This window comes from Lycium barbarum, chromosome 6 (genome assembly GCF_019175385.1).
Source record: "Lycium barbarum isolate Lr01 chromosome 6, ASM1917538v2, whole genome shotgun sequence".
Classification (NCBI taxonomy): domain Eukaryota; kingdom Viridiplantae; phylum Streptophyta; class Magnoliopsida; order Solanales; family Solanaceae; genus Lycium; species Lycium barbarum.
Genome location: NC_083342.1, coordinates 47,549,273 through 47,621,361, shown reverse-complemented (window position 1 = coordinate 47,621,361; position 72,089 = coordinate 47,549,273). Strand labels below are relative to the sequence as shown.

The 72,089-nt window shown below is 39.4% G+C and overlaps 1 protein-coding gene across 2 annotated transcripts; it reads left to right on the top strand.

Moving 5' to 3' along the window:
- Positions 1-32,016: 32,016 nt before the first annotated feature.
- LOC132643907 (uncharacterized GPI-anchored protein At1g61900-like) lies at positions 32,017-40,396 on the top strand. 2 transcript variants are annotated; one of them, XM_060360443.1, is made up of 8 exons: positions 32,017-32,331; positions 33,740-33,879; positions 34,517-35,362; positions 38,302-38,547; positions 38,653-38,667; positions 39,626-39,769; positions 39,855-39,902; positions 40,185-40,396. In XM_060360443.1, exons 2-8 carry the CDS (start codon positions 33,846-33,848, stop codon positions 40,253-40,255), a joined length of 1,404 nt encoding a protein of 467 aa, XP_060216426.1. In that variant the 5' UTR covers positions 32,017-32,331; positions 33,740-33,845; the 3' UTR covers positions 40,256-40,396. The 2 variants fall into 2 exon arrangements, with proteins under 2 accessions (XP_060216426.1, XP_060216427.1); XM_060360444.1 differs by having other exon boundaries at positions 32,019-32,331; positions 39,629-39,769.
- Positions 40,397-72,089: the final 31,693 nt, after the last annotated feature.

Sequence of the window (72,089 nt, the reverse complement as noted above, 5' to 3'; positions counted from 1 at the left end):
AATCGAAATAATAATCTTAACAAATTCTTTCAAAAGTTTCCGAATTTCATAAAGGAAAGTCGCGGGGCCCACGGATGGTTATTTACCCGAGTCGGGCCCGCCTATAGAAAACATACATATCACATGCCATATAGGCTCCTACAAAAGTATTGAGGTAATCCGAGCATTTATGTGCAAGAAATGGCATTCAAGAATTACGAAAAATCCTTAAAGTGAAACCTTTCTATACAAAGTTCAAAAGAAAAAGAAACGATTATTTCAAGGTTCATACTTTTATCAAATCATGCATAAGAGTGCCAAAGAATACATATGGATCATATCATGCTCGGATTTCGAATCATAGGAATTTCCTTAAGGCTTTAATCTATCCTATGTAAAACTAAGGCGTGCCAAAAAGAAAGGAGGTTGCTTTACATACCTCGAACGCACTTCCAAGCTAGCCAATCTAAAGCTACTCCAAATTTACCCCTCGGGCTCCCCAAGGTCTACAAAATGTGCCAATGAATATCCAATATTAACCATAGGCATATTAAGAAATTTTTCATTCCAACTAACTCTAAATTCTACAAAAAAAAAAAATCGGCAGCACTTCCCCTGTAAATAGGCCATCCCGAGAATTTATCTCGCTTAAAAATCAACAACAACAGCCACAATAACCAATCTAGCAACATCAATAATAAATTCGGAAGACAACATAACATTAATAGCTCTCTTTCTCATCATTCGACAACTTTCCAAATATTCAATTCAACGGCTCACATTCAAGCCACCACATCGCTCACACATTTAATTATCAACCCGATTCTTTACCACAATATTCTAGGACATTCTAAACAATCCACATAATATTTCCAACGACCCGAAAATTTTTCCACTGTTTGGCCGAAAACAGTCCCCTTTTCCATTCCTCATTTTCAAGTCATGTTTTGTACCACAATCCACAATATAACGATATGATTTTCATAAAATATACAATTTACGTCAAACGCACAACTAGCCTCAGAACAGCCCACAATTTCTCAACATCAATCTTGAGCCACTTAAACACTTATTTCCAACTAGAATTCGTTTCGACGATAACTAAAATACTAAGCGATAGTATTACGATCTTCGACACATTATAAAACTCACATTCGCCCGCGCCACACACATACACGTTAATGATTCTTATATATACGAATTTTATTCAATGCACAAAGTTCTCCAAATCAGTCCGCAACGCTTACTATGTCAATTTGGGACATTAAATTCTCATTTCTAACCTACAAGTCATCACAATAACCATTACGACGCTAAGCGAGATTAATTCCTTCTTTGCTACAATTTGGAGGCTATAAACACGACTACACTACACATATACATGTATCGATGATTTTTATTCTTTTCCCCACTCGATACCAATCTAACATAATATAGAATTAATTCATCAATTCCATTTGTCACACCCATATACACGGCTAGAACACCCATCACACAACCCACTTCCAATCATACTATATTTCATGATTTCCATCCCTATTAACATACCATAACATGAATAAATGTTCACAACACAAAAACAAGAGCAAAACATACCTTTCTTCTTCAATCCACCAAATAGTTAGGGTTTGCAAATCGGTACAACTAATGGTTGGATGACCCGAACAACTCTTCCACGCTACTTAGGGACCTCAATATAGTGGTTTAACACCAAGGAAATAATTTTTGGGAAGAAAAAAAATGGGGTTGGATCTCCCCTTGGCTGGCCGAAACAGTGGAGAAAAGAAAAGGCTCTCAATGTTGATATTTTGCTAAGTGTTGAAGTGTAGAATGAGTAAAGAAGACCACTTATTCATCTTTTAAGTGTCCCCATTACCTTGGGTCCACACAATGTGTTGGACCAATTATAATTGGCCACACAATGTGTGGGACCCCTTTTTAATTCACACGGCTACAAGGGAGTTTTGAACAACATTTTAAATTCCAATTTTGTGAATTGTGGTCCCAATTTTTCCTAAGTGTTCCATACCAACAATTTCATATATAACGTATGTCTCCAAATAAAATCAAATGGTCAAAAGTCCCGACTTCAAATCCCGGAAAAATTTTGGCCTTAAATTATCATAGTTAATCCGGGTTGTCCTAATGTATAAAAATATGGGACGTAACATGATCCTTGAAATCTTAGACCCCTCAAGGTATGTAGATGATTTCTACCCTTGTATTTAAGTTAATTATCAAGAGTTTTAGTGGTTTTAAGTGAAGAGAGGATACTTATGGAAGTGGTAAGTTGATGAAGGGTATGATAAGGATTTGGGGCTGTTTTAAGAGATGGTTGGGAATGGATTTGGGTATATTTTGATATATGAGTGTTGTCTTTGTTGTTTGGGTTGATGTTGGACCGAATGGGAAGTCGAAGGGTTGTTGAGCTTACAAGGAAATTATTGTCTATAATTCGTTAAGCTCTATATGTATCTAAAAATGGTTAGTAGGCGAGGTAAATAGTCTAATTAAGGCCTATATATCTTAATTGTAGACTTACAAGTTCGAGAGGTAGAAGTTGGACGAAAGGATATACTTCAAGGTATGTTAATGATGTCCTTTCTTTCTTTTAGTATGACCTTATGATATGAACCAACAAACGAGTAAGCGAGCTTCCATATTACTTTACTCTTAGAAGCATTAGGAGTATTTCAGTCTTTGATATTCATGTACCCCGCTTATGATTGTTCCTTCTGTTCATGGGTCCAGTTTTATGTATACAGTTTATTCATGCATTACATTCATTCATTCATTCATTCATATATATATATATATATATATATATATATATATATATATATATACCCGTGACCAGAAGGCGTTATATACACAAGTATTATATGTATATGGGGTAGGAGAAATGGATAGGCGGTATACAAACATTGCCACCTGATCAGCTGGTGCACCATGATGATGATATAAGGATCGGGCTGCACGTACCGCAGCAATATATACAATGATGATGGCCGCAGAGAGGCCGATATGGTATGATGGGATGCCAAAGAGGCTTAACAGGTGTTATATACACACACACACAGACACACACACACACACACACACACACACACACACATACATATATATATGTATGTATATATATATATATACGTATATAACGAACAGTAAAACGAACAGTAATATTTTTTTTCTAATAGAAAAAAATTATACTTTAATAGACATAGAAACAGAATTATATAATTTTAAAACAGGGATAGAAAGGATAGGAATAATAAAAAACCAAAACGATTTAGATAATATAATAAGAATACTAGATGAGATAGAAATTATAGGAGAAAAACCTTTAAAACATTGGGAAAATAACAAAATTGTATGTAAATTAGACATAATAAATCCAGAATATATGATTAAAACAACCTCAATAGAAGCAACTAACCAAGATATAGAAGACTTTAAAGTACAAATAAAAGAATTATTAAATTTAGGAGTAATAAGAAGATCTACTTCTAAACATAGATCTGCCGCATTTATGGTAAGAAATCATAGTGAGATAGTAAGAGGAAAAGCTAGAATGGTAATAAATTACAAAAGACTTAATGATAACACCAGAACAGATGGATATAAGTTACCAGACAAAACAGAACTAATAAATAGAATACAAAGTAAAAAGATCTTTAGTAAATTTGATTGTAAATCAGAATATTGGCAGGTACGAATGCATGAAGAAAGTATAGAATGGACTGCATTTACCTGTCCTGAAGGACATTTCGAATGGTTAGTAATGCCATTCAGATTAAAGACAGCTCCACCAATTTTTCAAAGAAAAATGGATAGTATATTTGGAGACTATAAAAGATTTGTCCTAGATTATGTAGACGATATATTAGTATTTAGTAAAGACATGAAAGAACATTTAGGACACCTACAAACAGTATTTAGATTATTCGTAGAAAATGGAATAATAATTAGCAAGAAAAAGATGGAATTATGTAAAAACCATATAAACTTTCTAGGAGTAGTGCTAGGACATGGCAAAGTAAAATTGAAACCTCATATAGCTAAAAAGGCCTTAGAAATGTCAGATAAACTAGATAATGTCACGACCCAACCCCATGGGACGTGACTAGTGCCCGAGCTGGACACCCATACGCACTTACTTACCAAATCAGCATATCAACAACTTATCCATATCCAACATATATTAATTATTACAAATATTAAGGGAAGATGTTATCTTAAGCGGTCGCACATATCAAACACCTCATATAGGAGCCGCCAAGGCTGTCGTAGAACATATCGTCCAAAGTATATACATAAGTATATATATACATACAAGTAGTTAAGGCTGTCATAGCAAATAGGACCGTTTAGGCGCAAATTACACACATAATCAAACAATAGCGACCCATGACCCACACATATGTCGACAGGCCTCTAACAAACATAACAGAATCATATGACGGGACAGGGCCCCGCCGTACCCCTGAATATATACATACACATGTACAATGAAAGAGTCTGTACCAAATGTGGGCTCCAGAACAAGGGAGCACTCCAAAGCAGCAGAAAGATGACCTAAGCTGTCGGGTCACTCAAGTGAACGTCTGTACCTGCGGGCGTGAAACGCATCCCCCCGAAGAAGAAGGGGTCAATACGGAAAATGTACCGAGTATGTAAGGAATGAAGTACAGTACAGGGGATCACAGGCAAAAATAGAAACTCTGCAGAACCAGTATGATTGTGTAAAATTATCAAAGTGTTTCCTTTATGTAAGGAAGTAGTATATTTCCAATCATGTATCATACACATATACATATATATATAACGTGTCCCGACCCTTTAGCGAGGGACTCGGTGAATGAGATCATGCATATCAACATCATATGCCATATGTACATATAACGCGTCCCGGCCCTTTAATGAGGGACTCGATGGATAGAATCATGTATGTCAACATCATGCATCATGTATACATATAATGTGTCCCGGCCCTTTATTAAGGGACTCGGTGGGTAGAATCATGCATGGCAGAATCATATACCATATAACGTGTCCCGGCCCTCTATTGCGAGTCTCGGTGGATAAAGTCATCATATGTCATCCTGGCCGCCATCCCCCTATCATCATGTCATCATATACATATACATATAACGTGTCCCGGCCCGCAAGTGAGAGGGACTCGGTGAATAATGCAGTGGAGTACTCACGAGAACATGTCCTGGCCCGGGCTCAGTGAAATCCAAACTGAGGCTTGCACGAACAGAATAATGCGAAACCATATGCACATAAATCAAGACTCGATAGACAAGCATACTTACCGACTCCAGAAGGCTCAGAAACAAGTTTCGGGTCAATTCGACTTAGTATGAGAAAGTTATGGACGTTAAAGTACAGAACCTTCTACGAGCATTTCAGAAGTCATTTTTTTGGAAAATCGAAGCAATACTCATATCAAGTATCTTTCGGATATCGTATAGATCAAATCAAATATAACTTTTAGAATCATATGCACATATCAAAGTATATCAAAGACTCGATGGAATAGTCGGACGTGCTAGCATTTGGAAAATCAAGACTCTAGTCATATCGATTATCTTTCGAATACCATTCGGAAACATATCAAATAGACCTTCAGACATCATAAATACGCATCAAAATCATATGGAGTAGCTTATGGAAATCAATAACGTTAGCCATCCTAGTGGCTCTAAGAGCAGGATTTTCTTTAGAATCATACATATACGTTATTTGCTCGTCTCATAAAGATCATGCCAAAAGAAAGAAAGGTAAGCCTTACATACCTTGCCCGCTTTCTACGCTAATCCGAACTTAAGTCTTTCGCTTCGGAAGATCTACAACAATATTCATATATACCAAACATTAGCCATAACACTTAAAAGTCCAAATCTAAACCAACACTTTATCTACAGAAATTTCAGCAGCATTTCCCCTGTAAATGCAACATCCCCGAGAATTCAACTCGGCTATATCATCAACAACAAATCCGAGAATTTAACTCGGCCAAAATATCAACAACCATACCAACAATTATTCTAACAATATCCACAATCGATTCAAAACGCATACTAACATTAGCAACTTCTTCCCACAACTTCAACGGCGTCCCATTTATATTCAATTCATTTTTGCTCACACACTCAAGTACTAATCCGAAGCCATTCAAGAACATTTCAAACAATCCGCACAATATTCACAATAATCTAACCAATATGCCATTGCACCCGAAACCTTCCAAATGTAACAAAAGCCACAACAACACATTTCCTTCTTTCAAATTCATAAACTACAACAACAATTCACACTTTAGCAATTTCCTTCTCATAACTACATAAAATCATATTAGAATCACATTAATTCCTACAACAATCCACAACCAATTACAATGCCAACTTGAACCATTAAACCTTCATTTGCATCATAAAGTCCACAACAACACAACTAACATACTAAGTAATATTAATTCATCTCTTCTCCGCCATACAACAACCACACGGCCACAATTCTACACACACACCCACACGGCCACACACAACACACATTATTTCCATGATTTTCATTCATTTCTACATACTACAACATACATAAACCTTGCATAACATATAAAAGAGGATTAATTCTTACCTTTTTCCTTAACTTTCCACTTGACTAGAATTTTGGACTTGCGACAAAGAGTAGCCTTCTTGCTTCAACAATTGTACCACGTTAAAGAGGACCCTTGAATTAGTAGGAATACTAGAAGAATTTTTTTTTTTTTAATCAAGTTGAAGGCTTCAAGATTTGTTTTTTCTTTTCTTGGCCGAAAGGCCTCTTCCTCTTGCTCTCAATTTCGTTTCTTGAAAGTTCTTGAATAATGATGAATAATAGTGGCCCTTTTTCCCTTTTATTTACTTAATTAGCCTTTACATGGGCCTTGGCCCATGTCCCCCCTTTTTGGCCGGCCACTTTGGGCTTATTTTCCCCCCCCCCCCCCCCCCCCTTTTTTTTTTCCAAGCCCAATTATTTGTGAGTAATTCTTGTGATTCATGAAACTTTTTTCCAAATTTCCAATTTTGCCCTTAGCCTTCCTCAATATTTCCGCATCAATACTTTCATGAACAACTTATGTATTAAATAAGATCAAAATATTTCCTTATCTCTTACTAGTCACAATTATCTGGAATCATCCGAATATGTAAAATACGGGATATAACATTCTCCCCCCTTTAGAACATTCGTCCTCGAATGTTAAACTGGCCTCATGGTGCATTATGATACTTCGGGGAGGTCTCCTCTATAATTGTTACATATGATTATTTAACATATCTATTTTGGAAGCTTAGCCCGCCTGTGGCGTAGAAAACCATTAGGGATACTTCCTCTTCATTTCTTCTTTTCTCGTTCCTTGTTACCTTGCTAATGGGCAATTACCCTGCTCATGTATGACATATTCTTGTGTTTATCTCAGCACGACTTTGTCGCTAATGAGCACAATGGTTATGTTCCTTCCCAAGGCTAGTTATATCCATATCCAAAACGTATACGTGATATTGCTTTGCCATTCCTCATCCTTCGCAGTCCAACTATACGCATGACAACTTATGATTCGTGTTGGGTTAATTGCTTAACTCGCAACATCTTTGGGTTCTTGCCGCAACTTTTCCTTATTTCCTTTCCTCACATTCCTCGATGCCAGTATACTTGTCTATAACTTCCTTGGACTAGTAATCGCTCCATCGATCGTTATTCCTTGTTGGCTTTCCGGCGTGGACTTCTTATAATCATAATTGAGCATAGCTTCACGTTAATTGTTCTTTCAGTTCCCTAGCATTTACCCCCATGTTCAGTGTGGTTAATGGTCCATGAACTATCTTCTAATACCCGATGGCCTCTTTTATCTTTTATTCATATAAGCAATGTGCTTCCTTTCTTCAGGAAGTTATCAACTACCAACTGTTGTCACTTCATTATAACTGTTGTCACCCGAGGCGTCTTTTGGATCTGTTATCCTCTTCATTGACCTTGTGGATTTAGCCTGTATACCTTTCTTACTCTCTTTATTGCTTTCTTCTGGAACTCAAGTCCTCATAATTCGTTTCGGATCTAGTATGTTCTCCCCCCTTTATTAAGAGGGTCCATATACGTCTATGCCCTTTAAGTAACCATCGCTTTCCGCGATCCTCTTACAATTGCAGTCCTTTCATTATGGAGTCTATCCTATCTATCTCCTTGTTAACTACATTCTCGTATTTAATCGGAATACTCATAAGGGCTTGCATTCCCAACACTTACTTTTCTTTCCATTCTGACATACCTCTGTCCTTTATGTCTAACAATGTCACTAACCTTTCTGGTGCATATCCGTCTCCAGTTACTTTCTTTTCTTATTGTTTGTAGCATCGATTTCTGAAGTTCGTAAGATGTTACTTTTATTCGTGCAAATCGGTTCCATTCTTAAGTCATCCTTCAGGAAAGCTTCTCTATGTTCAAAGCAACCATATTGATATGGCTACGCATTTATCCTTTAGTAGTTATATCCTTCCACGATGGAAGATTCGGCCAAATTATCCTTTCCTTGGCAAGTAGTCGATTCGCTATCATCAACTTATTAAAGTATCCTCCGTACTCCCATATGCTTGTTCTATTTCCACTGTTAACCTTTTTCAAGTTCGTTTCTCTTTTTGTCGCCATTCTAATTCTTTTTCAGACCTGTCCTTCAAATTTCTACGCAAATAATTCCCTGCTTCGCCCGTCGGCTCTTTTAGAGACTTTGCTTAATTATATTTCTTACTTGCAGTGAGATCAGTATCAGTTTATTTCATAACATCTATACCATACCCTTCACTTTGCCTCTTGAATTTCGTTCAGTTAGTGTCTCTTATACATCGCAATACTGATTGCTATGATTTCACCTGTCGATCGATATGGTCATAAATAGGATGTCCTATGCATACACATACATTTACTACTATTTCGCTTACAAAACATTTCCCAAATGCTTATTTAAACTTACTCTCATTCCAAAGCTGTGTTGCGCTTTCTTATTCTTCACCGATCTAGTCCGTCTCAGCCTAGACGACCTCTATAAGGTTTCTAACCACTCCACATACTCTAATTTCCTTTAGGTTACCCCAATTCCCATTTGTCTCTTATAACTAGATTTGTGAAAATTTTGATACACTTCCCAGGGGGTCACCCATCCCAAAATTGCTCTGGCCCTAGCACGCTTAACCTCGAAATTTCCATGCATTTCGATACGTTAATGCTGGTATAATTGCACCCATCTCCCCGCACGACCTTTTCCACATAATTTAGGACAAGTCGGGGTCTTAACAATTTCCGGAAACTTCTCGTAGCGGGTCCCACCCCGATCTAGAGAGGGTCTTTTATTTTTCCTGACTATGTAGTTACCGAGTTAGCCTTTTAAATTCTCAACATTCACTTTTTATCTGTATGAATAGCTACCTCAAACGGTCCAATCAATGTCGGTTATTCTAGCAACCAGGGGGAAATATATAATAAAATAGAGTCTTAATCTATTAATACATATACATTTCAGTAGAAGATCAACGGTATACCTGTAACCACGTCTGGTGATGCCTCCTGGTCCTGTCGGCTGGCCAAAGCATATAAGCGGTTCGGAGGACCGCTAGAACCGGGAGCTCCGCCTCGACCTCTACCGTGACCTGCCGGTGTCGGCCGCATAGCTACAGAAGGGGAAGATGAACCAGCAACTAATCCGGTGGGCTGGGCTGAACCACCTGGACCACCCCTAAACAGGCTCTCCCTCATAACATGGCCCTGGCGGCCACAAGAAAAACAGGCACCGGTGGCGAGACGACATTCCCTCGGGTGGCGCCTGCCGCACCGAGGACACTGAGGCATAGATAACCTCGTCTGACTGAATCCTCGGCTCTGCTGCGAACCCGAGGCCCTGGAGCTTTGACCCGCTCCTGAATATCCCGTATTATCAAATCTCTTACCGGTAGACTGTGGGGGTACACTTCGTGCTGACTGAGAAAGATGTCTACTATACTGCTGCTGAGGCTGGCCGCCTAGAGACTCCCCGAAATATCCAACTGATCTAGCCCTCTTGGGCTGCCTCCTATCACGATCTCTATCGGGATGACGCCCTCTATGTCGGTCCTCCATTCCTTGTGCGTATGCCTGTAACCGTGCAATATCCATACTGGACTGAGATGCCACCGCCATACAACTATCAATCAGGTAGTCATCCAACCCTATCACATATCGGTGCATCCTGTCAGTCATATCAGCCACGATAGTGGGCGCATATCGGGCCAGGGAGTCAAACTCTAGGCTGTACTCTCGAACACTCCTGCCCCTCTGTCTCAGCTGTAAAAATCTGTCAACCCTCGCTCGCCGCATCTCAGGAGGCAGAAAATGGCTGAGAAAGGTGGCTGTAAACTCGTCCCACACAACTGGAGGAGCATCCTCGCCTCCGGACAGCTCCCAGGACTCGTACCAATTAATCGCTACATCCCGCAGTCTATGTGAAGCCAGCTCGACAGACTCAGTCTCAGAAGCCCTGACTAGTCTCAACGTACGCTGCATCTGTCGAATGAAATCCTGGGGATCCTCTCCGGGCTTAGACCCGTAGAACTCTGGGGATTACAGGTCAAGAAATCACGAACCCTCAATTTGTCACGTCTATCCGCATCATCGCCCCCTAGCCCGCGTCTGCGAGCCTGTCCTGCTACTAATCTTGTCAATAACCGTACCGCGTCTCTCATCGCCCTGTCCTCCGCCCCTGGCTGCGGAGCTGGAGGCTCGGGCGCTGGGGCCTCCGGAGCTAATGGTGGAGCCGCCCCCTGATCCGTGGTGGCAGCGGCTACTGCTCCAGGCTCCTCTAATGGTGGGGGTGTAGCAGAACCCGCTGACTGGGGTGCAATATCGAGCATGGCCTGGGCACGGGCCCTGGTAACTCTCTGGGCCTGGCTAGTCTCTCCAACTGCTGCTAACTTGCCCTTCTGGGCAGCAGTCGCTTTTCTCGGAGGCATCGCTGAAAACATAACATTTCGTCAGAAAGGAACCATCCTAATAATACAGCTCTATCGCACGATCTAAGATCGAAAGAAAGGTAACATCCTAAATGTCCTGTAGCCTCTTGTTTATAGATGTGGTGCACAACACACCGATAAACAAGACTCTACTAGACACGGCCTGTAGACATTCCGAGGACAAACCGCTCTGATACCACTTTTGTCACGACCCAACCCCGTGGGCCGTGACTAGTGCCCGAGCTGGACACCCATACGCACTTACTTACCAAATCAGCATATCAACGGCTTATCCATATCCAACATATATTAATTATTACAGATATTAAGGGCATATGTTATCTTAAGCGGTCGCACATATCAAACACCTCATAAAGGAGCCGCCAAGGCTGTCGTAGAACATATCGTCCAAAGCATATACATAAGTATATATATACATACAAGTCGTTATGGCTGTCATAGCAAATAGGACCGCTTAGGCGCAAATCACAGACATAATCGAACAATAGCGACCCATGACCCACACATATGGCTACAGGCCTATAACAAACATAACAGAATCATATGACGGGACAGGGCCCCGCCGTACCCCTGAATATATACATACACATGTACAATGAAAGAGTCTGTACCAAATGTGGGCTCCAGAACAAGGAAGCACTCCAAAGCAGCAGAAAGATGACCTAAGCTGTCGGGTCACTCAAGTGAACGTCTGTACCTGCGGGCATGAAACGCAGCCCCCCGAAGAAGAGGGGGTCAGTACGGAAAATGCACCGAGTATGTAAGGCATGAAGTACAGTACAGGGGATCATAGCCAAAAATAGAAACTCTCCAGAACCAGTATGACTGTGTAAAATTATCAAAGCGTTTCCTTTATGTAAGGAAGTAGTATATTTCCAATCATGTATCATACACATATACATATATATACATATATATATAACGTGTCCCGGCCCTTTAGCGAGGGACTCGGTGAATGAGATCATGCATATCAACATCATATGCCATATGTACATATAACGTGTCCCGGCCCTTTAATGAGGGACTCGGTGGATAGAATCATGTATGTCAACATCATGCATCATGTATACATATAACGTGTCCCGACCCTTTATTAAGGGACTCGGTGGGTAGAATCATGCATGGCAGAATCATATACCATATATACATAACGTGTCTCCTCTATTGCGAGTCTCGGTGGATAAAGTCATTATATGCCATCTCAGCCGCCATCCCCCTATCATCATGTCATCATATACATATACATATAGCGTGTCCCGGCCCGCAAGTGAGAGGGACTCGGTGAATAATGCAGTGGAGTACGCACGAGAACATGTCCTGGCCCGGGCTCAGTGAAATCCAAACTGAGGCTTGCACGAACAGAATAATGCGAAATCATATGCACATAAATCAAGACTCGATAGACAAGCATACTTACCGACTCCAGAAGGCTCAGAAACAAGTTTCGGGTCAATCTGACTTAGTATGAGAAAGTTATGGACGTTGAAGTACAGAACCTTCTACGAGCATTTCAGAATTCATTTTTTTGGAAAATCGAAGCAATACTCATATCAAGTATCTTTCGGATATCGTATAGATCAAATCAAATATAACTTTTAGAATCATATGCACATATCAAAGTATATCAAAGACTCGATGGAATAGTCGGATGTGCTAGCATTTGGAAAATCAAGACTCTAGTCATATCGATTATCTTTCGAATACCATCCGGAAACATATCAAATAGACCTTCAGACATCATAAATACGCATCAAAATCATATGGAGTAGCTTATGGAAATCAATAACGTTAGCCATCCTAGTGGCTCTAAGAGCAGGATTTTCTTTAGAATCATAGATATACGTTATTTGCTTGTCTCATAAAGATCATGCCAAAAGAAAGAAAGGTAAGCCTTACATACCTTTCCCGCTTTCTACGCTAATCCGAACTTAAGTCTTTTGCTTCGCAAGATCTACAACAATAATCATATATACCAAACATTAGCCATAACACTTAAAAGTCCAAATCTAAACCAACCCTTTATCTACAGAAATTTTAGCAGCATTTCCCCTGTAAATGCAACATCCCCGAGAATTCAACTCGGCTATATCATCAACAACAAATCCAAGAATTTAACTCGGCCAAAATATCAACAACAATACCAACAATTATTCTAACAATATCCACAATCGATTCAAAACGCATACTAACATTAGCAACTTCTTCCTACAACTTCAACGGCGTCCCATTTATATTCAATTCATTTTTGCTCACACACTCAAGTACTAATCCGAAGCCATTCAAGAACGTTTCAAACAATCCGCACAATATTCACAATAATCTAACCAATATGCCATTGCACCCGAAACCTTCCAAATGTAACAAAAGCCACAACAACACATTTCCTTCTTTCAAATTCATAAACTACAACAACAATTCACACTTTAGCAATTTCCTTCTCATAACTACATAAAATCATATTAGAATCACATTAATTCCTACAACAACCCACAACCAATTACAATGCCAACTTGAACCATTAAACCTTCATTTGCATCATAAAGTCCACAACAACACAACTAACATACTAAGTAAAATTAATTCATCTCTTCTCCGCCATACAACAACCACACGGCCACAATTCTACACACACACCCACACGGCCACACACAACACATATTATTTTCATGATTTTCATTCATTTCTACATACTACAACATACACAAACCTTGCATAACATATAAAAGAGGATTAATTCTTACCTTTTTCCTTAACTTTCCACTTGACTAGAATTTTGGACTTGTGACAAAGAGTAGCCTTCTTGCTTCAACAATTGTACCATGTTAAAGAGGACTCTTGAATTAGTAGGAATACTAGAAGATTTTTTTTTTTTTTTGAATCAAGTTGAAGGCTTCAAGATTTTTTTTTTCTTGGCTGAAAGGCCTCTTCCTCTTGCTCTCAATTTCTTTTCTTGAAAGTTCTTGAATAATGATGAATAATAGTGGCCCTTTTCCCTTTTATTTACTTAATTAGCCTTTACATGGGCCTTGGCCCATGTCCCCCCTTTTTGGCCGGCCACTTTGGGCTTATTTCCCCCTTTTTTTTTATCCAAGCCCAATTATTTGTGAGTAATTCTTGTGATTCATGAAACTTTTTTCCAAATTTTTAATTTTGCCCTTAGCCTTCCTCAATATTTCCGCATCAATACTTTCATGATCAACTTATGTATTAAATAAGATCAAAATATTGCCTTATCTCTTACTAGTCACAATTATCTGGAATCATCCGAATATGTAAAATACGGGATATAACAGATAATGTTAAAGAATTACAAAAGTTCTTAGGAATAGTAAATTATGCTAGAAGTTTTATAAAAGACTTAGGAAAAATAGGAGGGTCATTATATTCAAAAATAGGATCAAATGGTCAAAAACACTTTAACACAGAAGATATCAGATTAGTACAAAAAATTAAAGAAAAAATAAAAAAATATTCCAGACTTAAATATGCCCCTAGAAACAGACTATTTAATTATAGAAACAGATGGAAGCTTCGATGGATGGGGAGCAGTATTAAAGGCAAAACCAAATAAATATAGTAATAAAAGTGAAGAAAAGATATGTGCTTATCAAAGTGGTAAGTACCGAGAAAAAGGAAATATGAGTAGTATAGATGCCGAAATTTTAGCTGTAATATATGGCTTAAATAGTTTTAGACTATATATACTAAATAAACCAGAAATATTGGTAAGAACAGACTGTGAAGCTATAGTCAAATTCTATCAAAAAAATTAATGATAAAAGTAGTAGTAGAAGAAGATAGTTAAACTTTATGGATACTATTTCAATTTATAATTTAACATTCGAACATATAAAAGGAAAAGATAATAATCTAGCAGACCAATTAAGTAGATTAAAAATCACATCTAACTGATTTTCTATTTGAACAGCATGAGACCATCAAGTTCTCAGACAGCAGACAAGGGAAAAGGCATAGCCTCAACCCAAGACACTTACATACAAAAGGTACTAGGTAATCTTCATTTTAGACCTACATCTGCATTAGACAAAAATACCATAGAAAGAATACATTTTGGAACCAATAATTTAGTATTTTTTCCGCTATCTAATTTAACTTTTAAGGTATTACCAGAATATGTAATAGACAAACAATAGACATGTTTAGTAGACAATTTATGGATATCACATAACAAAAAAGACGCGAGTCATTTCGTAGCCACTCTAAATGCACTCTGTCAGTATTTTACAGACAAAAATCTAGATAAAAAAAATAAATTTTATGTTGTAATCCATGGTAGAACTAATGGTATTTTTCAGACCTGGATAGAAGTTTTAGATTCTATTAAAGACATAAGAAAACCTCTTTTTAAAGGCTTTAATGATTTTACTGAGGCATTAGACTATGCTAGAGGAGTGTTGGGTCCAAACTACTATATTTCTCCAGCTCTCAGACAAAATCCAGATAGAACCCCTCAATACAATATACAAAAAGACACAGACAAAGTGATTTTTTGCGATCACTGCTCTACTATGACTGAGACCGTCAGAAGACTTAACCAGCAGAAAGAGACACTCATCCAAGAAAAAATAAAACTCTTGGAACAAGCAAGACTGTTGGAACAAAGACTACAAGCAGTTAAGTTCGAATTAGTACAATCCCAGAGTTCTCCATCTCAGAAAAAAATGGATGAGACGGGTGTGCATTCCCCAATGAATGCAAATAGATCCACTGTATCAGATAAAGATACAGCTAGTCCGATTCAAAAGGTAGCCGGTAAAGACTCATCAAATCCGTTAATGGCTGTCACTTTGCCAAAAAGTGAAGATGAGCGATGTTCATCTCTCCAGACAAGACGAAGATTACCAAAGACACTGACGCAAGGAGCTACTTCTACCAAGAAAAGCATACTTGCAAAAAAGAAAAACAAATGACAACATAGAAAGTATAGTTAAAGAGACTTTGGAAAGATTTTTCCAAACAAAAGCAGAACAAGACAAGCATATAATCAAGAACCCTAGTCCAGAATTATCTCCAAGTCCAAGGATGTCTCCAGTCCATAGGTCAGAAGAAGGAGATATGGTAAATTTCCAGAATAGTGCATTTCAAGATTCACAAGACCCAAACGACTACGATTCGGGAATGAGTTTTGATTCTATTGCACTACATAATTTAGATACATAATATATATATATATATATATATATATATATGTGTGTGTGTGTGTGTGTGTGTGTGTGTGTGTGTGTGTGTATGAAATAATCAGACAGAAGTAGTGGAGGAAATAGTTATGATGAGACAAAAGGCTGAAAGATTCGTTGAACAAAAGCAACGGCTAGAAGACATTTGCAGAAAAAGAAAGCTTTATTAAAAACAACTTTAATAAAGCAGCCACAGTAAATGGACAGATCAGCTAACAGACAAGTAAATAAAGTTTTATTTTGAAAAAGTTCACGTGACGATGGGGCCCAAAGAGCACCCAGCTGAACTCAAAAGATTCTTCAGCATTTTGAAATCCGGAGTTAAAGTCCGCTAGACGCCTATAAATAGCAGCATTTGTGAAGAAGCAAAGACATCACCAACAAGAGCACCAACCACCTCTCTCTAGAAAACTTCCATATTCCCCTTCTCTTTCATCAAATGCTCCAATCCTTTCCCAATCAAAAACCTGTGTAATATAAACTCCTATTGTAAATTAGTATTAAGTTTTTAATAACTACCCCCTAGTGTGAAGTAGTTTTTTGGGGTTCCACGAAAGGGAAACCTCTCTCCTTCTTCAGACCATGTAAGTTATTTACTATGTTTTCTGTACTAATCTCCCTATTATGTAAATTATTTTGTGATTATTATATTTAAGTAATTACTTCCTTATCATCATGAATTTGTTATTCTTAGTATATGGTTTTTCTCTTAACTTCTTAATAACCTCGATGGATTAACCTGTAAATTCCTAGGTGTTAAAGAGGCCGTTTTAATGTCCAAATTATAAAGGACGATGTTGGTCGTGGTTACCGGGGTGTGGTTACAGAAGACTGTTATTAAAAACAAAGGTTAAGAGAAAGAGATGAACAGTATAACAAGATTCGTGTCCAGATTAAGAAAAAAAAATTATTGTTCCTTTTTTACCGTTCAAAAAAAACTAAATTTGGGAGATAGACAGAAAATTAATTATAACTACATGATAAGAAGAAATATATGAGTGAGGAAGTACCGAGTAGGATTGTTAAAAAAATTTGAAAACAACATTAATTTCCTGCTTTGTCCTTTGAACTTTTCTTATTGAAAGAACTTATTGAAAAATTTCCTACCCTTCTTTCTATTATATTGAGGGTAGTTTCTATTATATTGAGTTCTGTATTTCTTATACTTTTTCTTTTTATAATTGTCTTTATCATAACTCTGAGTAGTGTATACCACGCTTTTACAAAAAATCATCTCATTTTGTTTTAATTGTTTTTGTATTTGTATATGCGTGCATTTTTCTTGTAGTATATCCATTATATGTTGTATTCCATGTCCTATTGACCATTTTAAATTAGGATTTTGTACTACTCTGTCTCTTTTATTCCATCTGTCTTCTATTTCTCTTCCTAAAGCTCCTGGTAGTTTATTAAATAATTTATTTCCTAGTTCTTGGTCAAAAGCATTTTCACTAATTGTACAATAATAAAAATAATCATTTAAATTTTTTTAATATGAAACCAACTACTTATACTTAACTGCTCTAATTTAATTAAAGCATTTCTCTGTAGTATTACTAATCCACTGTTTGGATCTTCTCCTATAATTAAAGTATGTATTTTATTAGTAAAATTGTATGGATTTGCTCCCATGGATACTAAGTGTTGAAATTCCATCAAAAAATCTTCCTTATATGCTTCCCATAGAGCTTTAGCTGATTCTCCTAAAAATGTCTCTAAGTATTTATACATAGTTTCAGCATCTGTATTATTATAAGTTTTTATATAGTCTGCTACTACTATTCCTTTCCAAAGGTCTATTACTGAATTCCATCTTTGTGGATCATGCAATCTAATAGAAGTCAATAATCGGAATAACAGAGGTAGATATGACAAATAATGAAGGAATTATATATATATATATATATATATATATATATATATATATATATATATATATATATATATATATATATATTGTATGACCTACATTAACAGGCATGAGCATGCATATTATGGCTCATAGAGGCATTGTCAGTTATACAGATTCATGCAGATACATACTGATACTAGTTCATACAAGTACATGCAGATAGTCATTCAACTTATACAAGTACATACAGATACTAGTTCATACAAGTACATGCACACAGAGCATGCATATATATATATATATATATATATATATATATATATATATATATATTGTATGACCTACATTGACAGGCATGAGCATGCATATTATGCACCCACAGAGGCATTGTCAGTTATACAGATTCATGCAGTTACATACAGATACTAGTTCATACAAGTACATGCAGATAGTCATTTAAGCTTATAAGTTCAGATCTTATTCATGATACTTACGTATACATGTTCCTCTTATGCCTTTCATACTCAGTACATTATCCGTACTGACTCCCCGTTACTCGAGGGGCTGCGTTCATGCCCGCAGGTTCAGGTAGACTGACAGGTTGTCTGACTTAGTAGGACTTCTATCCAGTAGTGGTCAGTGCGCTCCATTGATCCGGAGCTGCAGTATATTTTGGGTATGCTAGTCTTTTGAGATGTACATGCATATGGGTATGACGGGGGCCCTGTCCGGTCCTTTCTACAACTTTTATTCCAGTAGAGGTTTGTAAACAGTTGTATGTGTTAGTCAGATGATGTAACCTTGTCGGCTTCTATTTTTTTGTGTACAGTATATGTAGCAGCCTAGCTGGCTTGCGCTATTCTTTCAGCATGTTTATGTATATATAGGTTGTACATAGTTCATGATGTTACCTATTTATGAGGCAATATGAGATCAGTTTAAGTCACTTGTGGGCCCCTGATGTTCAGTAAGGTTCAGATATGAGTATAAGTGTCACGCCCCTAAACCCAGCCTAGACGTGACCGGCATCTGACATCATGAACAATATCGGAAGAACCTAAACAACACAATAATAACACTTGAACCCGCCAGGTTCAATATTCGCTTCCAACGGTTTATAAAATAAATGTAACATCAAGTTCCTTTTTAATAATATTTCCTTATTAAATTAAACAAAGTTATAAGTAACTGCATATATTAGGATCACAATTATGAAATAAGATTAGCGGAAGTCTAATGTAAGTAAACAGTCATAAACGTGGCAAACACCCTTTAAGTCGTACGAGACTTTGACAATCTACCCACAATTCTGACAACTATCTATGGAGCTTCTAAGAGACACAATAATCATTTAACTTCAGGACGTAGCTCGGAAATCTAGAATAATAAATGAAACAAGAAGTGTCCCACGAACAAAGATGTGGGCACACCAAATCAACTGCAGCAGCAAGTTCTCCTAAGCGTTAAGAGTATTACGAACCTGCTCTTCTCCGTTACCTAACATACCATAAAAAATAACAATGGTATGCCTGAGTACTTTTGTACTCAGTGAGTGCCTCGGGGACAACAAGTAACATAAAAATAAAATATAATAATACATAAAGAAATCAGTTCTGAAAAGATAGTATAAAAAACAGTCATTCCACTTTATGATTCTTAATATCATTTGTTAAACATTTTACAAACCATTTCAAAATCCCAGTTTCAATTATGCTTTAAATCAATCAGGCATAAATACCAGTTCCATAATAAAGATGGATATCAAAATCGCCCACATAGGCCCAATTCCTTTCAATTATGCCTTTCAAATTGATCATGATTGTCAACAACAGTTCCATGAGAGAATAAGAATATCACACATGCCAATACAGGCCCAAGAATCAATCACATCGAAGGGATGACCATAGAGGTTCCCTAAACACTGTGCAATACACCGGAATATCGATTCACAGTGGCTACTCTTCCTCCCGAATAGCAAGGCCATTAATACACCCCAGGTAGCGAACCCAGAAATGGCCACTCTTCCTCCCGAATGACAAGGCAATTAATACACTAGGATCCATAGTGGCTACTATTCCTCCCGAATAGCAAGGCAAAACACAAAACCAGTTCCATGGAATAGAAGCCGATTCACAATTTATCTCAAAGTAGTCACACCATCAATAACATTAAAGTTCATTATGCCATATCGAAAGATTAAGTCATTCCAGTCAGTGTTTTGAAAACGTATAACTCCTTTACAAAAGATTTCCATGTCTCAATTCATCAATAAGAATGTCATTACCAACTCTTAACCATCATTATTAAGCATCTCTCATAGAGGAAAACATTCATAATATCTTATACATATATAGGGTTTGTTACAATCTAGGTTTAATGTCGGTTTGTCCCCTCACACACATTAACCACAAGTTAGACATGAATTAGAGTTCAAGAAACATGAAAAGATTACTTTTCCTTTCATTCATTAAAAACTCTTGAATAGAATTTATACTTCCAACAATAGGTTCAAAAGTGATTTTTATTCAAAATAACTTTTTAAAAAGAGACATACAAATCATCCTTATAGTCAAAAATGATTTTAAAAAGAGACATACAAATCACCTTTATAGTCAACAATGATTTTAAAAGAGATATACCTTAATACGTTAAACAAAGTTTAACAATTCACTTTTATAATGAAGAACACCCAAACCCTAGCTTGAATCACTTTGGGAAGAATTATGCTGCAAACCCTAGGTTTTGGTCACAAGAATCATGGGTTTGATGTTAGAATAGATTAGAAATGTTAAGGGTGTTCTTACCTTTGATTTGAAGACTTGAAGGGATGATTTCGTCCTTAGGGTTTGGAAGGATGAAAAAAAATGGGAACAAAATAAGACCACACCCATTTTAAACCCAATTTTCTGCCAGAAACGGAAGAAGTACGTCTTAAAAGGACGTCCCATACTTTAAAGGATGTCCCGTACTTTCCGGGCGTCCTTTGGGCGAAATCTCCAGCTTTTATGCCCTTCAGTAAAACAGACATAACTTTTTGTACATAACTTTTCTCGGGCTGGGTAACCTACCATTGGAAAGCTATTTCAAAGATCTACAACTTTCATCAAGAAGGTTTTTCCAAATTCAAAACACATTTTCATGAAAATAGTGTTATATCCCGCATTTTATGCAATCGGATAATTCAAGACAATCGCGGGAAAACAACAAGCAAGGCAATATTTTATTTTGTTTGGCACATGAGTTGCTTATGAAAAGTCTAGAAGTGGAAATATGGAGAACGACGAAGGGCAAACTTGGAAGTTGGAAAAATTGCTTCCCAAAATTGCAAGAACTAGCTAAGAATATAAAGTGGGCTTGACATTTTTTTTAAGGAGAAAGAGAGGCCCAACCGGCCATGTTGATGGGTTTGGCCCATGATTCATTAATTCATGGTATTAAATAAGATGACTAAGTCATCTTTATCCCATAAGTGTTCTAGAAAATTCAAGAAAATTGAAGAACAAAAGAAGAGGGCAAAGCTTAAGGCCATTCGGCCATAGTGAAAAACCCAAGAAAAAAATTGCAAAATTCTTCCAAAAATCATTTTCCACCAAGTAGAGGGTGCACAACAAGGTGGAGTTGTTGTTGGAGCAAGAAAGGTTCAAAATCATACAAGTTGCCAAGAGTTAGGCAAGTGAGAAGTTGAAGAAGAAAGGTAAATTCTAATCTTGTTTTATGTGTTATATATGGTGTATATGTGTTGTAGTATCCTAAAATAGATGAAATTCATGAAAGAGAGAAATATAGTGTATGGCCGTGTATGTATATATATGTGTAGGAGCCATGCTTCAATTACTTAATTAGTGTTTGGTTGTTATTGTTGTGAATGATGTGTGGAAAATGGAAGTTGAATGAATTTGGAGAGATTGTGGTGTGCATGGTTGATGTTAGCCGAGTGTGTCTGCATGACATAGGTGGCCGTGAACATGGCTTATGTAACCATGATTGTGTGTTGAATTGTTGAGGAACAATGAGCAAGTTGTAATTAATATTCGAGTTGTTGTGTTGTTGATCATGGTGGCCGAATATGGTGATGTTGTGTGGGACAATCGGATTGATTTTATGTAGTGTTTTGATTGTTGTTGTTATGCGTTCCATAATGAAAACGAAGTTGTAATCGTTGTGGAAGCGTCGAAGAAGTTAATTTGACGTTAGCGTAAATTCTTATTTTTGCATGAATGATGTTGTGAATGTGTAGAATGATAGTGAAGTCCATAAATGTGGAAGAAAGTAATGTATGGATCGCTAGTGTGATTGTTGAATTCATGTTGATAGTTTGGCCGGGTTTGAATTCCCGGATTGTGTTTGACGAGAATGTGACTAAATTGAATGTCGAGGATGGTACATTTACAGAGGAAATGCTGCCGAAATTTCGGTAGCCAAGTATTACCTTAAGATTTCAACTCTAAGTATACTAATGAGAGTTTTGGGTAAAAATGACCAATTTGCAGATTTTGACGAAATTGTGACGTGAATTTGGAATAGCTAAAGGCGCGGAAAGAGGTATGTAAGGCTTCACCCTTCTTTCTATGGCATGTCTTAGATGTACTAAGTCGGTTACGAGCCTCGGGGACAACCCTATTCCCCGGAATCCGCACCTAAAGTTTTCCACTTTTTGTTCAATAGAATTGAACTAGAAAGTGTGCCAATTGGGGGAAAAACCTCCTAAACCCTTAGAATTTGTATAAATGGGACCCGATTACCCTAAGACCCTCACAAGTAACGCTATGACACGTAACATACGTAAATCGTATACGCTACCTCATCCGGCCCGAGGTGGGCCCGTTACTCTCGGATTTCCCTATAGTCGTGGTTGACTTACTTGAAGTAAATCCAAAGGGGACTTTTGATCCCTATATCGTTACCGAATGATAAGTACTATGACTACTCTAACGAGAATGTTTCTATGAGGATAATGATAATGACAATGTTAGACAAGAGAATGTACCTTTGATAAGTACGATCGGAACGACTCTATGACTAAGATGACTAAGCTAAATATCTTATGTAAACATGAAAGTGATACACTAATTTTTGAATCGTATTTATATTTCCTAGCTATCTCTTTATTTTCTCTGACTCCAAAGCCTATGACGGTCATCTATGATGCCCACGATTTCATTTTTCGGTTACTGTAATACTATTCTCCGTTGATAGTCTCGCCTTAAAATACTTGTTCCTTCAAGGTGAGACAAAGCTATAACTAGCATTCCATAACGTAATCGGAGGTCACCGACCTTACGTCGCTCCGATGGATACATGATTTTTCCTTGGCTCTTGTGTGCTTATATGATATATGTATATAAAACAGGTATATGTGTATGGATATGCATATATAAATAAGATAAGTAATTGTATATGATACGTGTATATGTATAAAAGATAAGCAAATGTATATGTATATGTGTATGGGGAAAGGGGAAGGGCCACTGTTATATCACCACCTGATTCAGCTGGATTCCATCCTGGACGCGGGATGCCCGGACGCGGGATATGGGAGAGCCGTACGCGGCGTCTGTATATATATATATATAATGTATGCTACCTATATATGATGTAATGTGTTGGGACACCGTTGGGGAGGGGGCTTGGGAGAGCCGATTGTATTCGGCGTCTGTAAATGTGAATTAAAGATACTGTTTACTGAATTGTACTGTTTTCTGTATACGAGAATAAGGGACACCGTGGGGGTGGAGCCGATTGTATTCGGCGTCTGTAAATGTGAGCAAAAAGGTACCGTTACTGAAATGTACTGTTTTCTGTACTCGAGAATAAGTAATATATAAATGTTAATTCCTATGCTTATGAAAAGAAACGTTTCAAAGACGAAATGACAAGCCTACATGACAGCCGGCCTGAAAAGGGGCCTTCCTATGCACAGGTTACTTTCTCGCCTCGTTATATGCCCTGTGACTCCATGATATTATTAATCGTACTCTATGTCACTGCTTGTATTATTTTCTATGCCTTACATACTCGGTACACTATTCGTACTGACGTCCCTTCTTGTGGACGCTGCGTTTCATGCCGCGCAGGTCAGTAAACAGGTGGACTTGATCCTTAGGAGCTCTGCCAGCAGTACTCTACAGCGCTCCAGTCGTTCCGGAGCCTTATTTCAGTGGTACTATTTTGTGTATATATAATCTCGGGCACGATAGTACTCGGCCCTTTCTATGTATCAGTGTACTATGTCTAGAGGCTCGTAGGCAGATATGTACAGTCGGTCAAGTATAATTAGATATATGGTGTTTTGGCATGTTAATGTTGTTGTATAAAGTGCTAACGAAGTTTATTAGCCTATGATCAGAATGACGCTGCTAATGTTAATGTTCAAAAAAAAAAATATGGCTCTGTTTACACGGCTTGCTAAAAGGTAAAGGTAATATGATAGATAAGGAGTGCTCGGTACAAGTATCGGGTACTCGTCACGGCCCCTAGTCGGGTCGTGACAGAAGTGGTATCAGAGCAGTTCGGTCCTAGGGTTTGTCTACGAGCCGTGTCCAGTAAAGTCTTGCTTATGGGTGTGTAGCGCGCCACACTTATAAACAGGAGGCTACAGGGAATTTAGGAAATGTGACCTTCTTTGCATTATGAAATCGTGTGATAGAGCTAAGTTGCCAGGCTTCGATATTCCTTTTCCTAAACCTATGTTATGGTTTCAGTAATGCCGCCGAAGAGAAAGACTACGATGGCCGAGAAAGCCAAGAGGGTGGCGGCCAGCAGAGTTGAACGGGAGCTAGAAGAAGAAGGATCTCATAATGAGGCTCCCCCTCAGACTGTTCCTGCTCCCCCTGCACCGGCAGAGCAGGGAAGAGCTCCAGCTCCAGCCCCCGCACCTCCAGTTCCACCGCCAGCAGTTCCGGGCCATCAGATGGCAGAGGCCATCCAGTTATTGACCCAGTTAGTTGCCGCACAGGCTCAGCGGCAAGATGTAGACTTGGGAGACAGGGCGGTAAGCGCAAGAGCCCGTGACTTTATTACCCTGAAGCCGCCAGAGTTTTATGGGTCAAAAACCAGAGGAAGACCCGCAGAGCTTTATAGATGAGATGCTGAGGACTCTGAGGATTATACATGCTTCAGATACGGAGTCCGTAGAGTTGGCTTCATACAGGCTGCGGGATGTGGCAGTTCTGTGGTACAGTAGCTGGATATCATCGAGGGGAGCAAATGCACCCCCTCCGGTTTGGCAGGAGTTCACTGAGGCGTTCCTGCGACATTTCCTACCGCCAGAGGTTAGACGGGCTCGAGCCGATATGTTCTTGAACCTGAGACAGGGAAATATGAGTGTCCGAGAATACAACCTTCGTTTCAACTCGCTAACCAGGTATGCCCCTGCCCTGATAGCTGATAGGGGAGACCATGTGCACCGGTTTGTAAGTGGGCTAGCGCCACATTTGGTTAAAGAGTGCTTGACGGCTTCACTCCAGGACGGGATGACTATTACCCGCATCCAGGCCCATGCCCAAAATCTGGAAGAACAGTACCAATCACGGAGAGAGGAGCTTTATCCAGATAGGGGTCTCAGAAAACGGGGCAGATCTTCTGGGGCTAGAAGCGAGTATAGAAGGGGGCATGCACAAGAGCAGTCTAGGTATTCAGGCCAATCAGTGGCCAGTGCACCACCTCGATTTGCGGATAGAAGATTTGACCGCTCCGCCTATTCGGGATCGGATCAGGGTACTAGAGCTTCAGGATCCCAGTACAGAGCTGATTTTAGCGGGACGGGGCTTCCCCCGCCACGATGTGCTCGTTGTGGCAAGCCACACTCTGGGCAGTGCTACCTAGACACCGGTGGTTGTTTTGCCTGTGGTCGAACTGACCATTTTGTACGTGATTGCCCACTAAAGGATGAAGGAGGCCGAACTCAGCCAGCCCGATCAGCAATCTGTTCATCGACGGCCGTGCGCCCTCGTGGACAGACTTCCCAGGCTCCAGCGGGCCGCGGCCGAGGTAGAGGAGGGGCACCCAGTTCAGCCGGTCCTCCGCACCGTATATACGCATTGGCAGGACGGCAGGATCCTGCACCTTCCCCAGATGCAGCTACAGGTACACTATCGGCATTTTCCTATTATATGTATGCGTTAAACTGATCCAGGCTCTACTCTATCGTATGTTACTCTTTGTGTTACTAGACATATTGGAAATTTGCAAACTCAGGACGAAAAGTGACCATACACATAGGAAAAAGGTGAATATTGAGGATTGCGGAGGTTAGAACTGTAAATAAAAGAAAAGATGTGTTACGCGGACGTTTCGAAACCTGCTAAGACCCCAACGCGTCCCATATTATGCGACATAAGTAGTACGGGGAAGTGGAGGTAGAAGTACTAACACCGACACACTGAAATGCATTAAAGTTTCAAGGTTAAGCGTGCTCATGTGGGAGTAATTCCATGATGGGTGACCCCCTGGGAAATATACTGAAAATTTCATAAATGCGGAAATAAGGGACGAGTGTAAGCGTAGACAGCCCAAAGTAAATTGGGGTGTGAAAAGTGGTTAGAAATCCCATATGAGTCATGTAGGCCGAGATGGACTAAACTAACAGAAAAAAGGGAAGTATTAACAACAGAAAGCTTTGGCAACGAAGGAGAAAAGTATAGATGTCACAGGGTGAGACCGGTGTTGAGTCCACACTAGCTAATACAAAAGATCCATGATATGGCGATATACGGGAACGTGTCTAGTGAGGGGGTAGACGCGGCGGGTGCCACGAAAAAGGGATTATAACCGTGAAGATCGCAAAAGGCAACCTAAGCTCCTAAGATGAATATACGAGGCGACATGAGGCATCTGCAAGGGAGACCTCCCCGAAATAATATACTACGCTATGAGGCAAGTTTAACATTCGAGGACGAATGTTCTAAAGGGGGGGGGGGAGGATGTTATATCCCGCATTTTATGCAATCGGATAATTCAAGACAATCGCGGGAAAACAACAAGCAAGGCAATATTTTATTTTGTTTGGCACATGAGTTGCTTATGAAAAGTCTAGAAGTGGAAATATGGAGAACGACGAAGGGCAAACTTGGAAGTTGGAAAAATTGCTTCCCAAAATTGCAAGAACTAGCTAAGAATATAAAGTGGGCTTGACATTTTTTTTAAGGAGAAAGAGAGGCCCAACCGGCCATGTTGATGGGTTTGGCCCATGATTCATTAATTCATGGTATTAAATAAGATGACTAAGTCATCTTTATCCCATAAGTGTTCTAGAAAATTCAAGAAAATTGAAGAACAAAAGAAGAGGGCAAAGCTTAAGGCCATTCGGCCATAGTGAAAAACCCAAGAAAAAAATTGCAAAATTCTTCCAAAAATCATTTTCCACCAAGTAGAGGGTGCACAACAAGGTGGAGTTGTTGTTGGAGCAAGAAAGGTTCAAAATCATACAAGTTGCCAAGAGTTAGGCAAGTGAGAAGTTGAAGAAGAAAGGTAAATTCTAATCTTGTTTTATGTGTTATATATGGTGTATATGTGTTGTAGTATCCTAAAATAGATGAAATTCATGAAAGAGAGAAATATAGTGTATGGCCGTGTATGTATATATATGTGTAGGAGCCATGCTTCAATTACTTAATTAGTGTTTGGTTGTTATTGTTGTGAATGATGTGTGGAAAATGGAAGTTGAATGAATTTGGAGAGATTGTGGTGTGCATGGTTGATGTTAGCCGAGTGTGTCTGCATGACATAGGTGGCCGTGAACATGGCTTATGTAACCATGATTGTGTGTTGAATTGTTGAGGAACAATGAGCAAGTTGTAATTAATATTCGAGTTGTTGTGTTGTTGATCATGGTGGCCGAATATGGTGATGTTGTGTGGGACAATCGGATTGATTTTATGTAGTGTTTTGATTGTTGTTGTTATGCGTTCCATAATGAAAACGAAGTTGTAATCGTTGTGGAAGCGTCGAAGAAGTTAATTTGACGTTAGCGTAAATTCTTATTTTTGCATGAATGATGTTGTGAATGTGTAGAATGATAGTGAAGTCCATAAATGTGGAAGAAAGTAATGTATGGATCGCTAGTGTGATTGTTGAATTCATGTTGATAGTTTGGCCGGGTTTGAATTCCCGGATTGTGTTTGACGAGAATGTGACTAAATTGAATGTCGAGGATGGTACATTTACAGAGGAAATGCTGCCGAAATTTCGGTAGCCAAGTATTACCTTAAGATTTCAACTCTAAGTATACTAATGAGAGTTTTGGGTAAAAATGACCAATTTGCAGATTTTGACGAAATTGTGACGTGAATTTGGAATAGCTAAAGGCGCGGAAAGAGGTATGTAAGGCTTCACCCTTCTTTCTATGGCATGTCTTAGATGTACTAAGTCGGTTACGAGCCTCGGGGACAACCCTATTCCCCGGAATCCGCACCTAAAGTTTTCCACTTTTTGTTCATTAGAATTGAACTAGAAAGTGTGCCAATTGGGGGAAAAACCTCCTAAACCCTTAGAATTTGTATAAATGGGACCCGATTACCCTAAGACCCTCACAAGTAACGCTATGAAACGTAACATACGTAAATCGTATACGCTACCTCATCCGGCCCGAGGTGGGCCCGTTACTCTCGGATTTCCCTATAGTCGTGGTTGACTTACTTGAAGTAAATCCAAAGGGGACTTTTGATCCCAATATCGTTACCGAATGATAAGTACTATGACTACTCTAACGAGAATGTTTCTATGAGGATAATGATAATGACAATGTTAGATAAGAGAATGTACCTTTGATAAGTACGATCGGAACGACTCTATGACTAAGATGACTAAGCTAAGTATCTTATGTAAACATGAAAGTGATACACTAATTTTTGAATCGTATTTATATTTCCTAGCTATCTCTTTATTTTCTCTGACTCCAAAGCCTATGACGGTCATCTATGATGCCCACGATTTCATTTTTCGGTTACTGTAATACTATTCTCCGTTGATAGCCTCGCCTTAAAATACTTGTTCCTTCAAGGTGAGACAAAGCTATAACTAGCATTCCATAACGTAATCGGAGGTCACCGACCTTACGTCGCTCCGATGGATACATGATTTTTCCTTGGCTCTTGTGTGCTTATATGATATATGTATATAAAACAGGTATATGTGTATGGATATGTATATATAAATAAGATAAGTAATTGTATATGATACGTGTATATGTATAAAAGATAAGCAAATGTATATGTATATGTGTATGGGGAAAGGGGAAGGGCCACTGTTATATCACCACCTGATTCAGCTGGATTCCATCCTGGACGCGGGATGCCCGGACGCGGGATATGGGAGAGCCGTACGCGGCGTCTGTATATATATATATATATATATATATATATATATATATATATATATATATATATATATATATATATATATATATATATATATAATGTATGCTACCTATATATGATGTAATGTGTTGGGACACCGTTGGGGAGGGGGCTTGGGAGAGCCGATTGTATTCGGCGTCTGTAAATGTGAATTAAAGATACTGTTTACTGAATTGTACTGTTTTCTGTATACGAGAATAAGGGACACCGTGGGGGTGGAGCCGATTGTATTCGGCGTCTGTAAATGTGAGCAAAAAGGTACCGTTACTGAAATGTACTGTTTTCTGTACTCGAGAATAAGTAATATATAAATGTTAATTCCTATGCTTATGAAAAGAAACGTTTCAAAGACGAAATGACAAGCCTACATGACAGCCGGCCTGAAAAGGGGTCTTCCTATGCACAGGTTACTTTCTCGCCTCGTTATATGCCCTGTGACTCCATGATATTATTAATCGTACTCTATGTCACTGCTTGTATTATTTTCTATGCCTTACATACTCGGTACACTATTCGTACTGACGTCCCTTCTTGTGGACGCTGCGTTTCATGCCGCGCAGGTCAGTAAACAGGTGGACTTGATCCTTAGGAGCTCTGCCAGCAGTACTCTACAGCGCTCCAGTCGTTCCGGAGCCTTATTTCAGTGGTACTATTTTGTGTATATATAATCTCGGGCACGATAGTACGCCCTTTCTATGTATCAGTGTACTATGTCTAGAGGCTCGTAGGCAGATATGTACAGTCGGTCAAGTATAATTAGATATATGGTGTTTTGGCATGTTAATGTTGTTGTATAAAGTGCTAACGAAGTTTATTAGCCTATGATCAGAATGACGCTGCTAATGTTAATGTTCAAAAAAAAAAATATGGCTCTGTTTACACGGCTTGCTAAGAGGTAAAGGTAATATGATAGATAAGGAGTGCTCGGTACAAGTATCGGGTACTCGTCACGGCCCCTAGTCGGGTCGTGACAAATAGTCCAGAAGACAGACCTACCAAAACTTAGGCGAATTTAAGAGCCCTTAAGAACTTCAATTGTTGGTTTGACTTCAAAACGACCATCTTCCACCCGAATTCATCAAGAATGGATTCATATAGATATAATATCATCTTATCACTAGATTTTTACATATTCATACCTACCTCTAATTTACGGAGTGTTACAATAAGGTCGTTTGGTCTCTAGAGGTCAGACACTCGTCACGACTCATCGGTTTGGGTCGTGACACAAACTTCCTCAAGCTGTTTTGGGAACTCCCTCCTATACGAACCACATCTCATGCCTTTTCTCATTCTTTGTAACTTGACAAAAAAGAAGAGAATGAGCCATTTGTCCATTGAATCCACTCCATCTCTTGACATTAACAAGAAGTTGCCAAAGCAAGAGGCTTCAAAAAGTTCGGTAAGGTCTTGATAATATCTATTAATTCGAAAAATTTAACATCCTAGACCATGCTGAGATCTTGCCAGTGAAAGAACCACCAAACTTATCCCTTCATGTGGTCAATCCATACCTTCCAACGTCTATGGCACTCTCATCAACATTGTTTTCTTCTTCTTCCTCTTCCTCCTCCTCCTCCTCCTCCTCCTCCTAATCTTCTTCTTCTTCATTTTTTTCGTTTTCTTCTTCTTCTTCACCTTCTTATCATCTTTTCCTTCTTCTTCATCATCATCATCATCACTTGTGTTTTCCACATACTTTCCCCCTTCATCTTCAACACTATTTTTCACTACTTATTTTTCATGAACATTACCATTTTTTTCCTTTTTCAATAGTATCTTCTTCCTGAACATCGCCTTTCTTTTCTTTTTTCAACAATTTCTTCTTCCTGAACATCTTCATTCTTTTCTTCTTCTACTTGTAAATTAGAATCATTTTTGCGTTTATTAATAAAATTACACAATGCAGGGTTGTCGTCAACAGCTTCCACCTCCACTCTCAACCTTTTCCGACTTTTCTTTTTATTTCCAGCGGACTCCCCCACCGATTTAACTTTCCCTAGAGATTTTTTACTTTCCGATTTACCTTTCCCAATAGCTTTTTTATTGAGATTTTTCGTCCTAGCCATGATTATGATGAAATCAAAGTTACAAACTGTGAAACTTATTCAGAAAAAAAAAAATATTACAAACTGAAATTCGAAAAATAAAAAAGAGGATAAATTACGGTTCCATACCTATATATCACTTCAAGGTAAAATAAATCTTGAAATCGCATATTTCAAGGGAAGTTGAAGAAGGGGATATTCAAGAACTTCAAATCACTGCTAATGTATCTAGGTTTTTGTCAAGTAATCTGTAGTTTCGAGAAGCAGGAAGATCAAAGAATGAATTTTGGGGGGAAGATGACGGGTGAAGATCAGTTGGAGCCTAAATTTGTTAGGTTTTTGTTAATTTAAAATTTCACCCCGAAGTTCGTGCAAATACAAAGAGGCCCCTGAGTGTTTGCTAATCTTAACATTAGTAATTTTCGAGACAAAATAAAAAAAGAGGAAAAAGAAAGTCGGGGCCCTGTCTCCAAATTAAAGACTTTGTGGCCTTCCGACCTCATTTTTCCAAGTACATAACAAGCAACTATGGGCAAAAGAGGAAAGTAACATAACACCCCCTATCCCCTTTACCTACATAGCTACACACCCTCAAGCCGCAGCGCCCCACTTTATCCATCATTCAGTTCCGCACCTACTTTCCCCTTCTCCCCCTTTTCCTCGGATTCTTGATATTTTCTTCCACATATACCCCCACTTTACAAACTCAATATACTGAACTCAACAACCTGTTTTGTGGGTTGATTCTAACTTGGAAAAAAATGAACTTTGCTTCTTGATTTGCTTTAACCCTTTTCCCATTCTTAAATGACAACAACTGATCATAAAAAATTACTCTTCTTTACTGGGTTTTCACTTCAGGTACATCCTTATCATTTTCTTCTCTCTTTATGTGTATGTTTTTTGACTACCCATTTGGATTTGCTTATATTGGTGTAGGTTACTTTTTCTTGAGATCTTAGGGATTTAAGCTGCATTTCCCTTTTTTAATACGGTGCTGCGAGTTATTATGTATTTTGAGCTAAAATCTACAACTAAAACTAAGCTATTCTAGATAGGGCTAAAAGATGAATTTGATTGATAGTTTTCAAAGGGATTAGTAAAACAGAGTATAAAGAAGAAACCCTAACTAGTTTATGGGATCTAAAAGAACTATTACAAGGAAAATTGGGGTAACTGCGTAAATAAAGGAACTAAACATAAGGGGTTCAAATACAACTGATGAAACTTGTGTCCTTTTGTAAGTTAACTCTCCACAGCTGCGAACTACACTAATTGCACTTGGTACAACCATTGAAGCATCAACCAATCTTTCTTATTATAGCTGTTAAAGTCAGTCTGCATCAATGTTCTATGTCGACAGAAAGATTAGTGTTTTTTTTTTTTTTTTGGGAAGATTTGGTTTTCTTGTCTAGATGTTTAGTTTTTTTTTTTTTTGCTTTTATTTGTGTTACTAGGCTGGAGTAAAGTAGGATAATGTTAGTCTTGTTAGTGTTATTTTCAAGTTTCAAGCTGTAACTTTTGTTATGAAAAAGCTATTCTTTTTCTATAAGTTTAAGGTATGAAATGCCTTTTATCCTACACTTTGTTCATGATCTTAAACTGTGATTAGGATAATTAGGACACTGGCTTAAAATGGAAAGCAGTTATGGAAGTAGGATATCTCAAGAAATTATTGGATGATTTTTTCTTGATGAGGATTTATTGGATGATGCGATATGTAAATATGAAGTGGGTTTGAAGTTCCATTTCTTTTCAATTTTTCAAGCAGCAAACTAGGGCGAGAGAAGTAACAATTACAAAAAAGAAGAAGAAGAAAAACTAGGGTGAGGCAAGTACGAAAGAGAGGCAATTTAGGACATCTTATTCCGACTTCTTTCCTTGATTCTTTGGATGAGAGTTGCTTAGGGTATATGTAGCGAGATCTTGCATTTAGTCTGCTAAGGTCCCTTAAGGCCTTACCCCAGTTTACCTTGCAATCTTATCAGTTGTCTACTCTGCAAATGGTTATTAAGCTTGCATTTTCCATGATATATGAGTTGTACCTGGCTATATGTTTATTTAGTGCTTCTCCAACAAGAAAATGATGCATTTGGACTGCCTTATGCAGGGTACAAAGCATGTTATGCTCCTCTCTGTTGTAGTACCTCTTTCTTAGTAATCAGATCCAAGCTTATATATGAATGTTCCTTTGCTTTATAAGGCAGTTTAGGATTTTATGGTGTTGCATGATCTCTTCTGCGTTAACCCATGGTTGGATCTGGTGTAGGTATTGGCACATCTTAATACTTGTGTGATCAGCTCAATTGGTGTACCATCAGCCGGCTAAAGGTTCCTGTTGCACGTCCCCATGTTGCCTAAGGGTTAGTGGAGTCATGGCTTGTGTGAAGATTGTCAATCGTCTCAAAGGTAAAGCACTGGGTTCATAAAAGTTTTTATGCTAGACTTTCCTTTATCTAGTAGGAGATTGGGAAACATAAAGCTCTGCACTGTGACTTTGCCCCCCCCCCCCCCCCCCCCCCCCCATCACCCAAATCCACCTGGCTTGCTCTAGATTTTCTTGGGATTTCTGTTTTGTCTCCTAACAGATGGCATCATAGGTGTTTCAAGTTTTTTATTTTATAAGTTCATGATTAAGCAGGCAGTTGTAGAGAAGGTTACGCGGTGGCCTACAACTTTTTAGTCCCTAGTTTTTTTGCTTGATTGTACCTTTGTATTTTTTTTTTCCTGGTATGATAAAAAAAGCTTATTGTTTGGAGGTGGGAAGTCCTCACCACTAGACCATTCCTCCCTTATCGGCCTTTATATTTTCCGTTACTGCATAGCAAATGACAGTTAATTTTCTTTGCATCACAATCACATATTTCATTATCATGATCTTTTCACAAGTTTCAAGCTACGTAGTATTAACCTGCCCTTATTGCCTGAAATAACCACTTACTAAAAGTAATTGACATTGCTGAACTCTCGTACAGTTTATGTGCATCCTAGTCCAGGTCATAAATTGTGTGTGCTTGCTGAGATGCAGATTTTTCTCGTATTGCAGGTTCTTTTTGCCACCTGCTGCTAGTAATTGCTCTGTGGTTGTCTAGCTATCAGAATGTAGTGGCTCTTCCTCTGTTACCTAAACCTGGGCAAACATCTGAACTACCTAGCTCACCTAACACTGGAACTTTTCAGCCAATTGATATATCACCCACTATGATCCCTCATTATCCTTTTCCTGGAGAACCTTTGCCACCAATGTACCCTTCCTTTCCAAAGACATATGACCCTGTCTTGACTGGAAGATGCCCTGTAAATTTCTCGATCATTTCAAGCATCACAGGAAAAACAGCATCTGATTGTACTCAATCTTTGTCGACAATAGTAGGGAACGTAATATGCTGCCCACAGTTTAATAGCTTACTCCACATATTCCAGGGATTTTACAGCAACCATTCTGATACTTTAGTTTTACAAAATGCGGTGGCTGATGATTGTTTTAAAGATATCATCAGTTTACTAGCCAGCAGAGGAGCGAACAGCTCATTATCTAGCATGTGTTCTGTAAAGTCGTCCAATCTGACTGGTGGTTCTTGCCCCGTGAAGGACATCAGTACCTTTGAGAAAGCAGTAAATACAAGCAAATTGTTAGAGTCTTGCAGCACAGTGGATCCTCTGAAAGAGTGCTGCAGGCCTGTTTGCCAGCCTGCAATTTCTGAGGCTGCACTTCAGATCTCAGGGATGAAAACGACTCTCAGTGATAACAAGAACATAGTTGGGGCACCTAGTGAAATTGATACTCTTAATGATTGTAAGGGAGTTGTCTATTCATGGATTGCAAGGAAACTAAGGTTTGAGGATGCCAATACTGCATTTCGGTTGTTGTCTTCCTGCAAAGTTAACAAAGGTAAGCATTTTAGCACATAGTAAAGAACTTTTTACTAAGAAGTGCTTAGGTTTGTTTCAGCTTCATAAAACACCTTTCTCCCATAGCTTACTCTTCTGCTCTTCATGCTACATATACTCAACATTCTCTGTTAAAGTCACTGTTTTCTTATTTGTGTTCTTCGCTACATGGGTATTGGATTGAGGGTAGAGGTTTTAGCTGAGACTGAAATGGAGGTCAGAAAGGGATTTGAACTCAAGCTTGTGGTCTTAGCCAGAGTTTAGAAAACTATTCTTCTTGCTTTTATTTGCCAAGTCTAAGTCTTCTGCTTAATTTAGGATTGTGAAGATGGTGAATTTTCGAGTTAGTTTTCTGTGTTACTAAGACAGTTCTCAAATGTACTAGGGTTTTAAGTATTTTGTTAGTTTCATTGATGGTAACTTGTTTTAAACTATATTCTATTCTTCAAAAAATAGGAACAGTGGAACTAGCCAAAATTTGATCAGATGGAAGTCCAGCAAGTGTAACAACTATAAACATCGTCTGTTGTTGCTCCAATTGTTTTCCAACACTTATAGTAGTGGGCATCAACTCATTAAATTCTTTCGTAACAGTCTGCACCTGTCCAAGATAAGTAGACATATTTAAATCCTGCTTTTTAAGGTTAGTCAACCGAGAAATCACATTTCAAAAGTGGTAGATGTCATTTGTGTATAGCCCATGAGCCTTTTCCCAAACTAAGAAGAAGACCAAGATAAATAATTTGCACTACCTATCAAAGGTTCAGTAGTGATAGAATAGTCTGAATTGCTGGAAACCATGGTCTTAGCATAAAAAATATCTGATCCCAGAGACATGATGGGTCACAGCAAAAATCTACCTCTAAATCTTTCTTTTTGCGGCTAGTCAACCGAGAAATCACACTACAAAAATGAGAGATGTCATTCGTGTATAGCCCACCAGCCTTTTCCCAAAAACTAACAAGCATGTCCAGAATGGACGAAACAACAACATCGACTTCGATTTAATAGACATCCACAATAAACTACACAATTGAGCATCTTCTCCCATTCTCCCGATCCTTTTGATTAATATCATTAGCTTGTTTAATTTACTGATCTTCAACACCTTATCCATTACACCATAATTGAATTGAAGAAGACCAAGATAAGTAATTTGCACTAACCTTGTTAAAAAAAAGAAAGTAATTTGCAGTACCTATCAAAAGGTTCAATAGTGATATAATGGTCTGAATTACTGGAAACTATTGTCTTAGCATAAAAAATATCAGATCTGAGAGACATGATGATGGGTCAAAGGTTAAGCAAATATCAAGTATATGTTGATGTAGATGTTACCGGAGTGAAATTTGTCTGACATGGAAATCTGGAAGCAGTCACCGAAAAACTGAAAAACTAGAAGCAGTCACCAGAAAATCGAATCTGGTCACTAATAAGTGGTCGGAATCGGGAGGCACTTATATGGGTAGCCTTGGATTGACCGAAAAACTGAAAAACTAGAAGCAGTTACCAGAAAATCGAATCTGGTCACTAATAAGTGGTCGGAATCGGGAGGCACTTATTTGGATAGCCTTGGATTGACCAGGTGACCCCATTGGAAAAAAAAGCTAAGTCGGAAAGTGGCCGGACGAGCTTGCGTGCACTAGCTTGCGTGCACTGGTGTGTGGAGCAAACGTACTCGCCAGAGGGATCGTTCTAACGGCACGTGAGGGCGCGCTTCAGGTCTGGTGCTGGAGTGACTGACTGGGGTTTGCTCGCCGAGGGGTGGACAACCCTGTGATGGTGTTGGTTTTCGCACAACACTGAGGAAGAAGGCTGTGACGCAAATAACCTCAGAAAGTTGCCGGAAAAATTACGTCGATGAATTCTCTTCCGATGTGTTGCTGGCGTTAACCAGACTGATATCATGTGAAGTGGAAGAGAAAATAAGAGAGAAATTGGCTTGCTTATTCTCTCAAGCTATTGGGGTCTAAATAACTATATTTGCATGTTCTAAAAAGGAAAGGGAATCATACCTAATTACAATAGGAGTAAATTAAGCCACCCTATATATTAACATATATTTTAGAATATTCACGAGGATTCTAATAGTTAGCATCTGCATTTTAGGAGTTAGTTTTGTTTTCGTCCCCCGAGGCTTTGGTTCAATGATAAAAGTTGGCCTGGTCATTAAGAGGGGGTCATACTTTGGACTACTTTTTTCAAAAGAAACTATCTGAAAGCCCTTATGATTTGCTGCTTCCAAACCTGGTTGTCAGGAATTGTAGCGAAATCAGTTCTATTTTAAGGCAACCCCATCAATGCTTGATGGCTAAAAATGGTGAACTGAAAATGGAGCTAGTGCTGAGTTCTGGTTCCACCAGCACATCCACGTGGTATGTGGGTTAGGCTCACACCATGATTTCAAACCCTGCAGTGGTCCACAAGTTTGGTATTTAAGGGAAGACAGGTAGAGGAGCCCCATTATTTTTGAGTTCCACACCATGAGCCAGTTGGCCCTCAAATACTTCTAGGTTATAAAAAAGTATTAGTTTTGTTTCCTTGTCTAATCTCTATCTTAAGTTTTAAGCTTTAGTAGCTGGACTTTTTACTTTTCTCTTCTAAGTTTGAGCTTTATTTCTACGATGTGGTCCAATTATGCTAAATCCACTGAAAACTCCAATTAGGTTGTTAAGACCTAACGTGCCAAATTCAGCTGAAAATGATCGTCTTTTCTTAATGTAATAAAGTTGTATGTAGTCCTTGAATTGGAATTATCCATGAGCTAGAAATATAAAGCTGTCAACTTTTATCATATTTTCATCTCTTCCCTAGATTAAGTGAGAAGGATAAACACAGAAATTAGTTCCTTCATTATGCCCAAGTACTATACTATACCATCTAACGTATGTTTACCAAACTTTAAAGGCTTATTTTTAAGCTGTAGTCTTTTGGATGTAGCTTGTCCCCTGGACTTCAAGCAGCCATCAGAAGTTATCAATGCATGCAGAAATTTAGCTGCTCCCAGTCCTTCATGTTGTAGCTCGTTAAATGCCTACATCACAGGGATACAGCAGCAAATGTTGATCACAAATCGGCAAGCAATTATATGTGCTGCTGTATTTGGTTCTATGTTACAAAAGGCTGGAGTCTTGACAAATGTTTATGAGCTTTGTGATGTTGACTTAAAGGATTTTAGTCTCCAAGGTGATTATTCATTTTGTGATTTTGTCCGTTTATCCATGTCTCTTGTTTTTTGGAGCTGACATTTGCTTTCTTTTCGGCTGGTTGCTGTTTGCCGTGGTGGAGCAGCGTATGGGCAAGAAGGTACAGATTCTCTTTTAGAGACCGATGTTGGAAGTTGATTCATGTTGTGTAATTATACAGTAGTGAGCTATAGTTGAATTTTAACTGTATCTGTTGTTAAGAAGTATTGGCTGGGTGTTCATCAAGCTTAAAAACTGATTCAGAAACGTATGCAGTAATATTGATATAAGTTGAGACCCCATGAACATCTGACTCGGCTCTGGGTCCAGAATCAGTGCATATCTATGAATAGAAACTTGCTATTTTAGGTTAAGAAACAGTAGTTTCAAATACTGTTATAGGATTTTCCCTTTCATCTTCCTTAATGATATTGAAAATATCTTATGAAATCTTGTGTCTTGTATGGTTTAATAATACTTTCACTCATGTGCCCGGTGCTTCTTTTCATCTAACATTAGAAAAGACAGTTGATGTGCACTACTGATAAATGTTGTGAAATGTTTGCACATGTTCTCTCTGTCCACATCTATTTTGTTGCTGGGGGTGGAAACCAGATTGAATCGTCCTAACAGAAGGGATCTACTCTAATCAGATTAACAATTACTCTAAGAGGCTTATTCGTGATATCAAAATGTCATTTTCATTATCCGAAAGTTAGCCATAAAATCAATAGAGCCATTTCCTTATGTATAGTATGCTTAGTTATGTACATGGTCCTTAGCGTTAGAAGTTTCGATCATGCAATAATTGCATATAGTCTGTCATGTGAACTTAAAGGTTTTGATTTAGGTTCTGGGGATCTGGAAACTACGTATACATCTGCGGTTAATGAGAAACAATTTGAAGTTTATAACTCGGTTGGCTTTAGATTCATATGGAACTGCATGTTGCTGTAATAGCATTTTGTTGATGGGAAGTGTGTTTCCCATGATCAAGAAACATTTTGTGTTTCTACAGTGAGAAGTTTTAGCTATGTTCAGTCTATTTTATACTGATGAAGTTGTTCAACTTAATGAAGCAGGGTGCTTGCTTCGAAGCTTGCCAGCAGATCTGGTATATGACAATTCAAGCGGGTTCAGTTTTACTTGCGACTTAAATGACAATATTGCTGCTCCATGGCCTTCATCATCATCGGTCACATCCTTTTCTCTGTGTGCTCCGGGTAACTGACTGATCACTGCCTATCTTTAAAGTGATTTTACTGATTTCATAGAAGTCAGAGAATATTCTTTGGTGTCTCTTTGCAGAGATGTCTTTGCCAGCTTTACCAACGTCACGGACATTCGGAAATTCTGGTGAGAATCTCAGTTCCTAGCTTGGCTTTTCTCTATCACTTCTCTTGCGTGTTAGAAGGGGGGTGGGGTGGGGTGGGGTGGGGTTTAAAATTGATTTCCTTTTCCTGCTCGACCTCATAAACGTAGTTCTCATTTTGCCTTGGAGAGCGAGTATTCACCATTGATACTCCATAATGTTATGGTGGTGTCTGAAGGTTGATTACGGACTTTTACCCCTTTGTAGGAACAAATCTCTTTATTTTGAGTTGAAAGATGATACATGTGTTGTTGCCATGATTGCAGGCTGTCAGCTGGGTGGAATGCATTTCCTGTTGTCAACTATTTTGATTTTTGTTTCAACATTATTGTACTAAATTAGAGCCCATAGGCATAGGTAGACAAACATTGAATGACCAGATCACATGTATATGTTTGAGTATCCTCATGTATAGCTGCTGGTTTTTATTTATTCTAGATTGTCTAAAATATTGCATGCAATGTGCAATTTATTCTTCTGCCGTTGCATTCTTTTCCACTAAACTTTGAACAAAAACCTCGCCTATCCTCCTAATACAGTTTGGCTGTGTTGTCTGTCATCATTGAGGAACTTACCTTTGTGATTGTATAGTGCTGACAGAAACAACAATAATGATCATTATCGAGTAGCTTTGTCTCTTATTGAGACTATAACTCATAGGGAAGATTATCGACTTATGGATGGAATCAAATATGCAACCAATAATGATCATTATCCAGTAGCTTCGTCTTTGGAAAGAAGTCCAATTCCGCTTAATATTTCATGTGTAAATTTAGCGTTTGCACATGATCTAGCCAAGGTTAAAAATGAAAAAGATTTTTCAATCTTATTCTATTATCTATTCCTGAAAATACATAAATAAATCTCTGTGCACCTGCCTACATACTATCATATGGTGAGTTCAAAAGTATGAGATGTAGAAGGAAAGTGATGCACGTTTAGGACTGGGTGAAGTAGTTAAAGAATTAGTTAGATATTGGGTGAAGTAGTTAAAGAATTAGTTAGATATTTCCCAGAGTTGGTTACAGATTTCCAAAGTTAGTTAGAGTAGTTGGGTTCTAGAAATTAGTTGCACTGTTCACAGGATTAGTTAGAGTTGAGCTGGACACTTATGTTGATTGTATAAATATCCATTGTAATTGAGAATTAACATTCATTGATTGTGATAATAAAATTTTCTTCTTTCTCTTCTATATCATTCTTACTTAGCTATAATTTCAGATTACTTCCCTGACCTAGGCATCATCTTCCTCGAGTTCACTCCTGGATTAACAACTATACATTTCAATTTGATTGTGCATCCATTGGTATAAGAGCTATTGATTTTGTCAGTAGAATAATGACCAGAAGCAGCGAATTTGTTACTAGATGCAAAAATCAAGATCGACTAGTTGAGGAAATGGAGGATAAACTGACAGAGATTCAAGATCAATTACAGAAATTGATGGAGGGTATGAATAACATGAATGATCGCAATCTTATAGTTGATAAGGAGATGATGGAATTAAGAACAACTATCAATCAATTGAATGGGAAAGGAAAGGAACAAGAAGTTAGAAGGGCTGAATCTTCATCAGTGGAGAGGAACTGCTCTGTTGGAGTTTTGCCAGAGATAAGGAAGGAAAATCACGCTAATCATACTCCTACACATAATGGTAATTTCTTTACAAGAAATTTTAGGTTGGAATTTCCCAAATTTTCTGGCCATGATTTCTCAACTTGGCTGTACAAAGTAGATTAATTTTTTGCTATGGGTGAAGTTCCTTTTGATCAAAGGGTTAAGGTAACTTCAATTCATCTAGAAGGAGAGGCCATAGCTTGGCATAGATCGTACATCAAGGGTAGAAATTCAGTCGTAGATCCAACTTGGACTGAGTATGTGCTAGCTTTGAATGAAAGATTTGGTGAGGAGTTTGAAGATCGTATGGAATCCTTGAAGAATTTAACTCAAACTGGTAGTGTTAGGGAGTACCAGGCCGAGTTTGATAGACTCTTGACAGTTGTGAATTTGTCAACTGAGAATACAATCAGTTGTTTTTTAAGAGGACTCAAACCTGAGTTGAACAAAGCAGTTAAGATTCAATTACCAAGAACACGTATGCAAGCTTATAAGATTGCAAGATTACAAGAGGAGATGTTTGAAGCTCAAGCCAAGACTTAGGGTTTGAAATCTGTGACTAAGCCATTTCAAGGTGCTCTTTTGCCAACTCCAAGTCACTACAGACCACAAAAACTTCCAAAAACCTTTCCTACCAAATTCCACATTCAAGAAACCTCTTGAAGCCAATCCCAATAGGCCCAACAAATTCAGTTCTGGTGGGAGATTTACCACAGCTGAAATGGATGAGAAAAGATCTGCTGGATTGTGTTTTTTCTGTGATGAAGGGTTGAATGCAACAGATGAAAGAGAAATAATACATGACTTGCTGGATGTAACTGATGAGTTTATGGCTATATCTTTGCATGCATTCACTAGAGTAACAGGTTATCAAACAATTAGAGTAACTGGATATCCTTTTGTCACGACTCAGCTAGGGGCCATGACGGGTAGCCGAAGCTAACCACCGAGCACCACTCATTCTATTACTCATCCTGCGTTCATTCATTATTCTCATGTTTTTAATCATAGGAAAACCATTTTCATTCAAAACATAATTACCTTTATATACATAAGCCCTTTGGCTATCAAAATAATACATATATACAATGGGAAACCGTGAGACCATACTACCCACACATGCGTACCTACGAGCCTCTACTAGAGTACTAGACATATGGACGGGACAGGACCCCGTCGTGCCCAAAACATATATACATAAAAGAATAAATCAATGGAACCTCCGGAACAATGGAGTGCTCTCTAGGCCGGTTAACAGCTACTACGAGTTTGGATCTCCTTCCTGTCTACCTGTGGGCATGAACACAGCGTCCGAAGAAAAAGGACGTCAGTACGAACATTGTACTGAGTATGTAAGGCATAAATGAAATGAACATAATAGAGAAATCATAAGACATAAGGTGAAGAATAGATATAACCTGCTTGACTTTTAAGAGTGTGAGCATTTTAATCATATCACATAAATCATGAAATCACATATATCATCATATCACATACATCCTCATCGTTAACCCGCGTCTGGGTAATCATCATACGCCGCCCACTAGTGGTGTCATGCCCGGCCCTCTAGGCTTGGTGTAGTCATAAGCAGCCCGCCTTAGCGGTGACATGCCTGGCCAATTAGGCACGTGTCACGACCCAACCGGAGGGCCACGACGGGCACCCAGTGATAACCCACCTGGGCACCTCTTATCATACTTTCACATTTACATCTAGGTGAGCCATATAGCTAAATCATACTTTTATTCCTCATTCATACTATTTCTGTCACGACCCAACCCCGTAGGGCGTGACTAGTGCCTGATGATAGCTTGACCGAAGGTCTATCTTCGAAAAATATTTGGCGCCCTGCAACTGATTAAACAAATCATCAATTCTGGGGAGGGGGTATTTATTCTTTATGGTTACCGTATTCAGCTGCCGATAATCAATACACATACGCAGCGACCCGTCTTTCTTACGCACGAATAATACCGGAGCTCCCCAAGGCGAAGTACTGGGTCTGATGAAGCCTTTTTCTAACAGATCCTTCAACTGCTCTTTCAGTTCTTTCAATTCTGCCGGTGCCATTCTGTACGGGGGAATAGATATCGGCTAAGTATCTGGAAGCAAATCAATAGTAAAATCTATCTCCCGCTCTGGAGGAAGGCCTGGAAGCTCATCTGGGAACACATCTGGAAATTCATTAACCACGGGAACTGACTGAAGAGTCGGCGTTTCTGCTTTCAAGTCTTGCACACGAACCAGATGATAAATATACCCCTTTCTGATCATCTTCCTCGCCTTAAGGTATGAAATAAACTTAACTTTCGGCGATGCAGTATTACCGGCCCATTCTATAACTGGCTCCCCAGGAAACTGGAAACGAACTACCTTATTTTGGTAGTCAACATTGGCATAACAGGAAGCCAGCCAGTCCATACCCATAATAACATCGAATTCGATCATATCTAACTCCACCAGATCTGCTTTAGTGTCTCGGCCACATATAACTACAGAGCAATCTTTATATACCCGTCTCGCTACAACAAAGTCCCCGATCAGTGTGGCTACCTCAAATGGCTCTATAGGCTCAGACGTTATACCAATTTTATCAGCAACAAGAGGCGAAATATATGAAAAAGTCGAACCTGGATCAATTAGTGCATACACAGACTGAGAGAAAACCAATAGAGTACCTGTAACGACATTAGGCGATGCCTCCTGGTCCTGGCGGCTGGCCAAAGCATAAATGCGGTTCGAAGGACCGCTAGGACCGGAAGCTCCACCACGGCCTCTGCTGCGACCCGCTGGTGCTGATGTACCCGGCCCTGTCGGGCGCATAGCTACTGATGAAGATGACGACCCGACGGCTGATCCGGTAGGCTGCGCTGCACCACCCGAACTACCCTTATACGGGCAATCTCTCACAGAATGGCCCTGACGGCCACAAGAAAAACATGCACCAGTGGCTCTGTAGCACTCTCCCGGATGGTATCTGCCACAATAAGAACACTGAGGCCTAGGTGGCCTCGTCTGACCAGAACCCCTATCTGTCCGCGAACCTGAAGCCCTGGAGCTCTGACCTGCTCCTGAATACCCTGGGCTATCAAATCTGCGACCTGTAGGCTGTGGAGGTGCGCTCTGTGCCGGCTGGGATAGATGTCTGCTAGGCTGCTGCGGCTGCTGAGGCTGTCTGCCCCGAAAATCTCTAGAATACCCAGATGATCTGGCCCTCTTGGGATGTCTCCGATCCTGACTCCTATCAGGCTGACGCTCCCTATGTCGGTCCTCCATGCCCTGGGCGTGCGCCTGAATCCGGGCAATATCCATGCCGAGCTGAGCAGCCAGTACCAAACAGCTTTCGACAAAATAACGGTCCAGCCCCATAATATACCTGTGCATCCTGTCAGCCATAGTAGCTACCACAGCAGGCGCATATCGGGCCAATGAGTCGAACTCCATACTGTACTCTCGGACGCTGCGGCCCCTCTGTCTCAGCAATAAGAATCTGTCAGCTCTGGCCCGCCGTAACTCCGGAGGTAGAAAATGGCTAAGAAAAGCCTCAGAAAACTCATCCCAGACTGTTGGGGGAGCACCGTCTCCTTTGGCCAACTCCCAAGACTCGTACCAATTAGCTGCTACATCATACAACCGGTACGAAGCCAACTCGACTGACTCTGTCGCAGAAGCCTTGATCAAATGTAAGGTGCGCCGCATCTTCCTGATAAACTCCTCAGGATCCTCCTCGGGATTTGTCCCGAAGAACTCTGGAGGGCCACAAGTCAAGAACTCACGAGCTCTCGAACTGTCACGCCTATATGCTCGGTCACCTCCCAATCCGTGCCCCTGAACCTGTCCCACCACAAGTCTGGTCAATAGCTGGACTGCCTCTCTCATAGTCTGATCCTCAGTCCCTGGCCGTGGAGCTGGAGGCTCAGGTACTGGAATCTCGGGAGCTGGCGGTGGAGCCGCCCCTCGACCTGCAGCTGCTGCTGCTCCAATCTCCTGTACGTGTGGCGGTGTGGAAGAGCCCTCTGCCGGGGGCAAAATATCAGGAGAAATATGTGCATGGGCCCTGGTAACCCTCTGGGCCCGACTAGTCTCTCCCACAGCTGCTGCCTTGGCCTTTTGGGCCGCTGTCGCTTTTTTGGAGGCATAACTGCAAATGTAACAATTCGTTAGGGAGGAGTCATCCTAATAACACAGCTCTATCGCACAATCTAAGACAGAAAGAAGGGTAGTATCCTAAATGCCCTGTAGCCTCCTGTTTATAGGTGTGGTGCACAACACACCGATAAACAAGACTCTACTAGACACGGTCTGTAGACATTCCGAGGACGAACCGCTCTGATACCACTTTTTTCACGACCCAACCCCGTAGGCCGTGACTAGTGCCCGATCTGGACACTCAAACGCATTCTAGTATATGGCAGAAGCCGACAAGGCTTTATTTCAAATTTAGATAATTTCCAGAAAAATTTCGGCAGAGTTTCCTTTGTTTTACGGACTATCCCATATACCCTGCACGCATAAAATACCAACAAAGGCCACACAGGGCCGACAAAGCAACATTTAAATATATGCGGACCGGCCGCCGCGGCGAATGGGATCGCCCAAACACAACATAAGCACACGTCTGTACAGAAGGACCCTAACCCACACACATGTCCACAGACCTCTAAACAGACCGACAGAATCATATGACGGGACAGGGCCCCGCCATACCCATGAACGAGAATATACATATATAGAAGTGGCAGACTGTACCAAAAGATGGCTCTGAATAAAAGAGCGCTCCAAATGGCAGAAAAGATATCCTAGACGGACGGATCCGCAAACCTGTCGTCGGTACCTGCGCGGCATGAAAACGCAGCCCCCGAAGAAAGGGTATTAGTACGAAATATGTACTGAATATGTAAAGCCTGAATTACAGAAACAGAATCATAACTGGTACAGAACGTACAGAAAGCGAGCAGAAAATCCAAAGTATCAAATACATATTTTCAAAACATGCAGAGTGTATACAGAATCATATGTCATATCAAATCCGGCCCCTGCCAAGGGACTCGGCAGACAGAACGTGGCCACCCTCCCGACGCTGGTGCCACAACACAGAAGAATCAGAATGGGGCATAACCCCGTCACATAATATATCATATCAGATGGCCATAGCAAATCATATCAGAACAAGCGTACATGGCACAACATACTCCACAAACCCATGTACGCGTATACCTGCCCCCTCACATCGAGGCACGACGAACAATGCAAAGGATCACGCTTGACAACATATCCTGGCCCGGGTTCAGTGTGGGAAACATTGGGGCATCCACGAATGGAGTAGTGAGAGACTAATACAGTTAAAATATCATAAATGTTTCCATAGACTCGATGAGGCATATCAAAAACAAACCAATCCAATGAAGTCAGACGGGATCATAGTAAGTGAGTTTCGGGTATCATAATGAATTACAAAAGTATAACCTTTCTGAAATCGTTCCGAGTGTCAAAACAGGTTATCAGACTTAATGGAATATTTGAAACAATGTTAGTTAGGTAATCAGAATGGTAGTCCAAACATTTCCTTCAAAGACCGCTCGAAAATAAGACTTAAGTACAATAAGGGCAAATCCGGGAATAGTGGGCCCACCTCGGGACAAGCAAGGCGGTGGGCTCAAATTACATATTTTAAACTTATGGGGTCACCTACAAAGGTTCTACGGACGTTCTATAGCTTTCCAAGGAGTTTAGAGAAAGTTTGCATAATTTCCAAGAAAGCATACCAAAAGAGTTCAATCTTACTGGAAGAAAAAGTGATATTTTCACTTGCGGATTTCCGAGGGGCAGAAAGTCTTTCGAGGCCCGAATTCGATTCTAATACACTTAGGCATGCCAAGAGAAGGATCGGGGTATCTTTACATACCTTTTGCGCTTTGCACGCCTATCCAAGCTCACTCCCCGTTTCGTCGAGAATCTGCAAATGGTCACATTTACCAATTGTGAGTTATTGATGCTACTAATTCAACTTAACTCATATATGTCTACCGAAATTTCGGCAGCACCTCCCCTATACATATAGCACCCCCGAGAATTCGACTCGGTTCAAAACCATCAACAACAACCCAACAACAAACATCAACAACAACAACAATCACTATAAACGCAATATAACTTATTTAGCCATCTTTTCAACACAATGTCATAACCTTCACTTTAACCTTAACTTTCAAACTAATCTCAATGATTTCACATTCATTATCAGTCTAGTTCACCACAACATAGTTTAAAAGCATTTCATATCGTTTCCTTAAATTATACACACGATATAAATAATATACAAAATTTCCGCCAAAGTCATAACTCATTCAAAACTTCTAATCTTTGGCATACATATTCATAACATGTTTCCAACTTCCAAATCTATCAATGATCATCATAATTAGCAACCTAATAACTTCATTTTCATAACGTCGTAAAATCATACTTAAGCGACATAAGTTCCTACATTCCATTTCAAAGCAAACTCATATCATTTTACTTTCATTTACATTGCAAGAATCACAATAACACAACTCTCACACTAAACAAACTTAATCCCTTTCCATTCCACACACTCCATACCACACGGCCAAACACCCCACTACCAACTTCTATCAAATTCATTCAATTTTTCATTTCCAACATGCATTTCACCACAACCACAACTAGAATATAACATAATTCAACACATTATAGGTATACAACATATATATCCTCACGGCTACACATACATACCGCACACCCACTTTGCAAACTTCCATTTCTTCATACAATCAACACATTTCTACATACTACAACACAAACAAAACTTCATAACACAAGGATAAGGGATGAATTCTTTCCTTATTCTCTAGTCTTCTTCACTTGAACTTGTGATCACTTTGATGAATCAAGTGCTTCTCCCTCTAAGACAACTACACCAAGTTGAAGAGGCTACTCAATTTAGTAGGAAAACCACGAAAGAAAAATTTTAGGAGCAATATTTTTGGGAGTCAAATTTCCAAGCCAAACCCGAAACCCTCCTCTCTTCTTGCTCTTATTTTTTTGCTTTGGTTTTCTTGCTCTCTAATGGATATACTATGAAGACTTGGTCTTCTTATAATTATTGGTCACATGGTCAAGCACATGACCATGTAATTGGACTTGGGCCAAGGCCATAGTGGCCGGCCATGGTCTATGGTTTGGGCCTCAATTCATTTCATTTTTTTTTGAGCCCAATGATTTATAATCCACGTTTTGTAATTCCCGAAACTAATTTCCAAAATTCCAACATTGCCCTTAGCCTTGTCCCACACTTTCACAACAATATTCTTTCATGCACAACTCCTATGTCAAATAAAATCAAATTTGACCTCATTTCTCAAAAATCCAAGATATTTCAAATTTTCCAAACGTGTGAAAACACGGGATATAACAATTTCCATTGGGCAACAATACATTTATATCATCATCAACAACTACGCCTAAAACAATGTACATAAGCCGACGAGGCTAACAAAATGATATCCAAAATATAGGCCGACAAAGCCAAATACATCTAACCATATACACATGTCTACGAGCCTCTAAGGAGAGTATGTCATATCATATAGGCGGGACAGGACCCCGCCATGCCCATAAATATGTACACAAAAGAATAAATACCAAAAGCTGTAACTCCAAATAAAATGGAGCTTCGCTATGTAGTCCCTGAGTAATAAGGCTATGGATCAAGCCTGTCTCCCTGGCCACCTGTGGGCATGACGCAGCGTCCACAAACAAAAGGACGTCAGTACGAAGAATGTACTGAGTATGTAAAGCATGATCAACATCATTACGAAAGCATAATAGACAACATAAGAAATAGCATAGGATGGGAGATAGTAGTATCATCGTCATAAACACTTACTTGCTTTTCATAGGGACTTCCCATTTCTAATGCATGATTGTGTACATACATCCATATATGTATCCGTACACGTTTCCGTACTCGTTTACATTTCGTATCCATTTTCGTATTCATAGCATATTCATATTTATATTCATATTCATATACATATCGTTTACATATACATATCATTTACATAGCATACCCGACCATGAAGGTTCGGTGTTTCACATACCTGGCCCTACCAAGGCTCAGGGTCATACATATCTGGCCCTACCAAGGCTCAGGGTTATACATACCTGGCCCTACCAAGGCTCAGGGTTATACATACCTGGCCCTACCAAGGCTCAGGGTTGTCCGTACCTAACTGTAGTGGTGCGCGCGCAATATATATATATATATATATATATATATATATATATATATATATATATATATATATATATATATATATATATATATATTCTACCCGACCATATAAGCTCGGGGTTTCATAATAGCCATACATAGGCACATATACATAAAATCCCATAAGCATCTTTAGCATCATTACTATCGTCCTTCATTACATCTATCCCTAGAGGATTACTCATCATAGGAGGAATTTAGTACAATCGTAACATATCGAGAATCATGAGCTTAGTAGCTCTTAAAGATAGAATCATTTGGAGGACATCATAGGCTTATAGAAGATTAGATATTTGGCCAAGGAACCATGCCTTATGAAAGAAGGGTTAGCCTTACGTACCTTTCCGTTCAACTATTCTATCACTTGCACGTTCTCCTTCAATGCTCACGTTTCTACCTTCATTAGAATTATACTATCATTAGAAAATCAATAGCTTAGCATACATGACTAAAGCTAGAGAAAATTGGACAGCATCTTCTTTATTTATACGACTTCCTCCATATCATATATCAATTCCCAAACATCAATAATAACATTCACAACATCATAACAATGGTCTTTATTCACCTACATTATCCTTACTTCTCAATTCACTTCCAATCATCCATATCCATGGTCATAACACACTATTACTTTCGCTCATATACAATGTTTATCCCATGTTATCAATATCATTTATAACATTATTATAATCATAACATATCAAAAATCATTTCTCAACCCCAGCTACTACTCACAAACATCACTATTCTCACATTCAATACCCATTTTCTATATTCTTCTACAATCCAAGTCTTTCAATGTATCAATACCTTAAACAACATGGAAATACCATAAAACTTACCTTAGATGGTGTAGGAATGAACCTTGGGTGGAAATACTTCACTTGAGCAAAACCCTAGTTTCACCTTCACTTGGATTCATTGTCTTGGATGAACTTTAATGGGTTTCTTACACTTGATTCTCTTGGTTTGATGAAGTTGATCACTAATATCTCTTGAATTCTTGTGAAAGAAGTGTAGAGAATTGTTCTAGATATTTTTAGAGAGAAGGGGAGTGAAGGGGAAATGAAATGAAATAAACTTGGACCCCTTATTAATAATACAAAATATGTTCCGCTTGGATTTCACGGACCAACATACGGTTCGTATAAATATACTGACCGCATGTTTGGTCATACTTTTGGTCCAGTGAGGGGTGCTAATCTGGGCTGAATATATGGGCAAACATACGGCCAGTATGTTGGGCCGTATAATGCCCAGTTTCTCCGAACTCGTTCGCGTCGACTCGTTTGATCTCCAATCCTTATGGAACCTTATTAACACTTGTTTAGCACCTCATTAACAATCTAAGGGACGTTATAACTCTTCTCTAGAACATCATTAAGTCATCATTAACTTGTTACTCACAAATCCTTTCCGATACATAACGTATACCTTGTCTTTTCTTGGCAAACTTTCTTCTCTTACTTCAAATGTCTTTGAAATCTCAATCAGGGTCATCAAATGCTATTTGAAATATCTTATACTTCGCGCCCTTCGTTGGTCTATTCACTGTGCATTAATGAAAAATTTTCCGAGGTGTAACAACACGGTGGAATCATATGCAGCCCGCCTTCGCGGTGACATGCCCGACCAATTAGGCACGGTGGAATCATATGCAGCCCGTCTTCACGGTGACATTCCCGAACAATTAGGCACGGTGGAATCGTATCATCATACATTTATCATAAAACACGCATTAGAACTTAAAGGCAACTATAGCTATGTCGGGGTGACATAAGGTCGTGAACCCCCGATTGCATTATGGAATGATCATATTCATCATATCTGACCTTGAAGGGATTAACATTTAAGGTGAGTGTACACAAGGAACAACATCAATGGAACCATACTTAGGATCATTAACCTCATGGACATCGTACCTTACTTTAGGTTTCTTTAGACTTAAACTCATCATTATCACTATCATGCTCATGACATATCTCACTTCTCTATCTCATGTGAAGCTCTTTATAATGATAGGCTCATAATTGCCGGAATGTAAGAAGGTCATGGGAAAAATAGGAGAAATTCATGCCATTGGAGTCATTCCTTAGAAGGAAAGGACTAGCGTTACATACCTTTTTGTTTAGCTACTCTATCGCTTGATCGTTCTCCTTCAATGCTCACGTTTCTACCTTCAAGAGAGTTCACATTAACATTAGCTAATCGATTATATGAACGTGCTTACTAAAGCTAGAGAAAATTGGGCAGCATTTCCTTTGTTTATAAAACTTTCCCCATATCATAGATCAACTCCCAAACATCAATAATTAGATTCACAACATCATAAGCAACAATCTTCATACACCTACATTATCCACATTTCACAATTTCACTTCAATTCATCCATAACCATGGTCATAGTACACTAGTACGTTTTCTCACATATAATGCTTATCCCATGTTCTTAATGTCATTTATAACGTATTTACAATCACAACATATCAAGAAACATGTCTCATCCCAAGCTACTACTCAAAATCTCATTATTCTCATCTTTGTGACCCATTTTCTATCTCCTTTCATAATCTAAGTCTTTCAACCTCTCAATACCTTAAACAACATAGAATGATCATAAAACTTACCTTAGATAGTGTAGGAATGAGCCTTGAGTAGAAATACTTCACTTGAGCCAAAACCCTAATTCACTTCCAATGGGATTTCTTGACTTGGATGAACTCCAATGAGTTTCTTACACTTGGTTTTCTTGGTTTGATGAAGTTGATCATGAATTTCTCTTGGGTTCTTGTGGAAGAAGTGTGGAGAGCTTTCTAAAGTGTTCTTGAAGTGTGAAGTGAGGAAGTGAAATAAATTGAATGAGGTTGGTCTTTTATATAAATTTTAGAAGCTGTCCCGACCAAATTCTACGGACCAACATATGGTCTGTATATTTTATACTGGCTATATGTCTGGCCGTGGATTTGGTCCAGTGAAAGTCCCATTCTAGGCAGAACATACGACCTAACATACGACTAGTATGTTGGGCCGTATGATGCCCAGCTTTCCGAACTCTTTTTCATCGACTCGTTTGATCTCCAATCCTTATGGAACCTTCTTACCACTTGTTTAGAACCTCCTTAACAATATAAGGGACATTATAACTCTTCTCCAAGACATCATTAAGTCATCACTAACTCGTCACTCGTACATCTTTTCCAATACATAGCATATACCTTGCCTTTCTTTGCAAACTTCCGTCTCTTACCTCGAATGTCTTTGAAATCTCATTTAGAATCATCAAATGCTATTTATTACTTATTGAAACAGTGTATAGTTTGTTCTCTTCGTTAGTCTATTCACTGTGCATTAACGATTTTTTTTTCGAGGTGTAACAATATCATGAAAAGAAGCCCTTACAGGTGCGCTTATTGACACTGGTAGCACACATAATTTCATTGACCAAGGGGTAGCTGCAAGTCTTAGATGTAAGGCTAATCCTATCAATAAACAATCTATTAGTGTGGCTGATGGGAGAAAAGTGCAGACAACTTCAGTTGGTAAGAATTTACAGTGGTTACTGCAAGGTACCACATTTTCTTCAGATTTCTTACTTTTGCCCCTGGGTAATGTTGATATTGTACTAGGAGTTCAATGGTTGAGTACTCTTGGAAGAATTCTGTTTGATTTTAAAAACAAATCCATTGAGTTTGTATACTAAGGGAAGAAACGTGTTAAGAGGTGCTGGTACTCAACTCAAATTTGCTAAGGCAAAATTTTTGCCCAAGGATGAAGGACAAGATGCTCAATTCTTCATGATTAGTCAACACTAAAGTAGAAGGAGCTACCTTGATACAACATTCAAGCTGCTCAAGATACTGAAATTTCACCAGAACTATCTACCTTGATAGATCAGTATTCTTGTATCTTTGAGATGCCTACTATATTGCCACCACATAGAGGTTCATATGATCACAAAATTGCTCTCTTAGACACAACTAATCCTGTTAGTAAAAGACCTTATAGATATCATGGTGTCAAAAAAGATATTATTGAGAAATTAGTATAAGAAATGATGGATCAAGGTGTGATACAACATAGTACTAGTCCCTATGCATCTCCTGTGGTATTAGTGGGAAAAAAATGGCAGTTGGAGACTTTGTGTTGACTACAGAGATTTGAATCAAGTTATTGTGAAGGATAAATTCCCCATACCAATGATAGAGGATTTATTAGATGAGTTGGGAAGTTCTGTGGTCTTTTCTAAAATAGATCTCAGGGCAGGATACCATCAATTGAGAATGGCTGAAGAGGATACTCACAAGACTGCATTTAAGACTCATGAGGGTCATTATGCGTTTTTAGTCATTCCTTTTGGGTTGGCTAATGCACCCTTATCCTTTCAAAGCCTTATGAATGTTGTGTTTAAACCATTATTCAGGAAGTCAGTTCTTGTATTTTTTGACGATATATTGATCTATAGCAAATCTATGTCTGCTCATATAGATCATGTAAGGGCTGTGTTTGAACTAATGAAGCAGTTTCAGTTGTATGCTAAGATGTCAAAGTGTGCTTTTGGGGTGGCTAAGGTGGAATACTGTCACGCCCCAATTCCTAAGTGGCGTGACCGGCACTCGAAGCCACGCTATGCCCGAGAAAACCACTCTAAACCTGAAACTCTAGGGAGTGACCCCCAACTTAAATTGATAACGCCTAATCTGAAGATATATAAAAATGCTGACTCTCTCATCTGAATTGGGCGCACACCCAAAATATATATAACTGAGCAAGCCGAGGGGGCTGCTTTAATCGTACAAAACCAACAACATCCGACAGACATATACAAGCCGATAAGGCTATCACACAAACACACTATATATAAGACTCGTCTACAAGCTTCTAGAGAGATGTGTAACTGTACCATACAATCTGGAATAAAAAAGGAAAGACTCCAAAGGACCTGGCAACTCCGAACAGAAAGGGAGCTCACCAATCAGCTGATGTCAGATCCGGTCTACTGGGGAGGCCTATCAATCTGTCGATCTGTACATGCAGTCATGAATGCAGCGCCCCCATACAAAAGGGACGTCAGTACGAATAATGTACCGAATATGTAAGGCAAGGTAACAACTGAAATAAAGTAACAAGCTATACTCTAGATATTTCAAGAAAACATCTGAAAGTACTCTACCTAGGTTGCCTTTCATCAGAGGTAAGATAACATAACTCTATAGACATAACTCTATGACCCGAGGGTCTGACATAGATAACTCTGTGACTCATAGGCCAGGTATAATCAACTCCATGAACCGTAGATCAGGTAATAACTCTATGACCCGTAGGTCAGGTAATAACTCAATGACCCGTAGGTCAGGTAATAACTCCATGGCGCATAGGCCAGGTAATAACTCCGTGGCTCATAGGCCAGGTAATAACTCCGTGGCTCATAGGCTAAATAATATAAAATGTAAATATATGTATATCGTGCACGTACTGAAACCGACTCTGTAACATGTCTCTTCTGTCTCTCTATGAACTCAAGGACATAGGAAGGGGACGTGGGCCCTCAGAAAGAATAACATAACACTCAGAAACTAGACAACAATATGACAAGCTCTACTTTGAAAAATCTCGAGTCATAAGGTTTATCACACCCTTACCATATATGGAAACATGCCAAGAAAAGAAGGAACAACCTTAACATACCTTTTCGGTCTTCTATTACTTAACATTTATTCTCTTGAGCTCGTAAATCTACATTCAAGAATAATCATACTACTGTTAGACTTATCATCATATGCCTATCTCAAGTCTTTAATTCAAAGTCCTTTAGAATCTGCCATAATTCGGGCAGCATCTCCCCTGTTTATATCCCTAGCCCGAAATCACAATACCAACAACTAACACAACAACAACAACACCAAAATCAATAACAACATCATCAATACCAAAGTATTCCACAAAACATCCCACACGATGTTTATTCAACTTTCTCAACCAACAAATTTGGTATACGATCATTTAATAGTTCTACTTTTGTAAATACGCCTAAATCAATATCAATAAAGGAAGATTCATACCTTACTCTTGCTAGAACCGCAATATCTTCACTTTCCACCTTGAATTCCAGCCAAAATTCACCGCAATATGATATTATAATCGCAACTATACGCCGTCTGAACCTGAATTCAGAGATTATACTTAATTCGGGCTAAAATTTGATGTTGGGAAGTTGTGGGAAATTTTCTGAATATTTGGGGCATTTTCTGGGGAGTTTGGATGAAGAAGAGGGAGTAAGCCCCCCTTATATAGAGTTCCAGAATCTGCCTGGACCGACTTAAAAATTGCTCAGCGCGATCGCGCTGCCTCCTGGAGCATTCGCGCTGAGTTGCTGGGTCCTCCTCTGCGCGTTCGCGCCACCTTCTGACGCGTTCGCGCAGGGTTAATTCCCTGCTCTGACAGCCCATCTTAAAATGCTCATAACGTTTGACTCCGATGTCGGATTGATGCACGGTTTGTTGCGTTGGAAACTAGACTTCGTGAACTTCAATTAAGGCTTTTGCTTTGCCTCAAAACTCCTCATATACTAAAAGATATTCCTTCTCCAAGTTGGGCAAAAGTTGTCCCTCATCTTTTCTCCAAATTTCCAACAACTTAATTTCCTTAATCCACTCGCCCTCCGATGCTTCCCTAGCTTATTATATGAAATTGAACTCTCATAATCATAAGGTAGGCACATATAAACTAATATATCCTAGAAGGTACTCCAGTATCCACGATTACGCAGCTAACACCTAACGAATCTTAACGTACCAAACTATGAGGTGTAACATTCCTCCCTCCTTAGAAACATGCATCCTCGAATGTTAAACTCTTAGGAATTCTAAGAAAATTTTGCCAGAGTTTCCCCTGTAATTGTACCACTATCATCCTGTCACAACAACCCAAAATATACAGTGCCTCATAGGGCTATAACAATAACGACACTAAGGGCCCCACACGACCAAAGAACTATAAGAAGGAAAGTGTTACACACTTGATGACAATGACGTCTCTGTCTGAACTTCTTCTGGGAGCGAAAACAAATGTGGAAACCTAGACTTCATATCTTCCTCAGCTTCCCAAGTCATTTCTTCCCTATTATTGTTTCTCCAAAGAACTTTCACTGAGGCTACATCTTTAGTTCTTAGCGTCCGAACTTGTCTATCCAGGATTGCAATGGGGAACCTCTTTATATGATAGTTGTTCGGTGACCTGAACCTTATCGATGGGCACAACTCTCAAAGGGTCTCCAACACACTTACGGAGAATGGATACATGGAGGACTGGGTGTACGGACTCTAAGTTGGAAGGTAGATCCAATTCACAAGCTACCTTGCCCGCTTTACGAATAATCCTATAAGGCCTAATATATCGAGGGCTAAGCTTACCCTTTTTACCAAATCTCATGACGCCTTTCATCGCGCGACACCTTTAGGAATACCCAATCATTAACTTGGAACTCCAAGTCTCGTCGGCCATTATCCGCGTAACACTTCTATCGACTTTGGGCTGTTAATAATCGATCTCGAATAAGCTTAACTTTATCCACCGCTTGCTGGATTGAGTCTGGCCCTACTAATTTTGTCTCTCCCACTTCAAACCATCCAATTGGTAATCTGCACTTTCGCCCATATAAAGCTTCATACGGGGCCATCTGGATACTGGAGTGGTATCTATTATTGTATGCAAACTTAATAAGAGGCAAGTGATCATCCCAATTTCCCCTAAAATCTAGCACACAGGCCCTTAACATATCTTTAAGGGTCTGAATGGTACGCTCAGCTTGTCCGTTTGTCTGGGGGGAAATGCTGTGCTAAGGTTCACCTGAGTCCCCAGAGCCTCCTGGAAAGATCTCCAAAAATTAGCCACAAACTGCGTACCCCTATCAGAGATAATGGATACAGAGACACCATGAAGTCAGACTATCTTCTTAATATAAAGCTTCGCATAATCCTTGGCGGAGTACGTAATCTTGATAGGCAGAAAATGTGCTGATTTTGTCAACCTATTAACAATTACCCATATAGAATTAAACTTACGCTGAGACCGGGGTAAGACTGAAATGAAATCCATATCAACCACCTACCACTTCCAAGTCGGGATTTCCATAGCCTATAATAATCCGCTGGGCTTCTGTTGTTCAATCTTCACCTGTTGACAATTAGGACACTGGGCTACGAACTCCGCTATATCCCTTTTCATTCTATCCCACCAATAAACCTCTTTAATGTCGCAGTACATCTTTGTTGACCCAAGATAGATAGAATAGCGGGAGCAATGAGCTTCCCCCATAATTTCCTGGCGTAGCCCCGCAACATCGGGAATACACAACCTTTCTCGATACCTGAGGATTCCATCTTTGGTAACCCCAAATGGCGATTTCTTCTTTTGCGGAACTATTATAATGGGTCAATGAAGGGTCTTCATACTGGCGCCTTTTCACCTCAGCTACTAAGGATGATGTTGCTGTAGTCTGAAAGGTACCTCCGGCATCTCCTAAAGCTATAACTCTGACCCCCAAATTGGCTATCTGAAGAAGCTCACGAGCCAGATCCCCTTTTCCAGCTCGTAGGTATGCTAAGCTACCCATAGATTTGAGACTGAGGGCATCTACTACCACATTCGCTTTTCTTGGATGGTACAAAATATCGACATCATAGTTTTTCAGCAATTCTAACCATTGCCTGTGCCGCAAGTTTAGCTCCTTCTGCTTGAAGATGTACTGAAGACTCTTATGATCCGTATAGATGTCAACATGAAGGCCATATAAGTAATGTCTCCGGATTTTAAGTGCATGAATCACGGCTGCTACCTCTAGTCGTGAGTAAGGTAGTTCCTCTCGTGCTTCCTGAGTTGTCTAGAAGCATAAGCAATCACCTTGTCGTGCTACATCAATACACAACCCAATCCGACCCTCGAGGCATCACAATAGACAGCTGTTATATCCCTCATTTTGTGCAATCGGATAATTCAAGACAATCGCGGGAAGACAACAAGCAAAGCAATATTTTATGTTGTTTGACACATGAGTTGTTTATGAAAAATTTAGAAGTGAAGAGAATGAGAAAGGTTAAGAGCATAAAGGGGAATTCACGACATAACTCGTGGAAATATGGAGGGAGACGAAGGGCAAATTTGGGAGTTGGAAAATTTGTTTTCATGAATTACAAGGTCTAGCTCACAACATAAGTGGGCTTGGAAATTTTAGGAAAAAAAATTAAAGGCCCAACCGGCCATACTTGGGACCAAGCCCATGTGGGATAAATTTTTTATGAATTAAAAGGATGAAAAAAACTCATAATTATCTCATAAGACTCTAGAAACTTCAAGAAAACAAAAGAGAGAAAAGAAGGAGAAAAACCCCAAGGCCTTCGGCCAAGAGAAACATTTCCAAGGAAAATTGATAAAAATTCTTGCAAAAATCATTTTCTACCAAGTAGAGGGTGCTTGACAAGGTGGAGTTGTTGTTGGAGCAAGAAAAATTCATAATCATACAAGTTGCCAATTGTAGACAAGTGAAGAAGTGAAGGAAAAGGAAGGTGAGAACTTGTGCTCTTTTATATGTTATGAATATTTATGCATGTTGTAGTATGCAAAAGTGAATGAAAATTTTGAAGAACAAGAATATAGATGTGGCCGTGTATGCCTATGTGTGTGTAGAGACCATGTGTTAATTATTTTATTTAGTGTTTGGTTGTTATTGTTGTGAATGTTATGTGGAAGATGGAAGTTAAATGATTTTGGAGAGATTGTAGTTGTGAATGCATGATGTTGGCCGTGTGATATATGTGTGTGTGTAGCCGTGTATGTGTGTGGTATGGTGAATGGATAGTGAGCAAGTTTTATTTAGTATGTTGGTTGTTGTGTTGTGGAGTTTATATTACAAATGAAAGCCTAATGAACTTAGTGAGATATTAGTAGTTGAAAGCTTGTTTTGGAAGATTATGTATATTGAAGAATAGTGTTCTTGCATGGATAGTATGTAATGATATTGGTATGATGTCGTTGGACTATATACTATAAGGTTGTTATAGTGTTCATTGAAGTCGGAAGGTTTTGAAGAAAGTAATAAATTGAAATCATGCATCTTGGATGAAATATGTGAATTGCTAGTGCGATTGTCGATTATGTTAATAGTTTGGCCGGGTTTGAATTCCCGGATTGTGATGGATGAGAAATTGGCTATGTTGAATGTTGAGGATGGTATATTTACAGAGGAAATGCTGCCGAAATTTCGGTAGCCAAGTGTTTCCTTAAGATTCTAACACTAAGTATGCTAATAAGAGTTTTGGTAACTATGACCAAATTGCAGATTTTGACGAGATTGCGACGTGAATTTGGAATAGCAAAAAGGAGCGGAAGAGGTATGTAAGGCTTTACCCTTCTTTCTATGGCATGTCTTAGTTGTAATAAGTTGGGTACGAGCCTCGGGGATAACTCGGTTCCCCGGAATCCGCACCTAAAGTTTTCCACTTTTTGTTCAATAGAATTGAACTAGAAAGTGTGCCAATTGTTGGAAAAACCTCCTACACCCTTAGAACTTGTATAAATGGGACCCGATTACCCTAAGACCCTCACAAGTAACGCTATGACACGTAACATACGTAAATCGTATACACTACCTCATCCGGCCCGAGGTGGGCCCGTTACTCTCGGATTTTCCTATAGTCGTGGTTGACTTACTTGAAGTAAATCCAAAGGGGACTTTTGATCCCAATCTCGTTACCGAATGATAAGTACTATGACTGCTCTAACGAGAATGTTTCTATGAGGATAATGATAATTACAATGTTAGACAAGAGAATGTACCTTTGATAAGTACGACCGGAACGACTCTATGACTAAGATGACTAAGCTAAGTATCTTATGTAAACATGAAAGTGATACACTAATTTTTGAATCGTATTTATATTTCTTAGCTATATCTTTATTTTCTCTGACTCCAAAGCCTATGACGGTCATCTATGATGCCCACGATTTCATTCTACGGTTATTGTAATACTATTCTCCGTTGATAGTCTCGCCTTAAAATACTTGTTCCTTCAAGGTGAGACAAAGCTATAAGTAGCATTCCATAACGTAATCGGAGGTCACCGACCTTACGTCACTCCGATGGATACATGACTTTCCTTGGCTCTTGTGTGCTTATATGACATATGTATATAAAATAGGTATATGTGTATGGATATGTATATATAAATAAGATAAGTAATTGTATATGAGACGTGTATATGTATAAAAGATAAGCAAATGTATATGTATATGTGTACGGGGAAAGGGGAAGGGTCACTGTTATATCACCACCTGATTTAGGTGGATTCCATCCTGGACGCGGGATATGGGAGAGCCGTACGCGGCGTCTGTATATATATATATATATATATATATATATATATATATATATATATATATATATATATATATATATATATAATGTATGCTACCTATATATGATGTAATGTGTTGGGACACTGTTGGGGAGGGGGCTTGGGAGAGCCGATGTATTCGGCGTCTGAAAATGTGAATCAAAGATACTGTTCACTGAAATGTACTGTTTTCTGTATACGGGAATAAGGGACACTGTGGGGGTGGAGCCGATTGTATTCGGCATCTGTAAATGTGAGCAAAAGGTACCGTTACTGAAATGTACTGTTTTCTGTACACGAGAATAAGTAATATATAAATGTTAATTCCTATACTTATGAAAAGAAACGTTTCAAAGACGAAAGGACAAGCCTACATGACAGCCGGCCTGAAAAGGGGCCTTCCTATGCCCAGGTTACTTTCTCGCCTCGTTATGTGCCCTGTGACTCCATGATATTATTAATCGTACTCTATGTTACTGCTTGTATTATTTTCTATGCCTTACATACTCGGTACACTATTCTTACTGACGTCCCTTCTTGTGGACGCTGCGTTCCATGCCGCGCAGGTCAGCAGACAGGTGGACTTGAGCCTTAGGAGCTCTGCCAGCAGTACTCTACAGCGCTCCAGTTGTTCCGGAGCCTTATTTCAGTGGTACTATTTTGTGTATATATAATCTCGGGCACGATAGTACTCGGCCCTTTCTATGTATAAGTGTACTATGTCTAGAGGCTCGTAGGCAGATATGTACAGTCAGTCAAGTATAGTCAGATATATGGTGTTTTGGCATGTTAATGTTGTTGTATAAAGTGCTAATGAAGTTTATTAGCCTATGTTCAGAATGACGCTGCTAATGTTAATGTTCAAAAAAAAAATATGGCTCTGTTTACACAGCTTGCTAAGAGGTAAAGGTAATATGATAGATAAGGAGTGCTCGGTACAAGTATCGGGTACTCGTCACGGCCCCTAGTCGGGTCGTGACAACAGCATAGCCCTCGGACCCCTCTGGAAGTGCCAGAACTAGTGCCGAAGTCAACCTATCCTTCAATTCTTGGAAGCTTCGCTCGCAAGCCTCCGTCCATTGGAATTTAGCTGCCTTCTGGGTCAACTTTGTCAATGGGAAGCCCTCTACAAATCTTCTGTAATATCCTGCTAAACCCAGGAAATTACGAACCTCTGTCGGGGTCGTAGGTCGAGGCCAAGTCTTCACAACCTCTATCTTCTAAGTATCCACTTTGATTCCCTCATCTAAAACAATATGCCCTAGAAAAGCCACAGAGTTTAGCCAAAATTCACATTTGGAGAATTTCGCGTACAACTTCTGACCTTGAAGGACTCTTAGTACCACACACAAATGATATGCATGGTCAGTCTCTGATCGAAAATAAACCAGAATATTGTCTATAAACACAATCACAAACAGGTCCAAGAAGGATCTGAATACACGATTCATCAGGTCCATGAATACAGCTGGAGCATTAGTCAATCCGAAAGACATAATAAGGAACTTGAAATGGCCATATCTAGTCCTAAATGCTGTCTTCGGAATATCCTTCCCTTTGATCCTGACCAAGTGATAACCTGACCTCAGGTCTATCTTGGAGAAATATTGAGCATCATGCAGTTGATCAAATAAATCATCTATCCTCGGAAGGGGATACTTGTTCTTAATCGTCACCTTATTCAATTGCCTATAGTCGATACACATCCGTAACGAACCATCCTTATTTCTTACAAAAAACACTGGGGCTCCCCACGGCGACGTACTAGGTTTGATAAAGCCCTTCTCCAATAGATCCTTCAACTGTTCATTCAACTCCTTCAACTCAGCAGGGGCCATCCTATAAGGAGGGATGGATATCGACTGAATATCCGGTAGGACATCTATAGCGAAGTCAATTTCTCGCTCTGGTGGGAGACTTGGAAGCTCATCTGGGAACACACCTGGGAACCCATTAACTACAGGAATGGACTGAAGGGTTAGCGGTTTTGTTTCTGTATCCTGGAATCGAACTATATGATAGATGCATCACCTCGAAATCATCTTCTTCGCCTTGAGATAGGAAATGAATCTACCTTTCGACGAAGACGTATTGCCCTTCCATTCCAAAGGTGTTACCCCCGAAAAATGGAACGTGCCAGTTTTCGTCCAACACCCACACTAGCATAAACGGAAGCTAACCAATCCATTCCTATAAAGACGTCAAAGTCGACCATCTGTAACTGTATAAGATCTGCTATGGTCTGACGACCACAAACAACTACAGAACAACCACGATAAATCGTCCTAGCAACAACAGGCTCACCAACAAGCATAGACACAAAAAATGGCTCATTCCATAATTCTGGAACTATACCGAATTTTCCCGCAATAAGTGGAGTGACATAGGACAAATAGGAGCCTGGATCTATCAACGCATAAACGTCATATGAACAGACTATTAATATACCCGTCACAACATCTGGTGAGGACTCCAAGTCTTGACAACCTGCCAAAGCATAGATGCGGTTCGGAGTACCGCCCGCACTCGAAGCTCTGCCCCTGCCTCTACCTGCTAATGACTGAGACCCGCGCCCAGAAGGACGCACGAATGCTGATGACCCTGCTAGTGACCATGTCGGCTGCGCCATACCACCCGGTCCCTTCTGCGGACAGTCTTTCACAAAGTGATCCGGGCTACCACAACTAAAACAAGCATTCGATCCAAACTGATAACGTCCACGATGCGCTCTACCACAATTACCACATACTTGTGGTACTGGTCTGCTCCATCCTAAACTCCTCTGCTGCTGCAACCCTAACACACGGGAGCTTTCCCCTGGTATAGATGGAATATAATACCTTGATTTGTATACTTGAGTTTGAGCTGATTGTGGCCAAAATGGTCTGCCCTGGTGCTGGGGTCTAAAACTCCCCCTACTCTCTCCCCGCTGACCAATGGTCCTAGCCCTTTTATGATACTCCCTGTCCATGCTCTCAGCTGCCCGCCGCTGAAGTCGACTATCCTCGTAGTTCTGTGCAAACGCCTGAATACGAGCAAGGTCCATATTGTCATTCACCGCTGCGGTGGTACAAGCCTCAACATAGTTAGGGTGCAAACCCGCTATGAACTTGTGAATCCTGGCCCTCAAAGAATCAAAAAAGGATGGAGCATATCTGGCCAAGGAATCAAATCGGAGGCAATAATCTCGGACGTTAGAACTATAATCTACTCGCCCTCCAATGCTTCCCTAGCGTATTATATGAACTTGAACTCTCATAATCATAAGGTAGACGCATATAATCTAATATATCCTAGAAGGTACTCCAGTATCCACGATTACGCAGCTAACACCTAATGAATCTTAACGTACCAAACTATGAGGTGTAACAAATACTTAGGACATTTCATAAGTGCTGAAGGGGTTTCTACTGATCCCAAGAAAATTATAGCAGTTCAACAATGGCCGTGTCTTACCAATATCAAGCAGTTGAGAGGATTTCTAGGCCTTGTAGGGTATTACAGAAGGTTTATTCAAGGTTTTAGGGTAATTTATAGGCCATTACATGATCTGCTCAATAAGGAGGGGTTTATGTGGTCAGATGAGTCTACTATAGCTTTCAACACATTGAAGCAGACCTTAATTTTTGCTCCTGTATTAGCTATGCCTGATTACTGTAAACCTTTCTTGGTGGAAACAGATGCTAGTGGTAAAGGCATTGGGGCTGTCTTGATGCAGCAAGGGCACCCAATTGCTTATATTAGCAAATCTTTGGCTCCTAGATATCAGGCTTTGTCTGTCTATGACAGAGAATTACTAGCACTCATCTTTGTTGTGACCAAGTGGTCACATTACTTGCTTGGCAACCACTTTGTTGTCAAGATTTATCAGAAAGCATTGAAACATTTACTGGATCAGCATATTTGCACAGACTTTCAGGGTGCTGGGATTTCTAAGTTGATGGCATTTTATTTTTCAATAGAATACAAGAAGGGTTTAGAAAATAAAGCTGCTCATGCTTTATCCAGGAAACCTGATGCTGAGATTTTAGCTATTTCATTGCTTACTCCTAATGATTCCTTGTATCCTCAAATCAAGGATACTTGGGAGTCTGACCCTACACTACATGAAGGGATTACCAAACTGCAAACACAACCTTATAAATCTTACACCAGGTGCAACAATCAGCTGAGGTGGAAGGGCAGACTTGTAGTAGGAAATAACCAGCAGTTGAAACAAACTATCATTGGTTTGTGGCACAATACTCCTCAAGGGTGGCATTCAGGCATGGATGCTACTGTTAGAAGGGTTTAAGCACCGTTCATTGGAAAAATCTCAATTAAGACATTAGGGATTTTATCAGCAAATGTAACATCTGCCAAACACATAAGTATGATGCTGCTGCTTACCCAGGGTTGTTACAACCTTTGCCAGTTCCTGATGGTGTTTGGACTGATGTGTGTCATGATTTTATTGAGGGTTCACCCAAGTCCAGTGGTAAGAATGTTATTCCAGTGGTAGTAGACAGGCTAAGCAAGTATGGGCATTTCACTAATTTTGTCACGACCCAACCAGAGGGCCATGACGGGCACCCGGAGCTAACACACCGAGTACCTCTAAACATACATCTCATAAACATTTCTGGGTGGACCATAAAGATAGCTCCCGGATATCATAATCCGTAAGGACATATATCACAATATAACGGCACATCTCTATATAATCTTTTCAACAATTATGTCCATCATCACCAGCCGACAAGGCTACTAAAAGGTTATGTAATGATATAAGCCGGTAGGGGTATGAAACGTCTAACTGTACACACATGTCTACGAGCCTCTACATAGAATACATGTGACCATAAAGACCAATATCAAATAGACTGCAGCTCCGAAGTAAGTGAAGTGCTCCTGAGAATCCGCTGATGAAGCAGCTACGGGTCAGATCCATCTACCTGCGGGCATGAACGCAGCGTCCACAAGAAAGGACGTTAGTACGAATAATGTACGGAGTATGTAAGGCATGAATAACAACATAATAAGAAATATGAAACATAACATGGGATAAACATAACCTGTACATCTGACTGCCTCTTAAGGCGGATACCATGCATGCTAACTTTAACTTTTAAATCAACATTATATATATATATATATATATATATATATATATATATATATATATATATATATATATATATATATATAAGTAAACTGCCCGACCATATAGGTACGGTGTTATCTTTCCCGGCCATGTAGGCGCGGTATTATCTTGCCCGGCTATATAGGCGCGGTGTTATCTTGCCCGGCCATGTAGGCGCGGTGTAATCTTGTTAAATTCTTGATTTAATGGGCTATAAATGTTTGGGGGATGTGTTAGGAAGTTTCTAGGACTCATAGGAGTGTAAAATGATGAAAAAATGGGGTTGATGGGGGGGGGGGGGGGGTATTTATACCCCTCATAAGTCGATTCCACTGACTTTCCCATGTGGGACCCGCGGAAGCCATTTGGAAGCTTGGATGGGTTATCTTAAAATGGTCGTAATTCCCTACTCCGATCTCGTTTTGACGAGCGATTTGTTGCGTTGGAAACTAGACTCGACGAACTTCATTTTAGGCTTTTGAAATACCTTAAAACTCCAAATATACCTGGAGATATACCCCTCCAAAGTTGACCCAAAATTCTGCCAACTTTTTTCCAAATTTTTGACAAACTTATTTTCTTCGATTTGCTTGGTCCCGGAATCTTCCAAAACTATCTATACATGATGTTTATCATTAATCATATTTGATAATGGTCATGTCCTTTTGTTCCATGGTCGTCCTTCTCGATTACGACTTACGAGATCGTAATTCATCCTTTACTTCATTGTTAGGTACTTCCCATGGCTTGTACCTTCCAAAACTTCATGGGACGTCTCCGATACTCCATTAATATGGTGAAATACATGGAATGCTCATGATCTAAAAGTGCGAGGTGTAACAAGTATGCAACATCCTTATACTGCTCAAACTGTTGCTCAAAGTTTCTTACATAATGTGGTTAAGTTGCATGGTATGCTAGTTACTATGACTAGTGACAGAGATCCTGTGTTCATGAGTGCTTTTTGGCAGGAATTGTTTACATTACAAGGAGTGCAATTGCAGAGATCAACTGCATACCATCCACAGACTGATGGGCAAACTGAAGTGCTAAGTAGAACCTTAGAGTCTTATTTAAGGTGCTTTTGTTCAGATAGTCCTAAGGAGTGGGCTGCTTACTTACCCTTGGCTGAGTGGTGGTGCAATACTACCTACCATACTACTATCAAATGCACTCCATATGAAGTGTTGTATGGTCAAAAACCCCGTATACGTCTTCCTTATCTGGTAGGAGAAGTGTAACATCCCGTAAATTCGGGATAGATGTGAAAGTGTAAAACTAGTAATAAGATGATATTTTAGCTATATGAATCCATTCGGGATGAATTCGGGTGATAAACAGTCGTTTTGAAGTCAAACCAAAAAGTGAAGTTCTTAAGGTCTTCTAAATTCGTCTAAGTCTAAGACAGTCTTCACTTATGGCCAGTTTTCGTATATTTTCATTGGGAATTTGGGAGAACTTCCTTAATTAAATTTGTAGGTATTCGAAATATCTTTCCAACGGTAGGTTTCACAGCTATAACAGAGCTTTGTGCCAGGAGTTATGCCCATTTTACTGAGCATCATCTGTGCAATGCGAAAATTAGGCGTACGCGGCGCCCTAGGCGGCGTCCCAAGCCAAATTTCCAGCAAACTCAAAATTTTGATGCTGGCAAAATGGATACACTGTGTGCGCCACCCTGGGCGACGCCTCAGGTGACGCACCAAGCTATTTTACGTCTGAAGCGATATTTCCCAAATTTTATAAAAGCCTAACTTCGTTATATTCATTCCCACTTCGTTTTGGCCGACTTTTTGACAGTGAACAACCCTAGGGTTTCCCCAAAACATATGAGGTAAGTTCTTGATCAATTCCCATCATTACTTCATCAATCTAACATCAAATTAACACTAGTTCATCTTCCACAAACCCTAGATTCTTGAAATCCAAGAAGGGGAAGAAGAAAGGGACGTTGGGAGAAGTTAATATTCCTTCAATAAGGTATGATCCTTGACTTTTGTGATGTTATTGAAAGGGTTTAGACTAGTGTAGGTTGTCCTATGAGATTAGAATCCATGATTGATTCATGAAGTGTTCAAGAACACGTTCTAGTGATGAAGACCCTAGCTTTCGTTGGCAAGAAGGGTTTATGGGTGGAAATAGGATAGAGTTCTAACCTCTCCTATCTAAAAATATTGTAGAATACTTCTTGGATTGTGGGAAGTACGCTTGAGCGAGAATTAAGGTATGTCTCTTTTAGAAACCATTTTTGACTATAAAGGTGATTTGTATGTCTCTTTTGAACATACTCTTTCGGTCGGTTTTTATGAACTCTTTGGTTGTGATCTGTATGTATCTTTTAAGGCTCTTCATTGAATAAAAAGGTAAACTTTTCATGAATTGAAACTCTATTTCTTGCTTTAATTATGGTTAATGTGCGTGAGGGGACAAGCCCACATTAAACCTAGTTTGTATCATGCTCTAAGTACATATATAAGTTATAAACGTTTTTCGTCTATAAGAGGTAATCAATAATGATGGCTAAGGATTGGTATTAATGTTTTCATGATGAATTATGATATTGCAATCTTGGTTAAAGAAGTGTAAATATTTTCAAGACATTCTTTGAAATGATTTATCTTTGCAATATGGCATAATGAACCTTAATGGTAAATGGTGATGTGACTACCTTGACATGAATTGTAATTCGGCTTTTATGCTATGAACTTTGTTGATGTGATTTTTCCTAGCCATTCGGGAGGATGGTTGTCACGACCCAGCTAGGGGCCGTGACGGGTACCCGGGGCTAGCCACCGAGCACCACTCGTTCTACTACTCATCTTACTCATTTAATGCTCTTTTATCAATTTATACTCAAGACATAAGAAAATCATCTTTTCATTTGAGAACATAAAATACTTTTATATGCATAAGCCTCTCGGCCATCAAAATAATGTATCTACATAGTAACAATCTCGTGAGATAATCTAACCCACACTGCGTATCTACGAGCCTCTACTGGAATACTAGACATAGAGACGGGACAAGACCCCGCTATGCCCAAAATACATATACAAATGTACACAAAAGAATAATCCAGCACCTCCGGAACAAAAGAGTGCTTTCAATCAGCTAGCAGCTACTACAGATCTGGGTCAAGCTCTCCTCCCTGTCTACCTGTGGGCATGAACACAGCGTCCAAAGAAAACAGACGTCAGTACGAACATTGTACTGAGTATGAGAGGCATAAACAATAAAATAAGACAATGATACAAAGTAAATATCAATATGAAACATCTGTATCTGACTGTCAAATATAAAAGAAGTAATGCATATTGTCTTACTCATACTCATCGTCATGTCATATATGCATAAATGTATAAGCTGCCCGCCCATATAGGTACGGTGTGATAGTGTATAAACTGCACGTCCATATCGGATCGGTGGGGTAATCATAACATTAGCCTGCGTCCAGGCCTCCCGCGTCCGGGGTATCATCTCATGCCGCCCACTAGTGGTGTCTGCCCATGCCATCTGGCCATGGTGTATACGCTGCTCGCCTTAGCGGTGACTGCCCGACCATATAGGCGCGGTGTATGTCATCATTATAACATTCTCATCATACTATACTCATCATAATATGTTTATCATAGTACATGCATAAGGCTCAAGGACAACTATACTTTATCGGTGTGACGTAAGGTCGTGATCCCCCGATTTCGTTATGGAGCCTTCATTGACATTCTGCCTCACCTTGAAGGAATTAGCATATAAGGTGAGTGTACGCAATAAATAACATCATTAACATCATAAGATCATCATATTATACATTTTAGAATCTCCATACTTTAACTCATCATCATCGTTATAGGACTCGTAGCATATTTCTTATCTTGGGTAGCTATTCATGGACATAGACTTTTAGCTTTCCGGAATGTAGGAATTCATGAAGAAGAAAGAAAGTCGTGCTATAGGATTCATGCCATTAGAAAGAAAGCACTAGCCTCACATACCTTTGTAGTTTACTAATCTATCGCTTGCTTGTTCTATTTTAGTGCGTACGTTCTACCTTCAAGAGAATTTGTATCGACATTAGCTAGCGATTATAAAAACAGCTTACTAACGCTAGAGAAAATTGGACAACATTTCATTTCGTTTGTGCAACTCTTCCCATATTCTATATCAACTCTCAAGCGTTCATAACAACGTTCTCAATATGATAGACAACACTCATCATTCATTTACATTATCTGTATTTCACAATTTGTCTTCAACTTCTCCATAATCATGGCCATGGCTCATTGTTGCATTTTCTCACATAGGATACTTATTCCATGTTCTAAATGTCATTCAAAACATTTTTATAATCACAAATTATCAATGATCATGGCTCAATTCAAACCTTTACTCAACATTGCTACTATTCACACTTTCATGACCCATTTCTTACATCCTTCTATAATCCAAGTGTTTCAACTCTTCCATACCCTAAATAACATGTAAATGCCATAAAACATACCTTAGATGTTGTAGGAACAAGCCTTGAGTGGTATTACTCTTCGTGCACCAAAACCCTAGTTTGCTTCTTTTGAAATTTCTTAACTTGGATGAACTTTGATGAGTTTCATACACTTGATTCACTTGGATTCTTGATATTGATCTTTGATTTCCTTTGTTTTCTTGTAGATGAAGTGTGGGGAATATTCTAGAGGTTTCTAGAGAGAAGTATCGTGGGAATGAAGTGATTTAATGAGCTTGGGTCTCCTTTTTAATGACTTAAAATCTGATACGAAATGAACAGTAGTTGAAGTGCACAATGGTCGTAAAACCAGTTTACGGTCCGTATTCTGCGGGCGTATTTCAGCATAACAGAACCAGAAAGGTAGGCTGAGGACATGGTGGTTTACGACTCAGTTTACGGGGCCGTATTTCAGTTTACGGTCCGTATTTCAAGTCATTTTTAACCATTCAAGTCTTTGGCAGAAAGTTGAAGTTTTGTATGTTGAAATACGACATGGTAGTTTACGGGCCGTATACCACTTTACGGTCCGTATTTCATTTTACAATAAACTGGGCCAAAGTGCAAATCTGCAACTTTCACGTCTTCAAAACCTATAATTAGTCATTGTGGAGCATAACCTATCTCTTATTCCCATTGCCTTTGAAATCTTACTTAGGGTCGTCAAACGTCATTCCTTTCTGATTAAAACATCGTATACTCGTATTCTTCATTAGTCTATTCATTGTACGTTCACGGGGAAATTTCTGAGGTGTAACAATGGTGGCCACCGAGGATTTCATATTCCGGTGCATCTATGCCTAGCTACTCGGGAGGAAGGGTAGTCACTATGGATCCTAGTGTCGTAATTGCCTAGCCATTCGGGAGGAAGAGTGGCCACTACCGGGTTCGCTACCCGGAGTGTAGTTTGTGCCTAGCCATTCGGGAGGAAGAGTGGCCACCGCTGGGTTCGCTACCCAGGGTGTGATTTATGCCTAGGTATTCGGGAGGAAGGATAGCCACCGCGTACTACATAGTCCGGTGTGATTTATGCCTAGCAGTCGAGAGGAAGGATAGCCACCGCGTACTACATAGTTCGGATTGATTTATGCCTAGCTATTCGGGAGGAAGGATAGCCACTGAGAATTATATGTTCCGGTGTGGTGCGTTATGCGCGATATGCTTGATTCTTGGGCCTGTATTGGCATGTGTGACATTCTTATTCTCTTATGGAATTGTTGATGACTATCTTAACTGATTTAAAAGGC

Excerpts from the sequence above, each read along its gene's own strand:
- LOC132643907 (XM_060360443.1), top strand. The coding sequence starts at position 33,846 with ATGGCTTGTGTGAAGATTGTCAATCGTCTCAAAG. Across the intron at positions 35,363-38,301 it reads TTCCTGCAAAGTTAACAAAG|CTTGTCCCCTGGACTTCAAG; the intron begins GTAAGCATTTTA and ends TTTTGGATGTAG. Across the intron at positions 39,903-40,184 it reads ACGGACATTCGGAAATTCTG|GCTGTCAGCTGGGTGGAATG; the intron begins GTGAGAATCTCA and ends CCATGATTGCAG.